Source organism: Glycine max, chromosome 9 (genome assembly GCF_000004515.6).
Source record: "Glycine max cultivar Williams 82 chromosome 9, Glycine_max_v4.0, whole genome shotgun sequence".
NCBI classification, from domain to species: Eukaryota; Viridiplantae; Streptophyta; class Magnoliopsida; order Fabales; family Fabaceae; genus Glycine; species Glycine max.
The window spans coordinates 655,002-725,303 of NC_038245.2; the positions used below are offsets into that span (position 1 = coordinate 655,002).

Below are 70,302 nucleotides of genomic sequence, written 5' to 3' on the forward strand. Positions count from 1 at the left end.
TCATATCTTAAAATATATTAATTTAGGCTATTTCTACATGTAATATATATATATATATATTATTCATTAACTAATAAAACCTATGTATTAATTAGTTATTTTATCAACCAAAAAAATATTTTAACTTGATAAAGTTTAAATCGTGGATATAAATCAGGCCAAGATAAAAATATCATTGCTCCTTTTCCAATTGGTGTATTGATTCTATTACTTGTCTATCTTATTTCATATGATTTAGTCATAATTAATACTCTTGCAAATGGATTAGAATACCCTTATACCAAGTTTCTTAATAATATGTACTCATAAAATAAATGCATTACTTCTAATACAAGAGGTACTTTAAAATTAGAAGAAGATAACTTATAAGACGTAAATTTAAAATGATGTTTATCTTTTTTATAAAATTTAATCTATAATGTTTTTTTATTAATTATTTGTATATTAGAAATATCTCTCATTAAAAAAAGAAAAATACATTGATAAACTATTAGAAAAGAAAAAATATTAATTACAAGGATAATTTTTAAAAAAATTATAAATTTCAAATAAATTAATTACTATCAACTAAATTAATCATTTTTTTAATCTTAATGAAGTAAGTAATTAAGTCTTATATAAAAAAACGAAAAAAGTTCATGCAAATACAACTAGTTGCATATAAAGTATAAACTAAATATCACCATATATATAACATGAGCTGCGCAAGAAAAACTATACATATAACATGGACTAAAGTGCTCGGTTTCTTTTTCTTTTTATCGCACACATAAAACGCGCCTTTAATTGAAAATATTGCATAAATGATAAATCCATTAAACAAAGCAAGTAGACATAAACAGAACATCAAGTCAATTGACGTGCCAGAAAACGTGTAGATATTACTTTTGTTCTTTCTTTTTTCTATCGGCACGAGCAGATATTACGTATCAGTATTGTCGTTAGAAGAACTGGGATATATAACATAGCGTACAAAGGTTCATGTTTCCTATAATAACCGAAGGAAATAATTAATGTGAGTAGGCTTTATAATATTGCATTTCCAAAAATATAATTTAGGGCCGCCAAATTCATGCACGCTCGAGCGATGGCTTGTCTTGTGTCATTTTTGGACCCTCTTGCTGGCTGCTGCCTAATCTTTATATTAGCGTATCCATCATAATGAGGTCATTGGTCAATTTCTTCTTAGCATTTTAATTAATTAGCTATGATATTTTATTTTGGTTCTTGTTGTATGATCACTTTCAAATTCTATTTATCTATCGCCATAAGTTTCTCTGTTTACCAAATAAGAATAATAAAACGAAAAAGCTAGTTTTAAGTGTGCTCCTGTATACATGCATCGATCTAGCTCATGCAATGAACAATATTAAGGATGGTGACATTTCCTTTTTCTATTTCATCTATAAGTGTCTTCTGGTTAACTAATTACCAAATACGAATAATAAAACGAAAAAGCTAGCGTAAGTATGCTCATATACATGCATCGATTTCATGCAATGAAGGGTATTAAGGATGATGACATTTCCTTATAGGATGATTATCAAACCATTATTCATTACAAAATTAGTGGGAAGTTGTTTGATTAGTATATATGTAATATCAAATAATGTTTTTGCGTATGAAAAGCGCACCTATATATGTCTACGTGAATAGATTTGTTTAAATAGCATAATAATTACGCGATTCATCGTCATAATTTTGTCGAGTTAAAGAATAACCAATTGAGAAGAGAGGATAATTTATTTTGGTATCATGATGTCGATCTAAAGCTTAGATTCATGTCTGTCCTTTATAGGATGTATACAAATGAGAGGCTATACGACAGATCTTTTTCTTCATAGTTACATTAACGAGTCGATGCTTCCAGATAAGAAAAAAGACAAGAGGGTTAGAATATATAGGAGAAAATTAAGAAAAAAAATTAGAATAAGAAAAGCCCGAATGAAAATGACATTGATCAGATGCGCGTGTGAGAGGAAAGGTGGTAAAGCCACTTGTGGTTGTGGGGTTGGGTCAAATTAATTCAGATGAGGAAACCAAGAGAGATCCCATTCCCTACCAAAACCGAAGATGACACAAACTCTTAAGGAAGAACATGGTCACATTAATTTCAAGTGTCAAAAGATGGTGGGGGTCCATCAATATGTGCGCACATATATACATTCTCCACGAGTTTTTCTATCGATCTGCTCTGTCTTTTAAAACTAATTTCATAATTAAAACTTCCCTTCCAATTATTTTTCTGATCTCTTTCCTTTTCCCGATATTAATGTTTCCCACCCAACTTGGTTTGTTTCTATATTCTTCAAGTTCAAGTGGCACAACTCATATGGTGAAAGCATTCTCCTCTCTCTCTCTCTCTCTGAACAAGTCATTCTCCTCTCTTTAGTTCTAAAAACATTAGCAATTTATTCAAAATTCAAACTAATTATTTATTTTAGCCTCTAAGCTACCATTATATGCACAAAAACTCATTACATAAATATGTCTGAAGAGATAGATAAATATAAAACTTTTACAGTACATGACAAAGTTATATAAGCACATTTAACTTGGAAAAGTTATTAGATGGACCTGAATTAGGTGATCTTCATTAATCTTTATATAATACGTATAACATGTAATTAAGAATTTTTTTTCATAAATTGAAAAATTCAAATATGTATCATATAAAAACTGAATGAGATCATGAACAAATACAAATCATAAACTGTCTAATAATTTCTTACATGAGAAGATCATATCCTATTATTTGCAACTCAAAGTAGCATTAATGCTTCATTAACTAGAGAAAATAAACTTTATTTCTTTGAAAATGTGACATCCTACACACTTCAAAAGTTAGTCATTTTAATTAACTCAATATATTGGCTGCACACAGCATACCCATGTGTTAAATTGTTAAAAATTGTTCGATTTTTTTTAGGTAAATATAATTATATTAAGGTGAGAATAAGTAATACTCCCATATAAATCAGATCAACCAGAACAACAGTTCCAGTTTTTAAAAACATCAAATAGCTAAATAGAAATAATAAGAACAAGATGATAATACCAATCTTGTTCCTTACCAATATTTCTATAACTACCTACATAATATCAATCTTGCAAATTTTGCTATTCGACAGATCGATTTAAGAACTCCAACAGGTTTGTGCTCCAATCATAAAATGAGAGATGTTTTAGCTTTGTTTTGCATGCATGATATCCATAACCAAGCACGAACCACAATTGAGTTCCTTAAAGATTCCGCATCCACCTCTTGGTTATTAAAAACAACATTGTTCCGCAATAATCAAATGCCTCAAACTGTCGCAAACCATAAGACCATCAATCTGTCATTTAATTCTTTTCTTCCAGAACTCAAAAAGTGTTGCTGAAAGTGTTCCAATGGTTTGTAGTGTTTTTTTAACTATCTATAAGCCTAGTCAATTCTAGCACCTGCTCCATATACTTGACGCTATCGAACACAAGAAAAACAAGTGTTCTAATGTTTCTTCCTGGTGATGGCATAATGGACATGAGAAGTCCATGTTGTCAAGCCTAATATTCATTCTCCTCAAGTTTGATCTAATTGGCAAGTTGCCATGCACGATTCTCCACATCAAAAAAGAAACATTTGAGGGCATGCACTTGTTATCTCCATAGCTCATCGTAAACATGTAACGTTTCTACAACTCAAAGACCTCTCCTTAGAAGGCTATACGCATTGCTAGCCGAAAAAGTTCCCGAGGACATTGTGTCCACACCAACAAGTCCTTTTCATTTTGCTCCCACCGATATTGTTGAGTTCCTCCATAAACCTTTGGAAAATTGATTCCTCCCAATTAAACCATTCCCTCATCCACTTTAGTTTCCAAACCCATCTCCCTTCAACCTAAGACCCTAGCTCAGCAATCCTCGCATTCTTGTTTTGTGAGTTAGCAAAAATCCTTGGATATCTTTCCAAGAAGGTTTGATTTTCAAGCCATTACCTTCCACCTAGATTTACTTTCAAACCATCCCCCCACGTCCACATCTCAGGTAGCTTTCAAAAAAGTCCTTCCACCGAACCGATTCCTTGCCATCTCCACCCAAAGTAAAAAATGTCTCCATATTTTGCTTTAAGTAATTTACATCGTAAACTTTGTTGGAACAAGTCATTCTCCATCGCCATTTGGCTAAGAGGGCTTGATTAAATTCTTTTAAACTTTTCACCCAGCCTCCTTCCTTCTTTTCTTGGCAAATCTTCTCCCAATTAACCCAACATATCTTTCTTTCATCATCACCCCCCCCCCCCCCACACACACACACACACTCCCTTTGTAATTTGTTGATTTCTCTAATGACTCTTGTAGGAATCTTAAGGAAAGAAAAAAAGTATAGAGATAAGGATGTCAATTTAATAAGACAAAGTCTTCCTCCATATGATAGTTGCCTTTTGCTTCCAACTTGCAAGCCTATTATTGATCTTTTGAATGATAGGTTGCCAAGTCCCTTCTATCCTTGGGTTAGCTCCAAGGGGGATTCCTAGGAACACAAATGAAAGTTACATCATTTTACAATTAAGAAGAGAAGCAAACCTTTCAATTATTGCTTCCTCCTAGCTTGTTCTTGTGGGAATTGACATTGAGTCCGGAAACAAGTTTGAAATATCTCAAAGCACTTTCCATATACTATCGATTTTCCAAAGTGGCATCCCCAAACATAAGTGTGTCATCTGCATGAGATCGAAACCTCCAAGTTATCCATTCTCACCTTCACACCGAGTAATTTCTTGGCTATCATAGCTTGCCTCAAGAGTCCCATAAGTCCCTCTACCACCATCAAGAAGAGGAAAGGAGCAAGTGGATCACCTTCCCTCAATCCCTTTTGTGTGTAAAATTATGTAATTGAACTATCTTTCACCAAAACATTATTCACTTAACTAAAGTCTGTGATCAGCTTGTAAGATAGAAAAACATTATTTAAGTGTATAATTATTATCTGTTCATATCATATTTAAATTTTAATGAGTTTATTTTTATACTAAATTCTTTATTGTCATTCAATTACAATTTTTTTAAATATAACATCTAAAATAATTCTTATAAAATTCATTAATTTTATATATATGACAATTTGTAATTAAATAATAATGTAACTTTTACGGTGTCTTTTTTTAAATTAAATTCTTTTATATATTATTATGAAATTCAAAGTATATATTCATTTTAATATTTTAAACACAAAAAATTGTTAATTCATTTTTTACTGATTAATTTTATTGATTCAACATTCTTCCCATTTTAAATTTGTAATATTTTAGCCTTTCCATTTAAAATGATGAAAGTTGATTGATGTTTGTTAAAAAAATAATGAGAGTTTTAGTAGTCTTAGAGCATATACTTTGTTTAATGTTCAACTAGGTTCTTAAACTTTTGTATAAAAGTTAGAGTTCCTTACACTTCTTTTAATTTGATTTAATTTAGATTATAACAAAATATGTTGAAAATTATATATATATATATATATATATATATATATATATATATATATATATATATTAAAGCAACATGTCATGCGTCCGAACTACTTTTTCTCATTTCTTATTAATTAAATAAATTTCTAGCGTTCTTAATTAGCCGCTCCTCAAGTTGAGGCCTATAAATACATTAGATTGCACCTCTGAGAACAACACTCCTGGCAGCATATACTCATAAATCACATAGCTAGTTGTTTAAAGTAAGAGAGAAGAAAGAAGCAAATGGCAAACTTTCCAGTTGTTGACATGGGGAAGCTTAACACCGAAGAGAGACCTGCAGCCATGGAGATTATAAAAGATGCCTGTGAGAACTGGGGTTTCTTTGAGGTACTAATTAATTACTATGTCCCCCACCAAAGAAAATTTAATTTTCTCTTGCATGTGTTTTTTGTGAAAAAGGCTTTTATTAATTTTGTGCGGTGTTTGTTTTTCAAAGTTGGTGAACCATGGGATATCCATTGAGCTTATGGACACAGTGGAGAAGCTCACAAAAGAGCATTACAAGAAGACTATGGAGCAAAGGTTCAAAGAAATGGTGACCAGCAAAGGTCTTGAGTCAGTTCAGTCAGAAATCAATGACTTGGACTGGGAAAGCACCTTTTTCCTGCGCCATCTTCCACTCTCCAACGTTTCAGACAACGCAGATCTTGATCAAGATTACAGGTCACACTTAATTACATTAATAGACACGTTTGGATTAAAATTTACAAATATGTAAAAACAACCCTTTTTTCTTTTATTTCAAACTGGACTTCAATGTAAAATTGAGTTATAACTTTGATTACAATCAGACCTAACTAAAAATAAAATAAAAGGATTTTTTAGTCTCCCAACATATATATATATATATATATATATATGTATGTATATATATATGGCTATTTAATTAGTTTACTCTCTAGCTATAACTTCAATTTAAGTTTCTCCAAAAAACTCGGTTTGATGATAACTTGGTTTCTCTCAAAAGTTAGTTTTTCTTTTCAAACTCAGTTCGCAAAATAGGAAATCTTTCAAATTTATGTTTGCAAACTTTAACCCAATTCATGCACTAATTAGTTAAATCATATCTTGCGCATATTTTAAGTTTAATTTCTTGGTACAAAAAAAGCTGTATCTCACGGGGACACATGTATACGTCCTTTGTGTTTTGTTCTTTTTTCTTTCAGGAAGACAATGAAGAAATTTGCTCTGGAACTGGAGAAACTTGCAGAGCAGCTTCTAGACTTGCTATGCGAGAATCTGGGCCTGGAGAAAGGGTACCTGAAGAAGGTGTTCTACGGATCCAAGGGTCCAAATTTTGGGACAAAAGTGAGCAACTACCCTCCTTGTCCCACCCCTGATCTGATCAAGGGACTAAGAGCTCACACTGATGCTGGTGGCATAATTCTACTCTTCCAAGATGACAAGGTGAGTGGCTTGCAGCTCCTCAAGGATGACCAGTGGATCGATGTCCCACCAATGCGTCACTCCATTGTAATCAACCTTGGTGACCAACTTGAGGTACATACATACATACTTACTATATCTACATGCCGACATGCCCCACTACCCTATATAATGTTTCTCACTCGTCACTTTTCACCAAATGTTAACCGCTAGTACTCCGATTTAGGATCTGTTTAAATATAAACTTAGAAGTATTTTTTAGAATTTTTCAAAGTTTCTTTATTGGAAAAATAATTCTCTCTTTCAAACGCAACTCTCAAAAAAACAATTATGACTTATATATAAAAGATATATCCTAAGAAACTTAAATATATTTTTTTATTAAAATACTTAAAATTGTGTTATTTAAATATAATTATGACTTATATAATAAATATTTTTTTCTTTTATTCCTTACACAACTCCATTAAAGGCATTGGTTAACAGCATCTATTCATACATACACGTTGCAATCAAAGATCATGGTGTGATATATATAGCCTTGGCGCATTGAGTGCATTATTAACTTTAAATTCTTGTACATGATTTTAATAGTGAGTTTTGTGCTTTTGTGGGCGTGACATTAACAGGTCATAACCAATGGCAAGTACAAGAGTGTGATGCACCGAGTGATTGCTCAAACCGATGGTACCAGAATGTCCATAGCTTCTTTCTACAACCCTGGTGATGATGCTGTCATTTCTCCTGCACCAGCCTTGGTGAAGGAATTAGATGAGACAAGCCAAGTGTACCCAAAATTTGTGTTTGATGATTACATGAAGCTCTATGCTGGTCTCAAGTTTCAGGCTAAAGAGCCAAGGTTTGAAGCTATGAAGGCCAATGCAAGCGTAGTTGATGTGGGGGCCATAGCCACAGTTTGAGTCTCAGGGCTCTCAGCATGTGGAATCGGTTATGTGTGTTTCTGTTAATAATAAACAAAGGCTACTCACAACATATTACTAGTGTTTGGTGTCCTTGGATAATTGGCATGGAAGCTTGTGCTTGTGCAGTATAATCAAACCTTATATAGTTCAAAAAATAAAAGTTATTAGGTTGATCTTAATTAGTTTGTGCGTGTGATCCATGATATGATGTCGCCTGTGATATGATGGTTAAGATAGTGTGGTATGTAGTGATACACTGTTTTAGAAAGTAGTCTCATCTTGCCCATATTACAAGGAACTGTCTCTCATAATTCCTCTTTGGCTTATGATTATATGAACAATATAGAGTGAACGATATATTCTTACTTTTTTCTTTCTATATATATTACTCCATATTACCTTTTCTTCTATGATTAAAAAGAAAATAAATAAACTCACATTTAAAATCTTCTTTCTTCTTATATATTATAACAAGTGGAGTGTGTGAGGAATCCTATAAAGAAATAGAATGTGAAAAATAGAGAGGGATTTCAAATAAAATTAACCCAAAATATAAACACCAATTACCCACTGGAAATTAAAGTGAAGATACAGAAGACAGTTAAAGTGTGTGAAGTGGCCTAAGGGAATTGACGACTCCTAAGCACTAGTAATCTACTATTTCCCATCTTTTTCTCGCAAGTGGGGACACATCCAAAGAAGAACATTGAAATAAATGAAAATATCGAAAGGAGAAAAAGGATTTTCTCTTGATTTCTTTTCTTTATTATTCTCATGAAATGGAACGGCTCACATGTAACCTTATCATTTGGACAATTTTGTTTGATGACGTTACAAAAACAATGCTTATTTGGATTTATTTTGGGCAGTTAATTAGTTGATTGAACTTTAATATCCACGTAAAATATTTACATATGTAGCGACAGTAACCCAAACCCTGTTGTCAAATCTTGTTCCAATCTCTGGATTGAGTACCATGTCCCGTGGTTTTGGTTATGCATAGGTGATGATGTGATGTAAAGGCAAAAGTGCAAAACATTAAATCGTTATTTAGTAACTACTCCCTTGTTAACTTCAATTACGCCAAACGTGTATTTCAGATGGCATTGGTCTTACTCATGATATATTTTAAAAGATTTAATTATTCACTTGATCTCAACTACTCTCTCCCTTGTATGCTTGTGCCTTGTTAATTTATTTTCTTGATAAAAAAAAAATAAAGTTCAATTGCATGTTGGACTATTAATTAATGTCATTCCAACCTCTCATATCGGTTTACTTACTCTTTAAAGGGGGAGGGAATACCAGTCCTTCTGATTGGTAATTAATTAAGTTTCCATTTGAGGAACTGAAAGGTACAATAATGATATGTTATAAACTATTGGACCGCGACCAAACAAGAATTTTAATCATGTTAACAATCTAAAGTTGGTAAGAAAGCAGCTTCCTTGGATTTGAAACCCAACGCTGAATGGCTGCCAGTAGCATCTGGAAATTAATTAAAGTATTGGGGGAAAAGTAGGTCAGGGTGTAATTGATAAGAAACTAAATGGATTCTTGTTTTATACTGTTTCATTCTGATTTATTAAACCTCTATGGGGAATTTCTACAAGTCATGATGCTGTATTGGGACCACAAGCACCACTTCTCCAAATATAACTTCCCGGCCCAAAAAAAGTACTTAAAATCTATTTGGATTTGATAAAATATAAAAAGAGAAATGATAGAAAGCACAATCTAACACGAAAAAAAATTAGTATATGATTGAGAATCATTATGCTTTCAACTAATCTAATATCAACTAATTTAAATATCATTTATAATTAAGTGTTATTAAATTTTTTTATAAATTAAGAAACTTAAATATGTGTCATATAAATATTGGTCAAGATCATAGACATATGATGATTGCATACTTTTTAATAACTTTTCATCTAACATACTTTGTATTATTAGTTAAAATTCGTTCAAAAACATTTAATCTTGAGAGTTTTACTTTTTATTAAATGAATCTCAATTATGATTTTACGGTTTTTAATAAATTTTAAGTCATTGAAAAGAGTTTGGTAGAAGAATTTATATATATATATATATATATATATATATATATATATATATATATATATAATTAGAAGGATTGTGTTAAAAAAATGATTTACTCATAAAAATATTATGAAAGGAAAATCACCAACTTGTCGTACTAATAATATGAAGAAAATAATTAAGTAAATCATGTGAATAGGATATGTGTTGCATACTTGCATTGAATTGATCACTTAATTTCCATCAACAACATATATTTTCCCTGTATTACTTAATTGCTGGTAATCTTAATGACAAGTTTGTATTATCCCGTTGTATGAGATTAATAATTTAATGGATTCGCATTACATGCTAGACAGAAAATTGCGGTTGCGCAGTAAATAATTCCCGTTGAGAGCACCAGCAAATGTTGCTCACTTTTCCAGTCAAAAAAGGCACTCTAGCATGTAACTGACAGTGCATAATCTTTGATGAAAGTGACAAGGCAAGTTTTTTTTTTAATTAAAAAAAACAGAGTCATAGGTGACTGGGTAAGGTAATTATATGCTCCTCTAACTTGAGCTTTTAATATAAGGATAAGGATTCTTTCATTCGGCCTTCTACCATGCAAATAATGTCCAAAGAGGAAACAAACCTACAGGCACTGAAAATTATTTTGAAGCTTTATATAGTTTTTTAGTGTAAGTACAAAAAATGACACTTGCATAGACTTCATAACTTATCCTTCAAATTCAGAGTTAGCCATTTAAAATGATACTTCCTCCGATTTTGATTATAAATAATAAAAAAAATTCCTCAAATATAAGCAAATCTCATTTAATTATGTTTTATTTAATAAAATTCTCACCAAATGTTTTTTATTTAATAAGGCTAAGAATTTTTTTATATTTGATATCAAGTTTCAATAAAAGATAATTTAAGAAAAACATTTCCTTTTTAATAAAAAAATACATAATTTAATGAAGTTAATTAATTTTCATAATAAATGTAATATCTTTTTTTACTTATAATCGAGATAAGAAGGAGTAGGTCAAATTGGACAGGATTGAACAAATAATATATGCACAACAATACAGAATATTATAAAACAGTTATGTGAAAGAATAGTTTTTAAAGAATTAATGGATGGTTAGTTCAACTACTTGAATAGATTAGTTCAATTTGTTTTATTGATTTTGTTTTAATTAATAATTTCAGTCTTAAGATTAAACTATATATATATATATATATATATATATATATATATATATATATATAGCTCTTTATATGTTCAGTGAATGTTTAAAGGATCCGTGCTTAAACTTCTTGAAAAAAAATGATTAAAAAATGCATAAAAATTCTTTTATAGATTTTAACAAAATTAATTTATTTTTAGTTTTAAATTGAAAAAAACACGTTTTTATTTAAATAGATAGCTATAATTAGAACTTTTATAGCTTTTTAAAATAACATGAAATTTGATTTTTTTTTTTTTAGATTCTTGTTATTTTTATAAGTTTAAAACAAGCTAACAAAAAAATTTAAATATAATTTTGAAAAAAAAATACTTTTTTTCATATTGAATTAAAACAAGCTATTTTTTTTTTCGTATAACTGGAGACCACAAGGCAAAAAAAATTGAATTCTAGATTGGTTGGACTATTCACTTGATCTATTTCTAACAAACTAATTAGGTTTTATCTTAACAATTCGTTTGATGTTCAAGAAACAATTTTCAAGTGAGTCTTTCCCTGTAGTAATCCGTCCAATTTCCAAGTTTTATCTTGGGTACTTTGTCGCTTTTCATCCTTTGTTTGGGATAGTGTATGATAGGACGAAAAGAAGAATTTTCAAGTGAGTCTTTTCCTGTAGTAATCCGTCCAATTTGCGAGGAGAAAGAGAAGAATTCTTTTTTTAATGACAGAAATACACTTATGCATCTCACATCTAAGATTTTATTTGGGATATTTATGTTACTTTATACATTTGTTTTCTTTTTTTCTTACCAAACAATCTAAACCGTGTACCATTTTTTATTCCTTTTAGATTGTTTAGATTATAAAAAATAAGCAATTTTTAACTAATTAAAATGCCTTGAGAATATAAAAAAAATTAATATTCACTGCTTATAAACTTGAATATAAGCAAAAAAAAAATCATATATGATAGTCCAAAACATAAGTAAATTTTAATTAATTTTATACTAAATAATATTATTCCTCAATGTACTTCATTTAACTAATATTTTATTTAGAATTAGGTAGTGTTTGCACATCTTTTTGATTAAAAAAAATACAAAGAGTGAGAAAAATAAAAGATAGAATGAAATTTTAAAAATGGCAATTATATAAAGATTGTTCTATCAATATGTGGCACTGCTGGATGATAATTTTTACTTTTTATATAGTTATAGATGATCTTTTTTTCATTTTTATATCAAAATTCATTTTAAAACTAAAAATAAGATTGGTAAAATTAAATGATTTTAATTAACATTAATTAGACTTTTAAATATATTTACGTAAGGAAATAATACCAATTTAGAGATGGATATACAAGTTAGGTCTGCCTGCTTCCATTCTTATCTAAATAAATCATACCACACTGACATGCTAATTGAATGAACTTCTTTTTTTGTTTGATTTGCACGTCTACCTCACTTAGCCCGTGAGCTAATGAACCAGTACGCAAGCTGAATAACAATATATATATATATATATATATATATATTTCTAATTTTTAAAAAAGAAAAATGATAGGAAAACCTGAAAAAATTATAAAACAAATTAATAAAAAATGAAAAATGATTAGCATACTGTTAGCAAAAACACACGAAAATATGGATGAAATAATAAAATCATAAAAAAAAAAAAACCTTTGCTTACCTCACTCAAACATCAAATTAAGCATAAAAGCCTCATTAGCAGCATCTAGGTTTTTCTTCCAATCACCCATTCCAGGTTTGAGAAGCAAAAGCCAATTGCAAGTGAACCTTTGTGATTCATTGATTCCCTCTCTTCAGGCAGTACCCAGTAGACACGTAATGAAATAAATAGCTATAAGCTGAAATTTCAAGATATCTTTAATTATCTACTTAAATCCATGTTACAGAACAATCATCAACCATGCACGGCAACAAGCTTATCCTAAGCACTTTGCCACAACTAATCAGTTCATCACACTAAGGTTTTCACTTTCCCTGATAGAAACAACCCATCTGAACATTGGCGTGCAGCGCAGAGGCATTCATATTTTTGTGTTTCCCTTTACCTATTTGCTTTTCTACTTTTGCTTTTGCTTTTGCTTTTTGGAGTACCATCTTATATGGGAAAACTGATTCAGCACTAACAAGAAGTTCACAGCACATCTTGCCTTACCCCCAAAGCATTATCAGCCTTATACAATAGATTTTCTACAACAAACCATGTCTCCAAAAGTAATAAATTCAACGTATGCCCATAATAAAATAAAACCTCATTTTGTAAAATGTACAACGCAAGCAACATTTGGGAGAAGAAACATCAAACAATTTTTTTCAAGAACAAGTGTGCAGACCTCAACAAATTGCAACAGCACACCCAATATAGCATGGGAAGAAGAACGACTGCTCTTTGGTGTGTAACATTGATTAGAAACTGATAATCGTGAAACAAAAAATGAACAGAAATAATTTCTTTCAGATTGCCAAGAATTCGAGCAAACATTAAGAAAAACAACTGAAGAACTATCTAATTTAGGAACTCAAAATTTTTAACTTCCAATTAAAAGGCATCAAAATTCCCCTGAGCTCGGACACTTTGTCCCGAGGCTTCATTGGAGATGCTACTGAGCAGACAAGGACAATATTCCAAAGCCACATATCATTCATCTAAAATTGGACTAGCCTCATTGATCTCTATTTCACCAGTGTAATTGAATTGTGTCCTCTTGATCCTTCCCTTGCATCTCCATTGGCACAATTATTCTTTAGAACCATTGAAATATCAGCCTCAGAAGCTCCTGCAAGCACTCAATAGCAGCATCCAGGATTTTTCTTCTAATCATCCATTCCTGATTTTCATTCAACTAGGTATCGTTGAAATAGCATATTAGCCCAGAAAAGGTGAATCTGCAATCTAATGATAGCTTCTTCTGCAGAGACATCACCCTGACCCCCAACACTGGAGGACTCGCCAACATCAGTACCCCTTCCCTGCTGTTTCTTTCTTCTCAATTTTTTTCTTTCTTGCTTGCATTGGGATCCTTTATCTCATTTGCTCTCGGTCAGTTGCAACCTTACTCTTCTCCTCGGTTAAAAAGCTGTAGTGCGTCATTTTGAAGCAGCTTTATCAAATAATCAATCTATCCTGACCCTCCTCACTAGCCAATTTCCTCAAGTCTCCAAACAAAACTCCATCCTGAGTCAATATATGAAGATGTTGATCAACACCAATCATCCATCTTCGCTTACTTCCATTCCATACCTTCTGTTGCACCAGATTTTTTCCTTTGGAGCATCCTTTTTTACCTTACCAATCCTCACCATCATGAGCTTCAGAAACACATTCACTTGGTGATTCATCACCATTGGTCACTTTTCTTCTTCCAATAAAGGTCAGGACTAACTTCAACATTGTTTATTCTCAGCATCCCAATTGAATCACTTTTATTCGTTTCATGTCCCTTTAGGAGATGCTATCTCAGCCAATCTAAGGAGGTTGTAGTCACTAAATCACCACCATTATCTTTTGCTCACTCTAAAACGGCCATTCACCAGCATCCGTGCAAGCCTAATGTCAAGATCATAAAGAAGCTTGAACCCCAGCCTCAACTTCACGAAACTGTTCCTTCCAGGATTTTTTTTTTCTTTTTTTCTAATTAGGAGATTTAATGGATGTGGTACTGTGGTATGATCTATCTAAAAAGTGTGATCAAAAGCAAGTATGGGGAAAGTCAGACTGGACTTAACCAGGCCTATTTACATGCAGAGCAATACTGGCGGATTGCTTACGAACCTGTTAACAGATACTAAGTTCAGCGGAAAGTGACAATGATATTTCCAGCCAGGAAAAGTTTTTGCAAGCATTTAACTGACATGCAAGAATAACAAGTGTAGGTGAAAGGGGACCATAATTTGTCTTATCTATTAGAATATAGTGAAGAGAAATATCTGGAAAGAAAAGATGAAGTGATCTTCATTATCATCAAATGGTACATTTATACAATCAGGAAATGCTACATATCTGCTGTGATCCGTATCACAGCTGTGGAAGCGAGATAGGAATATCTCAAAATGCATACAGAAGCTGCCACAGTCGGATGTGACACTTGTTACACCAGTAGAAGGTTTAATATTCTCTCTCTCTCTCTCTCTCTCTCTGTATATATATATATATATATATATATATATATATATATATATATATATATATATATATATATATATAAATGGCAGAGGCTGCCATGGCTCTTTGTGGTCATTGCCATTGCTGTGGGGACGTTCCGCTTTCCCCACAAATCAAGAAAAAAATTCGTGAAACTAAAACAAACCTGCCACAGGTAGCAATGGAATTTTGCGTGTTCATGAGGACATAAAAAAAAGAAAAAACAAAAGGTTTTAGCATACACGTTTTCACACCTTATAACCACTCCAATTTGTGTGAACCTTCCAATCCCACCAACCAGCTTCCATCACTGCCATTCTTTGTCCTCTCCAACATTTTGTTATTTTGCCATCATATTTCTTTAAATATTTTTATTTTCATTTATTTTTTCTCTAGTTGTCACAATCTAAATATTTCAGTGATGGATGGTTTCTAAAAGTCAACACATGGAACCCTCTAGCTCTAATGACAAAGTTCCAAATTCCAAAAACAAGGAAAAGAGCAGGAGCAAAATTATAGACAATCTCCATAATATTATTTTCTTTGATAATCCTCAGAGTGTGTGGTATGAATATTTAACCTTTACTTTCTATAAAGACAATTAACCGGAGAGCAACCTTATCCAAATTTCAACTATTTACTACCTCCAATTATTATTCTCTGCCTCCTATCTTATTAAATGAATGTACTATGTATTGTGCCACTTATCTTACTTCACCTTAGCTGCATTAGAAGTAACAGATTTCTTTATACAGTCTACTATTCCTTCACAATCTGCTTCAAGAGCACAGACTGAGCTGTCATCATCCTCTGCATATGAATGAGGTGACCGGAGGTTCCCATGGGTTTGACAAGCCTTCATTGTCTTACAATGTTCAGCTTCATCATCTCTGATGTTTACAAATACATCGTACAGATTCTCTAGATGGGAAATAAATATATTGTTAATCATCAATGTGAGAAACTTTACTGCATTAAAAAGGTTCAATGCAAAGAGGTAATTGGTTTGTTCAGGAGACAAATAATTATACAAAATAAAGGGTGGGGGTGGAAAACCACAAGAATACAATTTTAAGTACAAATGTTTCCACTTCAGGACAGGAGCGATTAACCACACAAATGATATAGAATGTTCAACAAGTGATATATGATTAACCACTTAAAAACTTTAGTGATTAATTATATATATCGAAACTGGACTTGTTTTTAGCAAAATCACCCCCCCCCCCCCCCCCAACCAGACAGAACAAATTCAGTATAGTAAATTAGTAATAAAGTAATGTTGGACCAGGTTTCAAGGCATACCTATCTTAGGTCTTCTTGAATTAGGAACTCTGGAAGTTTGAAATTCATCTGAGGAAAATAATATGGGAAGTGAGAAATTCCAGTTTTTCCTCCAGTAAAAAACCCAGGGTCATAAAAATGAAAAGCTTACCAAATAAATACAAGTCATCTCCTGTATAATAATTCACAGCAACCTCTGGAGCTGGCATTTTTTTCAATTCATCTACAAAAAATTATCAAACTGTCAGAGTTATTGAATCACCATGTACAAATAGACACAATCAAATAAGAATGTGAAGCAAAGAGGAACAACTTTTGGAACCTTCATCAAATAAAGTAATTAATATATTACTTATTAAATAATCAATGCAAGATCATTTATCTGCTTTCTTTTCTGATATGTTTTGGTTTAGACAACAAATTAAGGTGATTTCAAGAACATGTTAATCCAAGTTAGAAAATGAAAAATGTAAGCATCAACATAAAGCTAGAATAACCTCAGCCTGTCATTATTCAACCATGCTACAGCCTAACAGCTCGTCTTAACTTTAATTAATTTTCACATCAAATAAATCATGACTGATGAGCATGTATAAAACCAATGGCTTTCCAGACCTCAATTACAAAAGCATAAAACCAAGAGTTAACATAGAATAAAAATCTAAATAACACAAAAAAGAAAAGGGAAAAGAAAACTCCATAATACCTCCTTGGACCTTGATAAATTTGTCATAAGTTTCAAATGCATGACTCTCTACACATTCCGAAAAGTGATCTGCACTAGCAATAAAGCCATACACATAAAATCAGTAATTGAAGAACCAAGCTTACAGGTACCAAATGGTGGAATGTAATTCAGTCAACATGATGATTAACTGTTGATAATTTAGCAAAAGGAACTATGTCAGTTTCTTCATTCTTCTTTGTTTGCGCTGAACTGCTGATCAGCTGTGTTATTTAAGTTGTTTTAAGTTCAGCAACATAGTTTAATGTCAATTGTTTGCCTCATTTTATTTTTATCAATTGTGCAAGAAACAGAGGCCATATGGGCATCTCAAATACTTTCTCATTTACACTTCCAGTTTACGCCACTGGTATAACCAAACAAATAACTAGTAAAAATATGTGCATAGATGTGCTGGCAACTTCTATCTTTTCAATCAAACAGGTGACATTTTTTCATTTGGGGTCTTCAAAACTCCTCATATGTATACAACTTAACTAAATTTTCAGACCAACGAACTGAAAGATGTAGCATGAATTGAAGTTAAACAAAATTCAAGTATTTAATACTTACATGCCATTCTTGGGCTTACTGCATACATTAAAACTGTCATAATATAATAAAATATTGCAATATGTTGAGCGAGAAAGCGGTCAAACCACCAAGCATTCCCCCCTAGTTCCTGCAATAGAGGTCCAAGCTTATCACATGCAATAAAGTATGTGTACAATAGAGTCACAAATCATGCATGTGATTGCAAATTACAAAACTTGCAAAAATCCCCCCAAAAATATATTTTTGCTCCCCATTTTCATTGATGAAGAATATCTTTCCGGAAAATATTTTCCAGTGTTTAGAGCAGAAAAACATTTTATGTTGGTTGATGTAGAAAAAGCATTTTCTAGAAAAACTATACTCTATGTTGGTAATGCCATGGATCCATTCCATGACAATTCAATAGAACAGAAGATTACAACCATTACAGGAGGAAAAAATTACTTCTCCTAAACTAATCAGACAACAGAAAATATTTAGAAAATGCACCAACTGTATTAAGGAAAATAACTTTCTGGTTTTAATTTTTTAATTTTTTAATTTTCTGGTATTTACCTATTTGGTGTGAAAATATTTTCTGTTATTTGACGACACAAAAAATAAATAATTCAGAAAGCATTTTCCATTGTTTGGTGTAGTAGCAGAAAAGAACACAGCTTCCTGGTCAATTTCTACTTATTATTTTTTTACTATTTTCTTCTGAAAACATTTTCCACTGTCAGGTTATTATCTATAAAAATAAACATGGATATGCACATGATAGGAGTACATTTATGCCACTCAAATCATTATCTTCACAGTGGAACATACCACTGTATAGTGTTTTTAGATACCTCCTAGAATCAATTTTGACCCCCAAAATAATGGTGGAAAATTGAAAAAGTTGAAGCAATTATTTGCAGCTTTTAGTAGAATTGAAAGCTCATCCAAACACATACTATGTTTCCCTCAATTTTCTCCAACTTTCAATCAGGTCTTCTGCTTCAACGGTTGAGTTTACTCATAATACATTCAACTACTAATCCTCTAAAAACAAAACAACTCATGGATGGTGATGGACAACTACCAAGATTTGCAGAATGACACCTTTTGAGAATTAACCAATAAGACATCAGTTACATTAAAAAATTGTCAGAGATCTTACTTCCATGATGAGCAAATGATGCATTTCATTCCAGCTCTCAGCAAAATGCACTTTCAGATAGTCTGCCCGTCTCCACCAGCCAAAACTCTCATACATATGGAGAACTGACATAAAGGCTGCCATAGATAAACAGTACACAGAAATTAATACCAAAAAGTCACAATGAAAATGCCCAGTGACTCCCTACATTTACAAGTAAATTAAGTACACAATTGACAATGATGCTTAACAAGCATAGCAATGTTCACTAGATACAGCCAAAGAATTGCAAGTTCGCTACATCATCATGAAATTTAGAATAACATCAAAAACTAAAACAGGTTCAATTTTTTAAAAAAAAAAGTATAATCAAGTGTAGCAGTAAGGATTTCAAGCACTTACCAAAGTAAGGAACCCTGGCAATAGTTTCAAGCACAAAAAACCTTGCATAGTGTCTATCATGGTACAGAGTATCAAGTATCTTTATGACGGAATCCTGAAATTATCAGTGGAGCTGAAAATAAGTAATAAACAACAAATACTCACATCCTTCTTCCTAGGAATAACAATCCCCAAAAGCAGAACCAACGAGTCAAGAAAGTTTCAACTATATGTAAAATCAAGGTTTTAAAAAACAGTTCGTGACGACAACGCAAACACAATTGTGATTGCATCGGCCGCATTTGTCCGCAGTTTCCCTCAATATCAAGTAACGCGATTAATCTGAAAATGCTTGGTGAATGTTCATACACTTAATAACTCAATTAAAATGTTTTGCTAGAAAGATGAATAATAAATAAGGATGCGTAACAATACAACAGTATATGGTGATTCCGACGGTGAATTTCAGTTGAGTGGTTGAAGGAGGAGAATTAAATTACCGTGAGAAAGATATTCACCGATTGTTCGACCTTGATAATCCGTTTCTCGAACGCAGAGGTGTTAATCGAGTTTCCACTAGTTGATTTATCAGCGGAGTGAAGAGGAGAGGTTTTGGAGGGGAATGAATCCTGCACGATCACTTTTTCCTCTTTATCCTGAAGGAGCGAGGAGCGAGCCCTAGAGAAGAAGATATCAGAGAACGGAACTGATAACAGAGGAACGAAACGAGTGAGGATAGGTTAAGACTACGAACCTGAAAAGTTGTGGAGCTTTATGGATTCGGGAATAGGAGGAAGAAAGTGGTTTGGGAAGAGGCGAAGAAACGAAGAGCGAAGAAGAGAAAATTGCCGCCATGTTTGGAGAGGGAACTTTGTGTGTGTATGAGAGAGAGAGTGTGTGTGTGTGAGATATTAATTGAATTGAAGAGTGGAAATGGGAAAGAGGACCTGAGTGGTCCACGGAGGCATTTGATTTGTCGATTCGCAGCGTGTTGTCATAGGCGGCATTTACGGCAATTCCGGTGATTTCTCATACCAGCGTCCGCACTCGGATCCTTTTTGTTTTTTCTTTCTCAACCAAGTTCCGTTTTCCGTTCTACTTTCAAGTTAAAATTTAATTTTCCTTTTTTTATTGTTAGAAATTTATAACATTCTTTTACTCTACTCAATCAATTAAACTAAATTTTTTTTATAAAAAATATATTTTAATTTAAGAATAAATAATTATTTTATTGTATGAAAATATAATTCTATTATAATTTAATCCTAAGAAAAATCTATCATATTAAACATATAAAAGTGCAATAATTACATCAGCATACAATTTAATATAAATTAATTCTTAAATTTTAAAATTTAACGTTTAATTAATTCTAAAAAAATATAATTTATTATAAAATTAATAGTTGAACATTACTATCTTAAAAAACAAAATAATCTTACAAATTTAATAACAAAATAAAATTATTACATTTTCTTACACATTTAAGAAATTTTTATTCTTTTAAAAATTAAATTATCATTGATTTACATATTCAGAAATAAAAATAATTATTTATTCTTAGTTTAATGAATCAATCTTTAGGTTAATAGAAATTATTATTTTCACATTTTCTTTTTTATCCTTTTCAGACAAAAAATTACGTACTTATTTCTCGTAAAATAATCTTTCTAATCAATGATTTTTTAATATATAAATTACAATTAAAAATAAGCTTGTATCCCAATGTAATTTGCTTATTTTTAATTTGTTTATTATAAATATAAAATGTAATTTATATACTATAATCAGTTGCGTCTTACACAAACTAAAATACTAATTAACCTAAAAAACGAAAAACTAAAATCACACGCGATTTAAGTTAAAGAAGCCCAAAATACAATTAAATAAAGATTATAATATTTATAAAGATACCTTATAAACAAACCGTGAAACAAAAAGGACAGAGAATTTGGCATTCAGTGTTCACAAAGGGTTTCGTAAGCAACTGATCCACCCGTGCTAAAAAAATATAGCAAACTTGTTCGTAAAAATATTACACAAATGGTTAGGTATGAGTTGTATAGCAAAGCAAGTTGTGAAGAGGATTAGTGTGTGGAGGTCCAAAGACGTGGGTTGAATAGCATTTCTTCTCCAGGAAGACGACGTGGTCATGGCAAACTGTGATTAATTTGACATTAGGCATTTATTAAAATATAATAATGACAACTATGGTGATTAAACTAATGGGAATTGTTAAGTTGACGTGAGGCTACATATAAAAAATTTCTGAAAGAGTTCATCCTAAACCTTTAAGTAATATGAAATATTTAAAGGAGGGACATTACATTATTGCGGTTTAAACTTTAAAAGACAAGCAAAGAGTGCTGAGACAGCGACAGCAACAGCAACATTCATTCATTCACATCCAAATCCATCACACTTCCAGATTCTAATTGCCAACACAATTCACATTCACACCCTCTTCTTGGATTGTATAGTTTCGTGTGTTCCTATCTGAATATTCTGGCCCCTAGAAAAGTCCATGCCTAGATTTCCAAGGCCATGGAAGATGAAAGAGGGAGTCTCCTACTACCAAAGAACATGGAGGAGCACCACCCAGCACATGATCGTGGAACAACAGAATTAAGGAACTTCAGATCATACCTGAGATGGGTTTACGTGGATCACTCCAACGTGTGCAAAGCTGGTCTTTCTTGGACCGTGTTCTTCACTTTAGCCTTTGTTGTGCCAACACTCTCGCACTTTCTACTTGATTGTCCCACCTGCGACCGTGATCATAGTCGACCATACCACATACCCGTGCAGATTTCTCTCTCCGTCTTCGCTGCCCTCTCTTTCATCAGTATTTCTTCGTGGGATCGTAGGTATGGCTTCAGAAAGTTTCTCTTCCTTGATAAATTAGGTGATGAAAGCCTCAAGATTCAACGAGGGTACTCAGAACAGATGCAGGTTTGTTTTCTCTTTCCTTTTCTCCTTTTCCCGTTTTATTTGGTATGATGATTTCTTTAAACAATTCCGGAGTATCTGCCATTCAATTTTTTGGTTGACTCACCCAATTGCAACGTTTGTGTCCAAAGTGAAAAACATAAAGAACAGTAGCTTGAAACATGTTTTCAATTACAACAAGTCCTAGTCTTTCCTTAAGTAGGAAAAAGTAACATAGTACTACTTTTTTATATTTTTGGTACAACACAATACTCTTTTGTTTGCAGTAATCAATTGCCATATATCTACTCAGAAATTGGCATGCAAATAGCAATTTTAAAATTGTACGATCTGCAGTTAAAAAAGGGAACACGATCATGGTCTTTTGGCAATTACTTTTCTGACGTGTTTGTTTCCATCCTCTTCATAATTATGGCAATTATTTGGTCAATATTCAATAATCTGTTTGTTAAAAGTTAAAACCACTTGTTGGAGAATTATAGAAAAAATCAAGTTTCACGTTAATAGTAGCCTTATAAAGCTTAAGCGCCCATCACTTTATATGTTGGTTTTGTAGAGATGAGTTAAGCCAAAATCAAAGAACAAATTCAAACTGTTTAGCAAAATAACTTAGTCCCTATTATGCAGGGAACCATGAAGCTTATCATGCGTTGGGGGCTTCCCTGTTTCATAGCAGAATGTGCCTACAAGATATGGTGGTACGTCTCGGGAGCATCACAAATACCACATTATGGTAGTATATACGTGAGCAGCATCATTCTGTGCACATTGGACCTATGTTCTTGGCTGTATAGAACATCCATTTTCTTCCTGGTGTGTGTTCTCTTTCGGCTTATCTGCTACTTGCAAATACTTAGACTAGATGAGTTTGCTCGAGTTTTTCAGCGAGAAACTGAGGTGGGGTCAATCTTGTTGGAGCACCTAAGAATGAGAAGGAATCTTCGGATCATAAGCCATCGTTTCCGAGGTTTCATTCTAGCTTCTCTGCTTTTGGTGACAGCAAGCCAACTCATTTTTCTGCTTATGGTTACAAAACCTCATGCTGATGTTGATATCCTCAAGGCTGGAGAGCTTGCGGTAAAGCTTCTTTCCTCCATTTATAACACCTTTGGTAAACAGATTAGTCATGTACTTATTTAACAACATTATGTCACTAGCACATAATTAATAAGCTTCCTTACAAATCTTTAACATGGTCATAAATAAACTATATTATAAACTTGGAATTTAATTAGAATACTCTCACAGTAGAGATTTTTTTACTTCGTTATCCAATTAAAGATAGTCATGTATAATAAGTTACTTGAATTTTATAATAGTTATCTTAAAAGTCATGTAAACGATGGTTTTTGTTTAATTGGTAGTTTATACTGACAATGCATAACTTAAATACTCAAAAGATCTTCAATTTTCTTCTTAAGGATCCTTAATAAATTGAGAATTCTACTATCTGTACTATGCATTTGTTCAAGATGTTTAACATGTTTTAAGCATTATGCAAATAGAATATAATAGGTGGAGTTCAATGTTGCAGTTAGTCTCCATCACCCTGGTGAGTGGACTTCTCATCCTCTTGCGAGGCGCAACCAAGATCACGCATAAAGCACACTCCATTACAGGCCTTGCTGCTAAGTGGCACATATGTGCTACCATAAACTCGTTTGACAACATTGAAGGAGAGACACCAACAACTGCACATGCAATTTCAGCCCAAGCTATTGCTACCAATATTAGTTGGGGATCTTCGGATGATGATGAGGTAGGAGATGAGGAGGATGACTTAGATAACACCAAATTGTTGCTGCCAATTTACACCCAAACTATCTCATTCCATAAGAGGCAGGCTCTAGGTAAATGGGGATTTTTTTTAGTGGTATTTTTCTTGTCAAAGTATTAGTCCAATTGTGTTTTGTCCTTAGTTATCTAGCTTTTGATGCAGTGACATACTTGGAGAACAATAGAGCAGGAATCACAGTGTTCGGATTCATGCTTGACAGAACTTGGCTTCACTCCATTTTTGGCATTCAATTGGCTCTTTGCCTTTGGCTACTTAACAAGACAGTTGGTGTATAGAGACAGAAAGGAACTGCTGTGATCCTCCTATCTTGTTTACTGTATATTTTGAATATTCACCGGTTCATTTTGGTCTTAAGATTTCTGGTTATGATCTACAAATACCACTTTGTTGGGATCTTTTTGCCTAATTAACAGACAAAGGACTTGGATTGTCTGTGAGATCCCATGCCCACCACAATTCCAATAGGCCAAAATTTTAAATTTTGAATGGTGATTAGTCCACAGCTCATGGACTAAAAAAAATAAAGAAAAACTAACTTCTCAGTTGATGTGTGGATGTGGAACCTTTCCAACAGTTCCTTTCAGTTTTCCTCCATCTTCTCTGCTTTTCTCTATTACTCTTTCTCTCTATCCATCATTTACCCATGTTTTCTTCAACAACAAAAAAATTCTATTTTAATACTTTTTGTGTTTTATGCTGCAGAAGCAGCAAGGTTGGATAGAATCCAATTTGGTGATATATCCGATGAAAAATAACTGGAAAAAAAAAAGTTGCTTCAGCAGTGCAACTGTACAATACAAGATAAACTAGGATAGTGTATTAAAAGAGTAAATAGCAAGATCAAATAAAGGGATTGAACAATTTAAATACATACTTACATACATACATATATATATATATATATATATATATATATATATATATATATATATATATATATATATATATATATATATATATAAAATCCACATGGTGCTACTAGAAAGAATCTCTTATACGCGGAAATGAGATTATGACAGGGAGGATATTGCTACAGAGAACACAACAAAACTTAAGCCAAGCCAACTACATAATTATGTCCTGCCTTTTAAAATGCTAAACAAAAAGAAAGCGACTTATATTTTGGTACGCAACATATTCAAAGAAGCTTTGTAACTATCGATTTATTTTTTAGGGCGTGACCCCTGATTCATAGGGTCATACTATTATTTCATTCTCTGCATTGCTAAGTTATTAATTTTATTAATCAATTCCTCGGAGACTAGTTCTACTTATATAAGGGCTTTGTTTTTGCAGAAACATGCTCTCTACTGTTAAGCCAACATATCCTATCTCGGAGGCACATAGAGAGAGGTCAAAGATCCTTTTGCCCCGGATTCTATACCATAAGAACTCTTCCAGTTAATAATGGCTGTAAGTTTTTATGTTTTCATACTATATATATATTCTGAACTCAACATGTTATAATTGGGAATAAAACATGATTAGGAACTAATTTGGTTTTAATCTAAATAACCATTTCCTGTTACTTCATGTTGGATTTGTTACTTTTTGTGAGCACCTTCGGAAGTCAGACCTGGCGTTATCTCCTCAAACAAACCTCGTTTTTCCGTTCAGTTTTGTCCATAGTCTTAAAAACTATGGTTTTACCAGCTATAAGGTCGCCGAAATCAGAGGCACCACTCATAATTAGTCCCTTATACTGTATTTCCTTATGTCACTAATTATGTCAACTAATTTATGTTTTTTAAGAAAAATAATTATTATATTAATTTTATTAATTATTTGTATTATTATTTTAAAATTATTCTTTTATTTTAGGTATTCCTCTATTTATTTTTTATTAATGTTTGGAAAGAAAATAATTAAATAAAAATATATGAAAAAAAAAGAATCAATATATCTAAAAGTTAAAAAATAATCTTATAAAAAAACAGGTAAATTTATTTAAACAATCTTATACCTATAGCTTCAGCTTTTTTTATTTATTTATAAATCTCATACCTAAAATTAATTATTATAGGCAACCAAAAAAGTTTTCACATCTTTGAAAATCAATTTCATTGTGATATATTTGTAGTTGTATGGATATATTTGTAAAAGAAGGAGATATAGGCATGTTTTGTTAAGTTTTTCTATAACCACTTCATGAAATTAATTTTTTCATAAACTAAAATATTGTCTCATACTTTACTAAAGTTATATACTTATATGAAAGATTTTATATAAATTAATTAATACAAAACTCATTTTAACTTAAGAAAAAGTTTATCTTTTATTTTTTTATTTTCTTCGTTCAGAAGTATTTATCAAAATAAACCCTTGGGTAAAGGAGCCTCTTGAATATTTTATTAATCCTCATTACATGTTTTTTAAGAAAACCTTATAATTCCTTAGGCATCATCCCTATTACAAAAATTTGTGAAACTTGCATATCCTTTCTTCACAAATGTGACCCCCTCTTTGGTTGGATCAAATAGGATTTCCTCATAAAAATTATAGATATTCTTAATTTTAAAAAAGAAAAAAAAATCCTAAAAGCTAAAATATTCTAAACAAATTCATAATATTTTTAAATCTAAATAATATCCTAAAGATTTAAAACAAATAATAAATTAATAAAAGATAAACTAAATTATTCTTTCTTTTCTAAACTAAAAATATCATGCATATTCTCAACCACCATTACCTTCCTTTTTTTTATTACCGTATGTTATCCGAATGTAATTGCTACCTTGGAAAACATTTTTTTGCAAAACAAAGATGCGAATAAGTTTTGATCCCGAGTCCTCTTCTCCATGACAGCAACATTCTCATCACGTTCCCAAGTTTGGCAACTGGGACACTGACAACGTTCCATACACCTCATATTTTGAGAATGCACGCAGAGAAAAGTCTGGGATCATGATTAATCCTAATGACCCAATGGAAAACCCAGAGGCCTTCAACACGTGCATAAGAGTTGATGCTGATGAAGTGATGATGGCTTCTCATGGCTATTCCCACAACGTACATTCTTTGGAAAATGGAAGCCATGTGCGCCGCAGGAGCAGGGGAAGTAATGGTGAACTCACAGTCACAGCAGAGTTTGGCGCCAGTGAACAGAGTCATTTTGATCACTCTGTGAACCACAAGAGGAACATGTCCAAAGGAGGCAGTAGCATTAAGGGCTTCTCTTCGTCAAGCCATAATACACAAAGGACTGCAAACTCTTCCTTTAGTGACCACTCGGTAATTTTCATTTAGCTTGCCCTTGTCTCTGTTTTCTGCATTCATAATCAATTACAAGGAAACGAGGGTTGAAAAAATCAAACTGATTTGGATAAAAAGAAGAAGAAAAAATTGAACCAATCCCTTTATGAAAATGGTGCATATGTTAACGGAATCATTTTTAAAGAGGTTTGATTTTGTTTGGTTCTTTAGAAAAACCTATCAATATATGAATAATAAATAGATAATTAAATTGAATCAAATCCAAACTATTTGAAAATGAATTAGTTCGGAATTAAAAAAAAAACAACTTTTGTACCATCTTAAAAATTATAGTCAATTATCATTGGAGTGATGATATTTAAATATCTCTATATTTTAAACATCTCTCATCTTTTTTATCTGTTCTTTCTATCACATAATATGACTTTTCATATTTATATTTTTTTTAAGTGTCAAGAAACATTTGGTCATATTTAAATATTTTTTCCTTGTCATCCTTGTTTGTTGAAACGTAATTAAAATCAATTACAGAATAAAATAATATTTTTAATTATAAACTCATTCTCCGGTCTCTTTTCATCCAAGTCAAACATTATAGTATTATATCTTTTTAATTTTTTTTATATTTCTCTCAAAACAAACAACCCAAAAATTCAACCATATATCATACATATTTCCTCTTCTTTATTTCTTGCTTTCTTATTTTCATTTACTTTATTATTTTCCTCAATATTAAAGAGAGGGCAAATGATCTTGAAATATAAAATGTTTAGGTTAGCTTGTGTGTTAACTTTTATTATTTGAATTTTCGTATTCTCATAAAATACATGTTTGATTTAGGAATGAAAGATAAAAAAAAAAAAAGTAAAAGGAAAGAAAATAAATAAAATAAATAAAAAATGAGATGGTTTTCTTAGAATGCTTGATAAGAAAGAAAACGAAAAAATAAAAGATTTTTTCTCTTATTTGATTTTATAAAAAAGTAAAAGATAATAAAAAAAGACATATAAATGACATAAATATCTCAAATAAAAAAATGTAGAAAAAATGTATTTTTGTCTTTATACCTATTCAAACCTTCCATTTTCTATCAAAAATAGATGTAACACATCTTTACCTGTGATCCTCATGAATAATTCTTTCACCCTTTCCTAATTCCTACAGTAAGCATCTCCAAAGGCTAGAAGGATTCGCAATTATCATATTTTCCTTCCCTCTTCAATCATACTGTCTCTTTTGGAAGAAAAAAAATGGCAAAAAATCGACTAAAATTTTGTTTGGTAAACACTCATTTTTAAGATCTCTTATCATTCAAGATTAATTAAATTGTTTTTAAGGGAAATTAATTAAATTGTTAAGATTAAGTAAAATGGTTTATGGTTTAGGACTTTATTAGGTTGATATATTAATCCTTTATATTGAATCTCTATTATTTCCTAACATACAACTGACATGGGTGCTAGTTACACGTTTTTTTATTATACTTTTTGGAACACACTTTTTATTATTAACTTAAAATTTATCAAAGTTTTTAAATTTTGATGAATCTCAGTTATAGTTATGATTCTTTTCCTTCAATCTAAGGATATTGAATGAAATCAGTCTGTCTTTTTTTCTATCACTTTATTTTATTTATTACTCCAATTCATTGTTTTCTTCATCTTGGACTTCTATGGTGATCAAATTTATGGACTGCATGGGGGCAGAACCATCGAGCAACTGCAATACCCAAATTTGGTACTTGGGATGTCACAAACCCCAAGTCAGGAGAGGGTTATACTGCTATTTTCAGCAAAATAAAAGAAGAGAGGCAAATTAAGTCCAGCCACGTGTCCAGCATACACAGTACTCCACCACTTAACAATTCAAATATTAAGAATCAATATGGTGAATCTTCCTCCTGGTTGTCTAAGGTGATGCGATGTTGTGTTTTCCAAACAATTTATCCTCATCATTTTTCTTTTTCTTTGAAGTTATATTAACAAATGAGATGTGGGGCGCAGAACAAAATAAAGTAAATGAAAATCAGTTGAATCGAATTGAAAAACCTAGGAAAAAAAGCACACACGTGCACACACCCACTATATTGATTTAATTTACTTCATCCATCTATGCAAGGTGTTGATTTCCTATTCCAGTGCTAATCTGGTGAATATTTTCATAATTTCATGCAGTATTGTTGCTGTTGTTTCCAAGCTGGCCAAAGCAAATGAACGTGGAATCTAATGTAAAATTTGGACAGGAAGTAGATCTTATATGTGTCATTTACTTTATTTGCCCCGCTAATGTTTCAATTTATTTGGGATATTTATCGTATATTCTTCATAACTATTTTAGTTTGATTTATTATCATTTTTCATATATATTAATTATATATGGTCATTTTGGGGTCCAAAAATGCTCTATTATGCTTGGATGAAGATGACAGACAGTATTTCGACATGGCCTAACTTTTTGAGTACGTCAAGATGAGTATTGCTAAATGTTTCAATTAATATCGCCCTCATCTTTGACAATTGGGTTTGCAATAGTATATTACATATTTTAGTCAATTCATTAATCAAGCCAGTCATTATTATCTAAAGAGATTAGTCTTAAAAATACCATTAAAGATTTACATTTTAATTAATAAAATTCGCCACTAAACATAATAATAACAACTATGATTATAATATTGATATTAATCTGGTGATGGTGACAATAATATTGTGATAATACTAATTGAAGAGATAATTATGAACTATGATGATAATGATTATTTTATCTTATTTGTTAATTATTTTTATTGATATTTATTATTCTCATTTTACTTAAACAAATAGATAAGTTTATGAAAGTTAACTTTTTTTTTTCATTTTCTTTTACAATTTTTCTTTAACTAAATAAAAGAATTGTTATTTGTATTTTGTATTTGGTTTCCTGTGTAATTTTTATTTAAAAAAATGTTTTTTTAACCCAAAAAGAAAAGTAATGCCGCCCTTTCTTTTTGAATTTGAAATGCATACTTTTGCTTATTCTTAATTCTTAAAATACTCCAAAAGTCCCAATTTTTATCTAATATAATTTTTGTTAATTTAATCGTCCCTAATACTTATCATTTTGAAGTAGACATCAGTCAAAGTCAATAATAAGAAACGATCGGGTGTGACTTGTGAGCGTGTTACATGTGGACGGAAACGGGAACGTAGCAATGGCGCCCAAATTCAAAAATTCGAAACGACAAAAACGAGAAAGGAGGCATCCAATGCGGTCCCATCCACACAAACATCCAGTGGATAAACGATCTAACGGTCTCACATAAACCACCATCACTTTGCGGGCCCCACTCCAAAGCAAAATTAAATCATCACGATCCACGCGTCAAGATCAGGCTCGCGTGCCGATATCATTTGAAAACTGATAAGAGTCCTCTCTATCTCTGGCCTTTGAATTCCAATTCCAACACCGAGTTGAATCGCGACGAAGATGAAGACCGAATCGCGTTCGAAAGAGGAAACAAAGACGTATCAGGAATGGTTTAATTTGGCAGATTCAGGTTAGTCTTTTTTTAATAATTTTGCTCACTTCAGAGTTTGAGATTGAAACGATTCGTTTTCATTTGGAAATTTGGAATTGAATGGTAGATGGAGATGGTCGAATCTCTGGGAACGACGCCACAAAGTTCTTCGCTCTCTCCAACTTGTCGCGCTCGCAACTGAAGCAACTCTGGGCTCTCGCCGATGTCAAAAGGCAAGGGTTTTTGGGCTTCACAGAGTTTGTTACTGCAATGCAGGTTTCACATTTTAATCGTCGTTTCGTTTCATCTCGTGTCGTATTTGATTCCCGCTGGCTTTTGAATTCAATTTTCGTTGTTATAAACAGTTGGTTTCGCTAGCACAAGCAGGGCAGGAACTTAAATCAGATATCCTCAAAACGCAAAGCAAGTGTACTTTCATTATTTTCCCCTCTTCATTAGAAATTGCTAAAATGAGTTTATAACTTGGATGCTATATGAATGCGATACATGCGATGGTAATTCATAGCTCTATTTCCCTTTATTACAGTTGACAAGGAAAATATTAAACCTCCCGTATTGGAAGGACTCGATGCTTTAGTAGCAGTAAGTTGTGTTTTTCATCTCATCTAATGCTTTATTTATCGACTAAATAGATCGTGTTAATTAATTCTATCGATTCCTTTCCTTATTGTTCTTTTTCCCAGCAAATGAGTTTAACAATTAGTGCCCCGCCGGAAGTAAATGGTTAGATATGCAACTTAATCTTTTTATTCTTTTATTAATTAGTTATATTATTGTATTCTTTTAATTAATACTATTTGATTGGATTGTTTTACTGATAATATACAGGGACTCCTCAGCCTCAAGTGTTCCCAACTAACCGGTGGTTTGGTTCAAAATCTTCAAAGAAAGTGAGTCCTGTTATTTATTCTCAGATCTAGAGTCTGTCTTGGTTTTTATGAAATTCAAATTTCCAAGCTACATGATTCCATGCTATGTATTCCATTTTGTTCATTTAGTTTTTGCCTTGTTGGTGCTGTATGTTCATTATTTTGCAGATGAATTAATAATTTCTCTTTATCTGAACATCTGATTCTTATTTGATTGAGACTTGAGAGATCCTTGAAGCTTATCTTCCAATAATGCTCACTTGAATGAGTGATTAAGTGTTTAAGCAAAATGATTGACATAAGGGGTTGTGGGGTGCAAAGGTGCAATTACACTTCAATGTTCACACGATCGATTTTATGGTGCAAAGGTGCTTGGTGAATGTTGTCAATTCTGTTCAAATTTTTATTGGGAAAAATGAAGTACTTTTCCTCACTTGTGTTGATTATTACGAGAGATAGATGCATGATGTGTCATTTATTAAATATTTGTAGTTCCTGTCCTCTCCCATTTCCATTCATTACTCTGATGAGTCAAATCACATTAGAGAATGTATTTTTGTTACCGTTTATTCTCAAATTACTGCATGCAGTCTTGCTTAATTTTATTTTGTTGCTAGATATTTTCTAATCCTAAAAAGTTTGCCTTTTCTTAGTTATCTCTGAATTCAGTTACATCAATCATTGATGGCTTAAAGAGATTGTATATTGAAAGGTTAAAGCCCTTGGAAGTTGCTTATCAATACAATGATTTTGTGTCTCCATTGTTGGTAAGTAGCATTTGCACCCAATGTATAAATTTTGTTAACTGTGTTTCTGAGAGCATGGTACTTGTTCTACTTAGCATATCTTATTCGCATAAATATGATGATATTAACTTCAAGATATTCTTGGTTTCTTCCCTTTCAGACCAACACTGATTTTGATGCTAAACCAATGGTCATGCTTCTTGGTCAATATTCAACAGGAAAAACTACATTTATAAAACATTTGTTAAAATGTGATTATCCAGGTAGGTTAAGTTCTTGACAATCTACTCATTAACATTGTAGTAATTTCTTCATTGATAAAATTGATGACTGATTGATTCATGATCCTGACTCTGTAGGAGCACATGTTGGACCAGAACCTACCACCGATAGATTTGTTGTTGTCATGGTAAAAGAAGTTTCATTCTTGTTCTCATATTGCCTCTGGAAGTCAATAAAGTCCAAATAGAAAAATATTTATGTGTGATAAATAGTAGAAATCATGATGTTATTGTTACCATTTTTTTCTTCTAAATTCTGTCAAGTTGTGTTTTGATTGTGCTCATGGTGCTTGCTTCAAAACTCTTTTTATTTAGTCTGGACCTGATGAGAGAAGTATTCCTGGAAATACTATTGCTGTCGATGCTGACATGCCTTTTGGTGGCCTGACAACATTTGGAGGTTCATTTTTATCTAAGTTCCAATGCTCTCAAATGCCACACCCTGTGAGTTTTATTTATATTTCCAACTCCAATGATTTTGTCATTGTTTGTGCTTGAACTTGAAGCAATTTTTTTCTTTCAGTTGTTAGATGAAGTAACATTTGTGGACACTCCTGGTGTCCTATCTGGAGAGAAACAAAGGACTCAAAGAAGCTATGATTTCACTGGTGTTGTATCTTGGTTTGCTGCAAAATGTGATCTCATCCTTCTCCTATTTGATCCTCATAAATTAGACATCAGTGATGAGTTTAAACGTGTAATTGCATCTCTACATGGTAACGATGACAAGATACGAGTGGTTTTGAACAAGGCAGACCAAGTTGATACTCAACAAGTAAGAGAATATCAACATAGGTTACCTGGTTTGTCATATTTATTATCTTTTTTGCTACTTACATGCCTAATTGTGATATTGTAGCTTATGAGAGTTTATGGAGCATTGATGTGGTCACTGGGTAAAGTTCTAAATACTCCCGAAGTTACACGTGTATATATTGGGTAGGGGCTTATTGTTATCTTTCAAATATGTTTAACGTTCCATGGCTTTGCTTGCAAGTATTGAAATTGATCCATTCTTTCAAATTTATACTGTCTTGTAGTGGTTTTGCAGGTTTTATGTAGTCAGAGTTTTAGTGAACATTTAATCTCACTGTTTTTTTGTCGAAAATTGCATTAAATGCATAGTATCTTTTGGTGATATTCGCATTGTTTCACTTTATATTATTAGATTGCTTCTCCAGTGAATAATATCTTTTGGTTGTAAGTATATTTTCCTTTGCTTGACTTCACAGCTCATTTAATGATAAGCCTATGGATGAAGGCTTCGTCAGTCCATTAGGACAGGATCTCTTTGAGAAGGAACAAAATAATCTGCTTGCTGATTTGATGGATATTCCAAAGAAGGCATGCGATCGTCGGGTATTGTCAATAATTTCATATTATTTGGGACATGGTAGTGAAAATTGAATTAATTTTATGTGGATGATAGACCACTGAATTACCTGTACCTCGTGTCAGCTCCTATATATTAATTTCCTGTTTCAAAGATTTAGTCATTGGAAATTTGGAATGGTGCAGATCAATGAATTTGTGAAACGTGCAAGATCTGCTAAAATTCATGCATATATAATTAGCCATCTTAAGAAGGAGATGCCTGCTATAATGGGCAAAGCCAAGGCTCGACAAAGACTTCTTGATAATCTTGAGGAAGAATTTGCAAAGGTCTTTCTTTCCTACCCTTCCTCTTAGTTTGATTGCTTAATTTTCAGGTACTTACCATTCATATTTTTGCAAACAGGTTCAAAGGGAGTTTCATCTACCAGCCGGTGATTTTCCCAATGTTGAACACTTCAGAGAAGTTCTAAATGGTTATAACATTGACAAATTTGAGAAACTAAAGCCTAAAATGATTCAAGCAGTAGATGACATGCTTGGGTTTGAAATACCAGAGCTTTTGAAGAAATTCAGAAATCCTTACGATTAAAATAATAAAAAAATGTTGGAAAATGTTGTCATTTTTTATGTATGTTTATCAAGTTTGAGATCTTAATGTTTAAGTTAATTATTGGATTGTGGATGGTTTCATTTTCAGTGTCTAATATCCATATTCTATTCATTTGGTAGTAGCTATGTAGAACTCCTGCCTTTTTTGTTTTGCCTTACAATGAGGGGAAGGCACCTGATACGTATCACACAAGAACAGCAAAGAATAAGCAGGTAAAATTGAGGAAAAACAAAGGTAATGTTCTGTATTGATGGTAAATGAGGTAACCTACAACAGGGGGAATCCCCTCTTGTCCCAGAGCAAGCTCCTATTAGAGAAATACAAAGGATTCCTCTACCCAATTAAGCATCAAAATACAGAATATTCCCTCCAAAAGCAAGAAACAAATAACAGAAAAGATATCATTCTCTCTCTCCTTTATCAACCAAATCCTCCCTTATGCCAATTTTGCCCCTCTCTTTCTGCGAGAATAAACCAACCATTCTGACTTGGGCTCGTATAGGCACCATAGGAAAGTACTGTTATCGTGAAGCACATCAAACATTTCTAATGCTAGTAAGTGGGGATTGTGGGTCAACCGTGTTGGTAAATTGTGAATGTGGAGCTGACGAGTATTGGTCTATTGGAGTTGAGTTGCGCCCTCCAGATTCCTAATTCCTGAAAAAGTATTTGAAATCCAATTAACTTTTATAAAAACACGTGCTATTAAAGAAAAGTGATTTATTTTCATTATTATAAAAAGGATGACCACATCCCTTGTATACATATATAATGACTAATGATACACAAACTATCATTTTTTTAAACATTTATTTTTTATTTCTTATCATATTATGAATTTTATCATTTTTATTTTTTTTATTTTCTTTTCTTAGTGTATTATAGCATTTGTCAGATATCAAGCAAACATCATTTTTGAAGGTATGATATGTCAAAACATGTACATTGGAGATCACGGTAAAATATAGAAAAGGCAAGATTGGATAATAAACTTGTAATTTATCTAAAAAAAGGATTCTCCAAATATAGTAGTTTCTTTATCTGTTTAATAAATTATTTATTGATCTGATCCAAATATAGTAGTTGCCTGATAATAGGAATTTCTTTTTACTATAAAACGAGATTTTTGTGTACCGTCGTGTCAAATGAGTTTGTTTCCGAATTAAAAAAAAAAAGTTTAGACTGGGTAATTGCCAGTAATAAATTGAGTATCGCGGGTAAGTTCCGATTGGCATTTCTGTATGCTTAACTTTTTACTCTTATTTTTATTTAAGTGTTCTTTTTTTTTAACAAAATACAAAATTATTGTGTTATTTCATATTTTTTTTTTCTAAAATTTCCTTAAAATTTTCAAATGAAAATCAAAATTATTTAAATTTAATTTTTTTTATATTTGATGAAAAACTAAAAAGATAAATAAATAATATTTGATTTTTACTTTCATAAATAAAATAATTTATAGCTGTGATAGAATAATCTAAATAAAGTATTACAATAACATGCCCAATAAAGGAATATGGTATTTTATTTATTTATTATAAAGCAACATTAGAATAATATATTAATGTAAATTTGATAATAAAAAATAAAAACAATTTTTTTTAAAGAAGTCAATTTGTAGTTAAATAAATTCAATTTTTTTTAAAATAATTAAAAGGGCAAGAAGAAGAGATAAGATGATTAAATATTTCTTTACTATTTTCTATATAAATTTTAAAAAAAGTTTAGACACTAGTTAATTTTCATCAAGAAGCTGTAACTTGTAAGACAACAATTGTAATAAACTTCTATATTTATAAGTCCATAGCCGTACTTTATATACCATTTAGGAAAAAATGTTTTTAACATTCATATTTACTTATTTACACTTTTTCCTTAGTTAATTACAACTTTAATTAATTAAAATATTATTTATCAACTTTTTTTTATATAATTTCTAACTTTTTAACCGTTCTACTTGACTATTTATAAATTTGGAATAATCAAACCCAAAGTCTTTTCTTTTTTTTCCTTCTTTCTTGATCACCCAATTAATTTTATATCCCTTAGTTTTGTAATATAATAATTAAATATAATAGTTATTTATTAGAGATGTTATTAACCTTTTCATGAATCAAATTATGTTATTATAAAGGATCATGTTGAATAAGACAATTAAATTAGTGTAATTTTTTTTACTAGTTAAAAAACTCGTTTGTCTATTTCATAAACAATTTTTTTTTAAGTAATTTCAAATATTTTTTAAAACGCTACTCAAATTAATATTTTTTTAAAAATTAACTTTTAATTTCTAATTTTTTATATTTTTTTTTGTCATTTTTAAAGTTACGTGAAGGATTAATTTTATCAAATATTTCTACTTTAATAAAGAAACTTTTTAGCTACCAGTTAATTTTTTTGGTTAGTTTTGCCTAACATAACCAATAGATGTTTTCATATTTTGAAACTTTATTTCAACACAGTCCGTTGCTTTATGGATGATGGAACTGAAGCACCTTCGTCGTTTAGCAAATGGAACAGTAATGGTTACTGTATATTATGGCCTGTTATTGATGACTGATGAAGAACAAAAAAGAGGGGAGGAGCCGTGGATTGAATGGACATGACCTGTTTCTAAGTTTCCTACAACTATAAAGACATGATAGCTTAGTTCAAATTCACAATTTACAACATTAATCAAGTGTTTTTGTTTCTGTTTTAATGGAGAGAACCAAATATGGCAAGAGATTTCAAGGTAAGGTAGCCATTGTGACAGCTTCCACCCTTGGAATTGGCTTTAGCATAGCCGAGAGGCTTGGTTTGGAGGGTGCATCTGTTGTCATCTCTTCTCGCAAACAGGTTAATTAATGGGTCCCTGTCCTTCAATTTCCCATTTTTCACCCTTTTCTTTTTCTTCAGAAGAATTGTCAAGCTTAAATCAATTAATCAAGGAGAAAAATATGGTATTTTTTTTCCTGTTTTAAGTTGAAGTTTCTTTTTTCTTTTTTTTTTCTTTTTGGTGGTTTGATTTAGTTTGGTGTGTTAGATTCATGTCATGTTGGCACTTGGCTACTCTTACAATATTGGTTTGAGTTTAACTCAATTGCTAGTTAATGAAATGAGTATAGCTCACACTTATATGTATTATTTTAACCATATCACTAGTTCGTGTAAGATCATTGGAATCTCCAATAGCCACCCCTTCGCAAGTCCTGCATAGTTAGTTGGATCAGAAGAGTTAAGTATTTTATTTAATAGCTCCATCTTGTCTTGGAAAAAAAAAGGAGAGGAAAACGGCGATGATTGGTGACAAAAAGAGCATTTTGTTAAAAAGAAAGACTTTTTTTATGATTTTAATTTGTGTTTAGCTTTTGACACTTCTTACAGATATTTGTTCATTACTGGACTTTTTTTAAAAAAAAAAATTACTGCAGAAAAATGTTGATGAGGCTGCTGGTAAACTGAGAGCTAAAGGAATCGAAGTATTGGCGGTTGTTTGCCACGTTTCAAATGCGCAACAAAGGAAGAATTTGATAGACAAAACTTTACAGGTGGGGTTCCAAACTTTGTTTAGATACACAGTTTTTATTGGTTTTGAAATCATCTTGTCCAAGCTCAATAGAAGTCTTCTGTAGATTTCATCCTGCAAGCCAGAGAAGTTCAATCCTTGTTTTTGTTCATTTATCAATTGGCTATGGAAACTCTTCTGTTACTGCTATCTGACCACTGATGATTCATATTTTCTTTTAGTATGTTTGGATAAACTCTTGTTAAAATTAACTTTATAGGAAAGTTAAATGAAAAAACTTTAACAAAAGTTAAAGTACTTGAGTTGATTTTAAATTAGAAGAAAATTTTAATGTATTTTATCTTCTTATTTTCTTTTGTTAAAGTGTTTATAAAGTTTATCCAAACATATCCTAAATCTAATTAGCTCAATTTTTATTTGTTATCTTCATCTGGTGGCTAGATTTGGAATTGAGCTGGGTTTTCTTGGGTCCAGGGTATTGGTTTGTGTTGTGTTCTATTAAAAGTCACTCTTTGCAAATTCTTCAATGTTTTTCTAGTGTTCTAAAGATGTGGTTAACATTCTGGTTTGCTGGTATCACGTGAGATTCTCACAGAATTTTTGTAAAAGTTCTGTATTTCTCACTTATTTTTAGCAAAACAAACAAGTGTGGCCTATCAAAATTTGTAAAATTCTATATCAAGAAAGACAAACACAATTTTTTCTCATGCAAAAATCTGACGTAAAATGACCAATTCCCTGGTTTTGCTACAGAAGTATGGAAAGATAGATGTTGTTGTATCCAATGCTGCCGTTCATCCTTCTGTAGATCCCATTTTGCAAACACAAGAATCGATCCTTGACAAGCTGTGGGAGATAAATGTCAAATCCACTATACTTCTTCTCAAGGTAACTAGCTAACATAGTACTATCATATAGCCGAAGCTAAAAGAAGAAAAGAACAAAATCAATATATGTTTCAGCACATTCTCTTAATGTAACTCCATGTGATCTGCTGAAATTGAAATTGTAGTACGGTATGTTATCCACTTCTTTTGCTTATACAGGATGCAGCTCCTCACTTGAAGAAGGGTTCTTCTGTTGTTCTCATTGCCTCACTTGTTGCTTATAATCCACCACCTACCATGGCTATGTATGGAGTGACCAAAACCGCAGTTCTTGGACTTACCAAAGTAAGTACTTGGCTTGCATTGGTTCCTTGAAAAACTCTAAACTAGTATCTTATAATATATACTTTTTATTATCTGCTTGCTTTTTTAATTCGTTGTGCTGTAGGCTCTGGCTAGTGAAATGGGCCCTAATACTCGGGTGAATTGTGTTGTTCCTGGGATTGTGCCAACTCACTTTGTTGCACTTTATACGTCAAATGATGCTACAGTGAGTATATCTTTTGTCCCAAATAGAGTTTTTGTTTTACCTATGTTGTGTTGCCTTAAGTCTGCTGGTTGTATCAACTTAACTTAACTATCAATATCAATAGTAATTTGAATGAATTTTCATTGTGTGCTTCTGCAGAGGGAGGAACTTGAAAGAAAGGCATTGCTTGGAAGGCTTGGTACAACTGAAGACATGGCTGCTGTGACAGCATTTTTGGCCTCTGATGATGCTTCTTACATAACAGGAGAAAATCTAGTGGTTTCTGGGGGAATGCCTTCCAGGTTGTAGCTTCCTGTTTCTTCTTCTGCTGGTGGTGGAATGGTGGACCTACCCCAAAATGTATTGTTTCTCCATTGAATATATTGCACCCATTGAAAAAAATAAATATGCAGCATCTAGGGTGGACTTTTTTCTTATCAACTAATTGTATTTGAGTTTCACTTTATTGAAAGGAAAATGATAATCAGTACTAATCTATACACGAATCCACACAAGTTTTAAGTGGCGTGAATTTATTGGAGACCGTTTTCATTCTCTTTCCTAACTGAACGATTATGTAATATTTTGATTGGCTATTTTTAGATTCTAATGAATTCCTATTGATAGTTTTCCTACTAAATAGCAACCCTCGTTTATAATGGACTGGTGACTATTAGTATGCATATAGTGACAATTTGCAGAAGAGATGACTCTTGAAAATATAAGTAATTAATTAGTATTTCTCTAAAAAATCATTTAGAAGTCATTCACCACTAGTTAGAAATCCTTGTAAAGAGAAGAGGCACCTCAAGCCAAATAGGAGTCATGTGAACGGATAACATTCCCAAACAGAAAATATACAATACAAAGAAATGTGAGAATGTCTCTCGTGAAATAGTGTTTATCACTCCTCATAATTTTTAAATATGAAACTTATGTTTGTAGGAAGACACACTGTAATTTTTAGGTGATGGAGAAATATTTTGTAAAGTCAGGTAACATTAAATTATATCTCCATTGTTTTCTTTATGTTCTACTTTGTATTGTATTCTTCATGCTGCTTGTCAGCCATTTTTTCTCACAAAAAATTACAATTTCCTTTCCCCACACGTCACCCATCCCTCAACAAGTCGCAAAGCTCGTTCAACCTGAATGTTTGATAAATGATAGCACATACAAAAGAAACAACAATGTAGGACGTTATTTAACTTGATTTTAGCCAACATTTATACAACGGTGTCGGGGGTAACATGGATGGTTTTCGATTTTTACAACTATAACATACGCAAGACACAACATATCAACTTAAGAATACAAGTTAACCCAAACTTGACAAATGATATTTAGCTACAAAGCTACATTCCGGCTAGAATTAACTCAAACATAAGGCAACTACTTTGAACCCCTTCGGGTCCCTCTACCTATGTACATAATAAAAAAAGCAGAAAAAGGACAATGCAACTTCATGGGTGGATTACATTGATATGACTTTCTCAAAGTGCTTGTAGTTGGCCCTTGTGAATCCTTGCGTCATATTAATCAAATCATATTCTGATTATCATGATAATCTTAGTCTTAGTAGTATGCTTAGCATCTTCCAAGCCATTTTACACAAAAACCTGCAAATGGAAAATACTCTTGATTCCATATTGTAGTATTTACCTATCAGTATTGTTGTCATTTCAGAGGCGCGACTCACTGATTTCCAAGCAAAAGAAAACAACTCTAAACAGGAATGACATCAGCATTTTGACTATCGTCACATGTCAAGATTAGGCCTTCAACATAGGTTGGCAAAAGGCAGCGGATCCACTGGCAGCCCGTTGAGACAGGCTCGGATGCAGGAACAATCATGAGCACGTTTTCATGTCGTTGGACAACTCCCATCACACTTACGGTGCTACCTTCTTTGATGTACCTATGAATTTCCCAAATTTACTTTCTAAGTACCAAATCATAGTTGAGAAGGAAATTTTTAAAAGAGAAAGGCAAACAGTTTAGGATGATCAAAGTAAACCACAGAATAATGCAGTCCATACCCTTCCTTGAGGCGCATTATCCTATCATCACTGGAGAGTTTGTGGTCTGCAAGCCAGCCTAAGAAATTTGGAGATAACTCTCTGTTATCCTTTGTTATATCAACTACAGTAGTTGGTTCCACAAAAGGAGCAACCTTGGCACCATAACCTGCTTTCACTAATGCTCTTAATCCGGACTGGAAGTCTGATACATAGAAGTCTGCTATGTATTTCTGTCGATAGAAAATAATGAAAACATAGCCATTATGTAGTGTAACTGAGTAAGAGAGACACACTCACAATATTCAGTCATCAAGAAGCCCAACAAAACCAAAAATATAAACTATAATCCTTGCATTAGAGAGGTCGCCAGTACTGAAGTCCATACAAGACACTGGACTATAAGCTTCAATATCAATAAGTTCACTGATTTTGCCGATAAAAAAAAGGCTGATTTTGATGATACATAAAACTATATAGAATATGGTATTGACTCTAAAACCACCATTACAGTCAGCATGGTTAAGTGAACCAAACATGAAAATGTATATGCATTCACTAAATGAACAGCACTAAGATATTTGTGCAACTAATTTTCTTATGCAGGCTAACAATAATTGTTTTTTGGGTTTATGACTGATTTGTTTGGGTTTTACACACTTTAGAAGGATTGGTGTGGTTGGGCAGCACAAGCATAGGAGTAAAACTTGATCCATCAGAAGCATGGGATGGGAGGACAACTAAGGTTTTGTTTAAACAGGTTAGGTTGCTTTCAAGTGAGCACCCACTGCAATGTTTTTACTAATTCCTATTCAATGGAATCACAATTTCGGTTTCATTTAACTTTGGTATCTTAAGTCCATATATCTAAATAGAAATATCTTCTGTTTGAATCTCGGCACAGGTATAGCATATGTTAGAGATACCAAGAAAGTGGAGACAGTTGAAGTGACAGAAAATATAGTAGCATTGTCAGAATCTAATAATACCATAATAACCCTCAAGCAAATTTATTATTGAGCAAATTACGTTAACATGCAGTTATATTGTTAAATCTACAGATTATATATAACTGGGCACAGGACCATAAGCAAAAGAATGAAAAACAGTAAGCAACCTTGCCAGTAGTACTCCACACCTAATTCTAAGTGGGCATCAAACACTGTCCTAAGCTCTATAAGGTCTCCTTAATTTTAAGTTGCTTAACAATTCCTTCCCTACAAATCAACTTGTTATTCCTCAAGCATTTAGTTATTATGTATTTTAGGTACCCATCAAGTCAATGTAGATCTGTGTGCATAAGTGATTTCTCACTTTTATTAAATTACGCTTGATCCTGAATCAGTAGTATACACAAAGCATCAATGAAGAGTTGAACAAACTAACCTCAGAGTATCTAGAACCCCAAGTGAAGCAACGGTGTTTAGGATTCGCTGATTTTTCACCCAATCCTTTATACTCATATAATTCGGTGGAGACATATACACATCTAGGTACTCTTTGGTAGGATGACTCCAAAGGTATACTGCCACAGGTTACAACCTACAGCAAGAGACAACATGCATAAACATATAGTAGAAGTCATGCCAAATCATTTTCCTTCAGCCTAGGCTAGTAGTAAAATCCGTAATTTTTCACTTACATTACTCTAGATTACATAGAGAAAAAGCAACTCTCTCACATGAGACTGTAAATCGTAAAAGCTTGAAAGCATTAGTGAAGAACAAGATTTTAGGAATAGTAGTAAGCCTAACTGGGACACAAGCATCAAGCTCTGTATAAGACATTATCAGCCATCCACAGAAAACAATCCTACTTGAGTGTATTGAGGTGCAAATGTGAAGAAATGAACAAACAATTAGGAGTATGCGGCTAACCTGTTCAAGGATTATGATTAAAAAAAACTAAGAATATAACAACCTGAAAACTAACAAGTATGATATATCCATAATATCTAGCAGAAGATTTTTTCCAAGCAGGTAGGAAGGGATATAAAGGGAAGTGAAGGCGAAGCAAAAATTACTACTTAAAAATGCAACACAATTATGCGGCAGTAAGAACATCCAAGAAGTTAACATTCAATTACTTATGTCAAGAAATATGATATGATTACATGACAACCATTTCTATAAAAAGGCAAATATTTCCATTCCTTCTTCCTTACTCTACCACAAAAATGCACGTTAAACATCATTATCCATGACACCACCATCTCCGCTGAATTCACACGGACTCAAGCTCATGAACTAAGAAAACGATTTCACAACACGCAAGTTAACTCTCCTCTTTTGAGCCACGTTTTAGACCTTCCAGTTTGTACCGTAAAATCAACAAAGCATATCCATATCAGAATGAAGACTACTAGCTTATAAATAGTTATATTCGAGACTCCAACGACCGCGGCAGAAAATCTTTCAATATATAGGACAACTCCAAAAGAAGCAGTCGCAATCACCACGATCAAACTCACTCGTTACATAAGTATATCAAAACCATACACCAAAACCCCATACCTAACAGCAAATTATTGAAACCAAAATAAATAAACAAAATAACCCACATAAGGGGAAGGATATATCACAAACAAATAATTTCCCATCATAGCATGATCTACAAGACATCATTAAAGAGTGATTATTATTTATTATCATTATCATAATAGTTCAGAAAATTACCCCGGTAACCTTAACGTACTGTCCATCAATGGCGCCTCTAAGTTCAGCATCAGGGTATCTTTTCACAAAGCCTAAAAGCCCTCGTCTCCCCCAAACGCAGTTCCAAGCGATCAAAACGACGACGGGCACAATAACCGCTCCGAGCGCCACCAAGATCATCGCTTTCTTCACCGCCACCATGAGAAACACCCCGACGAGAAGGCTCATTGCCACCACCACCATGAAAACCCACACCACAGCCCTCGAAACCCTAAACCCCACCTTCACCTCCTCGCTCAAACTCGTCACCGCCGAACCATACACCATCTTTCCCCCCGCCGTCGGCGCCGCCGCAGTGGGTTGCTCCAGCTGACCCGACCGCCGGCTCCCGACCGGGCCAGACGTTATTAGGCCCGTGGGCTGCAGCGCTATCGGGCCAGAGCCGGACGACTTTCGCGACATGGGCCCTGACCCACTCAGTCTGCCTCCCGCCGGGCCCGAGTTCGGCCCGGATCTCACCGACCCGGACGACGGCCGCGACGGTTTCGGCTCGACGCCGGGGATTTCCAGCATTTTCCCGAGCTCGCCGGATTTCTTTGGGTCCCCGCCGGTGTACGGAACTGAACGTGACGTCATTGTCGGCGGACGCTCCTTCACTTGTTCGGGTCGACCCGACACGTAGAGGCCGCTGCTGAGCTGGTGCGAAGGGATTCGGGTCCCCATTTGAGAAAAGATAGCAACTTTAGCTTCACAGAGCAAAAGGGTATGTTTCTTCTTCTTCTTCTTCTTCTTGGTGGTGTTATATTAGTGTTGGTGTTTGCTCCAGCACTTTGTGTGAGTGAGTGCAAGTGGATGGGGAACTAAGTTAGAAGTGGTGTGGAGGTAAAGGGTTCAATGGAATTGCAGAAATGGGATTGAGGTTTGTGATAATGACACCTGTGTCCCTGTCTGTCTCTTTGAAAATGCCTGTGCTCAAATAGCTGTGCTAATAATGTTGGGGCTTGGGAGGGTATACCACTTTGTTGCTGGTTTATTTGCAGTTTTGTGTTTTCTGTGTCCCCACACTTGGTGAGAGTTTTACCTTATTACCCTTTTTTTCCTACTTTTTCCTGTTTGCTTTTCCCTTTTTTATAACTTTCTTTTACCCTTTTTGTGCTGATTCCAGCGTAGGCAACCAACGAAGACAAAACTACGGCAGCCCACAAATGTGGTAGTTTTGTACTGATAGTGTTCTCCTCCTGAGTTCACATTCAAGTCATACCCTGTTTTTATGTCTTGACAGTTACACCAGACAATCAATTGAATGGTTTAAATTACGTGTAAACGAGTGCTAGATTTAAAACACTTCTTTTAACAACTGATTCAAAATTATAACAGGAATTTATTAGACAAAATTTGAAACTCACAAAAAAAAATACTTTGTAATTTCAATAAATTTCACCTGGTAAGAAAATACTTGTTCAAAAAATATATATTTTTAATATTTCTCTTATGTATGTTTGATTTCACATTAAATTATTAAAATCATGTTCACAAACTTAGTTGAGGTCATCACAAACCTCAACCCTTTTCTGCAGAATTTAAAGTGTACTGTACAATTTAAACTAAGAAAACTACTTTGACTTTTACAATATACTTTACATTCTTTCTTTTCTTTACTTCTCTAAAATCATGTTTTCTTAGTTTAAATTTTGCTAGCTTATATCAAAATATTGATTTTGAATCTAAATTTAATTGAGTTGAAATAATTTTATTTAGGTTTTATGTTGAATAAAAAATTATTTACTGAAATTTATTATTAACTTGTTTTAATAATAAAAATCTGAATAATATTATTTTATTTTAAATTTAATTTTATTCAAAATCAATTTCACATCATTAATTCAATCGGACACAGTTAGGTGTATCAATGTTCAACTTGGATTTTCTACAGCTCTACGACCCTATAGTCCTTACAGCAACATGTCAACCTTTAGTAGTTCCTCAAATTTAGTTTTTAGAAACTAAAAATGGTTTTGAAAATTCATTTTAGTCCTTCAAAATTTAAAATTTAAGGGACCAAAATGATTTTTTTTTATTTTGGAAAACAAAATTAAATTAAAACATAAATAAGTCTTTATTTTAATATTAAATGACATTGAGTTTTTATAGGCAATATAAAATTGATTTCAATATAATTAAAATGAGTATTTAAATTAATACTGATCATAAATTTATATTATAATTTGTAATTTTTATAAAAAAAAAGTGAGATTTAATTTTTCAAAATATTCTCACAATTTTTAAAATTTTAAAAAGTATATGAATGCATAGAAGAGATAGAAATAAAGAGCAACAACTCGATTGTGGAGGGAGAAAAAGAGGACTTGGGTGCGAAAAGCAGGAAGAGCAAGAATGGTTATGGCAGAGAAAAAGCAGAAGGAGGAAGTTGAAAAATGGAAAAGCAGCAAGAAAAAAATAATTGCATCAACATGAGCAATCTGAATGAAGTCAAAGTGAGAGAAACCACCGCATTGATTTGAACATTAGGAGCCAAAACAACATAGAGAGATTTGATGTATCACTGAATAAAAAAGGTCATAAAAGACGAAGGAAACGATCGAGAAAATTTATACAATTGAGTTGCAATGTTTCATGCAGGCTGCAGCCTGAGACAGCAAGTAGTAATTAATGTCCACATGCTGGATACAACACGAGGTATATATAATAGCTAGTATAATGGTACCATTTTAAGATAAATAATTTTAAATCTTTCTACTAGTACATTCTTTTATTAATCTTTTTGTTTTATTTGTATGATAGATATTAAATATATTCTATATTTTAAGACATTAAATAATATTTTTTTATTTAATATTTTCTTTATAAGATGGTAAAAAGATTTATAAAAGGATATAGTTGGAGAATGTAGTATGACTCTATTAAGAAATATCAGAATTTAGTTATAAGAAATATCAGATACATAAATGCTTTGGGTTTAGAGAGAAAAAGAGTGTAAAAAAGGTGTTGTAAAAATTGTTTTGTCCGTGTTTAAGAAAAAAAAGGAAATGGGTAAAAAAATATTATATTTTCTTGCATTGTTCCTTATGTGATATAATACAACAAAGGTATCTTTGAATTAACTGAAATATGAGACTTCGTTTTTTCAAACAGTTTTCAAGAATGTATTTTCAACATTAATTTAATTAATAGATTTATAGGATTCTTTTTCCAGATATATACTTGAAATCTCAATTGTCAACTTTGTGACTAATAAGAAGCACATCATTGTACCTACCCACTAATATTGATATTCTCACATATTGATTGATTTAAAAGAATCAACTAATAAGAATCCTAAGTTTTTTAATATTATTATTAGGCAGAAGTTAATTTTTTTCTTTTTAAGATTTTGATGTCATTTTCTCACATATAAAGTAGTAGGACATATGAAAAATGAGTTCTACCGGGGAGACTGGGCTTGTGGGCAAGGGAAGAAGGCCTTATATCATGTTCTCCATGCACAAATGATGGAAGATTGAACGGCAAGATGTAACTTCCATTGGCCCATCACCATATTCATTTGATGGTGTGGGACCAATCACACTTACTCTCTGCCACTACTAGTAGATCTACGATCCCCATCAAGTGCCCCCAAGTGGAAGCTCCTTCAGCTTCTTCTGTGTTATCTACAACAAGCTTCCAATGGAGCATACCCCAACCCTAGTAATGGACCCCCTCTTTCTAAATCAAATGGTCCCCCCTTGTTCTATTAAAAATTCAGATAGATCATTATCATCTAATTAATATTTTTTGTAAATCTGAAGTAATCACTCTCCAGAATGTTGGGGAATAGCTTTTTTTCTTCTTTCTATTTTTAATATCGTGATTCTCCTATAGTTATATTTTTTAAAAATTTGTATATTACTGAATTTTTGTCTTACTCACGTTTGGTGTTTTTATATGTTTTAATATTTTACCTCTTATTATCACTCCTCACTCTCCATAACAATCAACTATGTAGCACTGTTTAACAAGATTTGAGTATCTTTATGGAAGTGATTTATTTCTCACCTTTATCAATTATCCATAAATATAACTTGGAAGAAACAATGCTACAAAATATGTTTGAGATTAAATTTTAAGTAAAAAAAAGTCAATCCTTAAAAAAAATGAGAATGTAATATATTTATCTTAACATTCTCAAGCTTGTAAAACTAATCTCCGAAAAAAATGTTTTTTCAAGATTTATCGCGAGAGAAAAAAATTATTGTGAAGCCTCAAATATTTCTTTTTGTTGTCCAGAATAATCCTATTCTATTCAAATTAAGTTATACTGTTTTCATCGTCAAAAAAAAAAATAAAATTGTTTTCCAATAAAGATAGATGTGGTTTTTCCCTAAAAAAATGTATACATGTGGCTTTACCAAAGCTGTATTATGTAATTAAATTAGATTGTTTTTCAATAAAGATAGATGTGATTTTTCCCTATAAAAAAAGATAGATGTGGTTTTACCAAAACTGTATTATGTAATTAAATTAGATTTATTTTTTGTGACGAAGATATGTGGTTTTACCAAAACAAGATGTGGTTTTACTGAAACTGTATTATATAAAGAGGGATTGCCGCGAAATAAGAAGGATTATTAGTGACAGTTAGCAGTTAGATTCCCGCCATGCTAATGTGAATGTGGAGGTCAATATAGTAAATCCGCATCCTCGTGGAAGTCGGTGCTGGGATAGATGCGGGCCCAAGGTTTTGAAAGGACTAAAATATCCTTTTCTATTGAAGGATGCTGATTCCTATGTTGTTGTAGTTTTCATGTGTGAAAAAGATACCTGCGGGTAAGAAAAGATAAAATTCTACTGTATATTTTCTTACAATTTTTTTAAACAAATATAAAATAAGATGATTGATATGATAGAAACTAGAAAGAGATATAAAATAAATATCATAAAAATATTATATAAATAGTGTAATAAAAAAATTGTGCCAATTTACATCATAATTTTTAAGTCAAAATAAGTATTCAATTTATTTTTGTGCAAAAAAATGAAATATTTTTTTATAAGATAGTAAGAATTATTTTTATAGACAATAAGTATTCTTCAAAATTAAAATACCGTGATATATAGTGTACGCACATTAAACGTAAATGGACATATTATAGTATCATTTCATTTTATTTTTTTGTGTATAATGAAATTAATAGAATTCTAACTTAAGATTAGGAAATATAGATAAGATGATCGAGTAAAATGTGTAAGTGTGATAAAAAAAAAATTAATATCATATTTAATTTCTATACATAAAAAAATCAATTTAAGATATTGTGAGACTATCTAGATCATCCACATAATTCAGAAAGAAAAAATATCCAAATCATCTGCATTAAACGTAAATACTGTTCTCACTTCAAATAACTTGTGGTAAGTGGTCACTAGTACAAGCTTAGCTTTTATGTAAGATAAAGAAATCAAGCATACTACCAAGTTAGTAAAAACAAGGTTCCCAATTTAATTCAAATAAAAGATTCGGGTTGAATTATGAATTAAGCATGTGCTTTTATTCATGATAGACACATAAATAATTTTGACTTGAATTCAAATTAATGCATTAGGTTAGCTAACAAGTTAGAACATTTGAATGCATTACTACACATTATTACATTTAATAACATATAGCATGCGTCATGCACAGATATTAATATATTTTTTCTATGTTAAATATTTTACTAATAAGTTATTTATTTTTTAAACCAACCAGGAGTGTAAAACTTAAAAATAGGATGTTGAAAAATATTAATAAACCTTATAAAATATCAAATGAGCACCAAAACATATTACCTCAAATTATCAAAAGATTTTAAAGAATACTTGAATTCATAGAGTTTGATCAATATATAACAGAGTCTTATAACGGTCACGAACAATTGATTTAATGACATTCTTTAATCAAATTACTTTTTTTCTTATGAGACCTTTATTGATTTGGTGTCTTCGAGACCATAACCACGCTTTAAGTTTTAACCTATTAAGGTTCTCATTATCTCCTAATAGACCCATATCAATTTTTCTGTTGACAGTCTAATGAGCTCATTGAATTAAATCACTTTATATTGAACTCATCTAAATGTAAATAATTAATATAAATGTTATAATATAATATGTAGTCCATATTAATTAATTAGAAATTATAAAAATTTTAACATAAGACTCATGATTCCAATCAGGTTGGCACCCAAGATCCGAATGTTCAACAACAACACACCAAGAAATATTATTGAATAAGTAAAGGCAGTGACTACAAAAAGCATGGAAAGACATAAACTAAACTCATCAGCAAAATTATGTGAACCTAAAGTTGGGAAAGCTTATTAGGTTCCAATTCAGTTCTATTGTAATAAAAGGAGAAAATGTCATCCCAACCGCAAAACCCAATAAAAGAAGAAAGATGAGAGGCAAATGTATTTGTGAAAAAATGATTATATATCGAAAGTATAAAAAGTATATTTTTAATTATATGTATAGTAAGTTTATTAATTTTTTAAATAATTATTTTTAAGAAATAATTTAAACAAAAATTTATAATTGAATCATCGTATAAAATAATTTTATATTATAAATACACAAGTATTAAACTTAATATATTTATATAAGATTTGTTTTCTCTGAAAATGTGGCCAATAACAAAATGCATTCTGTTTATTACTACATATAATATTTTAGGTATAGTTTTTAATACATTTATTGTAAAAATTAATAAAATTATTATATATAATAATTTATAATTGAATCACAATATAAAAAAAAGTTCTAGAGGACATTCTAACTAAATTATTCTTTTTACATGTTCTACAACTCAAGTTATTTTATTTAGATATTTTAATAGTACTATTTAATACTGTATTCTTTTAGCTAACCCCTATTACTCAGTTATTTAACTATACATGCCTAGCATAAACACAATAATTTGCAATATTTATCTAATGGGTTCAGCACACTTGTGTCATTCGCAATACATTATCTCAATTTTGTCTTTTGTTGTCTTTACTCATTGACCGCTTTTTCTATAAGATTAATTTCTTTACATCTTTTAAATATAAGATTAAGTGCATGATTAACTCGATTATTTCTAAAAAAAAATATTTTTAAAAATTATTTAAAAACTAATAAAAATAAGTGATACTTTTTAAAAATTAATTAAGTTAAACAAACATATTTTTTACTTGGAGCCCATGGTCCCCACTCTCACAAATTCTCTTATAGTTCGTTCTGCACAAAAAAAAAAAAAATCTTTTAGTTCGTTTATAGCATATTAACCTCATGCTGCGTTTTTGTTACCCTACTTAAGTTTTTGCCTTATGTTGTGTGTATGGGATGTCGGATTCAAATAAGGAAACACCTTCCACTTAAGCTTGTCATAAGTCATAATTTGGACAGAAATAGAGATGTGTAAAGTTCCCATTTGAAATAGCTTTTGAATATTTTAATTTCCAATCACTTTTCGATCTCCTGCACAATAAGGAAGGTAGGTGATCTTTTGCTTTCTTAAGCTAATCACACGTACCCCGAATCTTTGGCATCACGTATCTATATCCTATATTAAGTTTTATACAATATAGATATGTTCATTTGTTGTAGAAATGGCTTTTATTTCCCTCTCAGAGCTGGGTCTTTATATATTTTGTTATGGGATTGCCATTTTCTGGATCCATGCTTTTGGGATTCTGCTCTTTTTGTATGGTTTGTATGAAACTTTGTAATTCTTCAGCATCTCTGATGCTTATTAATATATTTCTGTATCATTGCCGATAAAAAAAAGTTTTATATAAACTATTCAAAAGGATTTTGAGTATCATTATGAAATGTTCCTGCGTAACATCTTCACGATATATTAGTATACGATGTTGTATATTATAAATAATAAATATACAATATTAGGTTGTTTCTTCTATCTCTTTTGTTTTTTTTCAATAAGCTGTACGTATTACGCAGTAGTCTATATGAAACAATACTTCACCAAAAGAGCGAGAGAAAAAAATTCTAAATGTTCAAGACGCTTAACAAGAGTAGTGAAGAACGAATAAAAAACCTAACTCACTAGCAAATTCGTGTGGAGATTACTTCATGCATTTTTTTTGTTGTCATACTTGTAGATTCAAACTTCTTTTTCAAATGATTGAATTTTAAGATACTTTATGTAAACATCAATATATTTTTTTTGACAGAATGTAAACATCAACAATATATGAACTAAGATGGCCCTATATAGGTCCAGTCTCTGCGTGGCATTATCTTTACTTTACATTGGTTTACTCTGTCATGATAAGCTTTGATCACTAGCCAGTGAGGGTCCCTTATAATTTCCATTTTATAATTTCTCTTTAATGACAAAGATCTTCTTGTTTGCCATGTGTCACTGCCAATCTTGACACAAAAATGCCACAACTCAAAAATAATAATTTCATAAAAAAATGTTGCTAATAATAATTCAACCAACCCTTTTCTACTAGAATAATGCAAACCAACCTAAAATATTATTGTTTGTTAATGAATGATGAGTTATATATAGGTAAATGGTGACTAATTCGTTGTATAACTATGAGAATGTGACACTGTTATGTTACTTGAAGTAAAGAGTGTTTGAAATTTGTTGAGAGCATATTTTTTTTAATAAAGGTTAAGCGGATGAATAAAGGTTATGGATATGAATAATCCTAGGAATAATAATAATTATATAAAAAAAATAATACACCCCTTTACTGAGAGCATATATATTTTTGTTAAGTTCTTATTTTTTCAAGTTTTTCACCATGAGAGTCATTATAATGTTTCCAAATCTTCATACCCTTCAGACCCAATGATTTTCATGATCAAAATCATGTTGAAAACCATGAGAAAATGGTAGAAACAAAGTAACTTTATGATGACCAAATCAGTTTTTGGAATTTGTTGCATTTTGATTCTTATTAACCATGGTTTCTTCATCAAACTTGTCAGAATTAAATCTAAAACATTAGAATATGATATCTCAATGGTTTTCCCATTAAAATACTGAAAAATTTAGTTGAAAATCGCATTGTTTAGTGACGGGCTGTGTCTAAACTCATTTTGGAAACCATTTTCATTTCCAGATTTTGATACCACTTTCGGTCCATTTTTTAGGCCTTTTCTCTCTCTTGAAATGAAAATGGCTTAAATTTTATCTTCTATATGTCACCTATTGATCAGAATCAAGAAACTCATAAAATGGCATATAGGTTGCGACTTAGACACTTGCTGAAATAGTCATATTTTTTGGGACACAATTTTAAATCATTTGTTAATCTATTGAAGAGTAGTTGTAATAAGAAACCAGTAAGTGAGCATGCAGTGATCACACAAAAGCAAAAGCAATTAGGATGCCAAACAAAATCAAGCTCAAAGAGGAAAGAGGGAGGGCAACAAATAAATAGAAAGTCCAAAAGATTTCAACACAAGAAAGGAAGAAGTTGCAGTAGCTCTATTATGCATGAAGGCAAACGAAGAAGCCAAATTATGTGATAAAAAATAATGGCAAGGGAAGAGGAGAAAAAATAGGACGAAAGGAATAAAAGGAGACAAATTGAAGTTGCAAGAGGAAAATGGGGAACCAGAAGAAAAAATGAATTTTATTTTTGCAAAAATAAAGTTGCACAAAATTATTTGTACCCAATCTCTCTGTTCTTGTGGAGAATCTGATTTATTGCTTTACGCATTCTCTCATTCTCATTCTCTTTTTTAAAGAATCTTATCTTAAGTTTGTTTTATTTTCCCACTACAGTTCTTATTACTATTTAGGTTTCTGTTTTTTTGGGCTGTTGTGTTTAACTTTGGGCTTCTGTTGTATTATTAGGAATTTGGCCCATGATACACAGTGTTCCCCAGCACAAAAAAAGACATATGTTATATCCACTCTTCCTTTTTTCTAAGTACACTCGCATTCACCAACTTTACAGTCAAATGACTTAAGTACCCTTCTTATTTCAAGTTGTCTTGTTTCCCTCATACTGCCGCACACTCCCCTATGTGACAATACACTCCTTCCATGACAATTAAACACTTTTCCTTCTTCTTTTTCTTTAGAATCCTTCCTCTCTTTCACTCTCTTTGATTCAATATCTTGTTCCAATTTTCCATTCTTCCTTACTTGTTTGGTCTCTTTCTAACATTAGGGTTTTTTTCATCCTCCAAACTCTTCAACACAGTACGTGTGCCTTCCTCTTTTTTGATTTATGCATAATTAAAATTGCTTTTGTGATTCACGAATTTTACACATCTATCGTCAAAAGGGCCATATTTTTTTTCATGGTTTTGATTTCGGGGTTACATAACAGAGGACCTTTTATTATGTCATTCTTGTAATCGAAAATTATCTTACCTTTTTGTCGTGTTGGGTTTATGATCCAAGGTAGTGTCTGGATTCATGTTAAGTTGGAGGGTAAAGGGGTGTTTCGAGTTTGATGGCTTCGGGCATTAGAGAAATTTGGAGGGGTGTATTTTGTGTAGAGGATAATTTGACATGGTGGGGTGCAATTGGCCGAGTATAATATGTCGAGTCATTTGTAGTGAACGTGAGAAAATAGGAACATTGATATTGTTAGTGGCGAAAGAGTTGATTTGGTAGGGTGGATTGTTCACACGGGGATTTTCATAGAATATGTCTTTGTCTTTTGTGTTTTGTATTTTGTGTTTTGTTGCCATTTTTTATCAAATATTAAGAAGTGCATTACAGGAAAAATCATAAGACAGCAAGCGCGAATATTCAATTCGTAGGAGGAATTTCAAGTTATTGAAATTTTTGGTTTTATTGATTAGGATTTTTTATATTGATTGTAGTCTTGGACGGGGAGAAAATTTGCCAAAAAAAAAATGTTGCATAGTCATTATGCTTGTAAAATTTAAAGCCAGAAGTCAATTAACCTAACTTTAGAAAATGAGAGAATTTTCTTCAAAAAAAAAGAAAGAAAGAAAATGAGAGAATCTGTTAAATAAAGGTACACGGGGACTAAAGTAAAAAAACTGCTCAAATCTAAGAACTAAACACATTTAAGACTCTCTCTCTAAAAAAACATATTTAAGACATTATTATGCATATTTATGATAATTTCAATTGTATATTTGGTAACACAGTTATTCTCTATTTGTTGTGATTATTTTTAATTGTATATGTCTTTTTTTAAGAGATTGTATATATCTTTTAATATCACTATTCTTGTGTCTATATAATTTTTTAAAATTAAAATCTGATTTTGAAGTTAATGAGTTAATATTGTTAATAAAAATATTTATTCTAAAATTTAAAAGTCATTTGAGTTGCGATAGTGTTGAAAATCAAAAGCTGTTGGAATTAATTTTGTTTATTAAGAAAACTTAGCTAGCTTAATTGTAATATCTTGTTAACCTTGCTGTATTTATCACTGGACATCTAAGCCTTGCAACAAGGTGTCCCAATTTTCATACTAAGCTTTATATCAATAAAAATAAATAAATATAAATTGCTTTATTGAATTATTTTAATTATAATAGTATGTTAAGTTTATAATTTATCAAGGAGCACTTTAGTTGTAATAAGTTAAATTTTCAAATTTTTATATTAATTTGATAGTAAAATTAAATTATAAAAAATGAGTTGCTTAAAAGAAAAAAAGTTAATTTAATTGTCATGTTATTTCTACTATCTTTTAACAAGGGAAATTAAACATCGCCATAGATGTGATGGCTTGATACTTTGATCCTCACAAATTTAATTCAAGCAAAATTTTAAAATAAAGTCATATTATTCTTAATTACAATTAATAATATATTTTCATATAAAATAATAAAATTTTAATTATTCTTGAGGAGATGACATAGTTGATTTCTCTCTCCCTCGGTCAGACCCATGACTACTCTCATCATTGTCATTTGCACAGACGAAATTATATTTAACACGACTCATATAATCATTATCATTAATATATTTTTTTGCTTTTACCAAAATTATTATCGTTATTATTATCATCACCATCACTTATCTATTATGTGTACACTAACTATTAAATAAAATTAAAGTTTAGTGTATTCTTATTCTATTATATGTTTTTATCCTCTTCTTATATCTTAGCTTACATTTTTTTAAACAGCTATCTTATAATATCTTAATCACAAAAAAAACCTTACCTCTTCATTTCTTTTTTGATTTGCTTAAAAGGAATTCATTTTATACATACCATCTGTTAGTACGTATTTGAATGTTAATCAAATTGTCATCTACGTAGGAAACTTTACTCTTTTCATTAATTACGAGCGAAAATCCTGCTCAAGAACAATACATAATCGCCCTAAAGAAATAAAATAAATGCCTACCGAATCTTTTGTCGGATGAAGCAGCTGTTTGTGCCATTATTTTCGGCTGTGAATATTGGCCATGTACTCTTCCAGACCTCTCTAATTTGGTTGCTGCATTTTCGCTAATTTTATAAAATGCAATGCAGTCATTGTAGAAACTAGAAAGTACAAAAAGTTGATAATTCTTTTTAGTGTTTTTAGTATTGTTTTTTCATTAGAAAGAGAATTTTCTTTTAGTAATTTGTGTAAAAAAATATTATTTTATTATTAATTTTAATTGGATTTCAAGATAGTACACCAATTCAAATAAGATTAGACCCGACAATGAGATAAACTAGACATGAATTTGACTCTCTCTTCTTCTTTTTTTTTTTTTTTTTTTTTTGTACCCATAAAAGGTGGGACAAGTTTAGAATCGGATTTAAGAGAGTCAAAGATAAAAATTACATAAATGCTATTAAATCTGTTAAAATTCATTTATATATATTTTAACATTTTAAATTAAAATTGCTGTATAAAAACATTTTAAATTAAAATTTATTTGAAATGACGAAACCCTTCAACGTTTGCATTCATACGTTTCCCGTGATTTATTGTGCTGCTGTAAATTAAATTCAATATCATTCTTTATTAAATTGGGAAAAACTCGCTGAAAAATCATATCACATTTTTAAAAAATTTAGTTTACATATATTATTAAATAAATCATATATTAAGTTAATTTTAATTCAAATAATATATAAAAATTAGTAAATAAAAATAATGGAAATTTAAGATATAAAAATAAAACTCTAAATAACTCAAATTAATTTTTATTTTTAGTTAATTGCATAATGTTACTTTTTTGTTTAATTATTTAACTATTAAAATAATTAATGTATATAATACGTTATTGTAATTAATGAAAGAGCTAAATTACAATTCTAGTTCTTTATATATTTTTTTTACTATATTATGTTTGACTTGTTATTTTTTTAAAAAAATCAATTTAATTTTTTTTTGTTTTTAAAGTAAACCAAAATTATCTTTCTAAAATAATAGTCATTTTCAGGATGCGATTTTGAATAAATATATTATTATTTTAAGATGTGACATTTGTCTTATTACATTTTTTTTACATAAATATTATAAAACTCAATTGACTTTTAAATTAAAAATAATCATAATAAAAATCACATAAAATTGAATCCTCTCAAAACATAAAAGATTAAAAAATTTATATAGATTTTTGAAAAATTGAATAGACGGTTCATCTCCAAAAAAAATCTAAATCTATAGAAGGATTACCACTTCAGCGACTGGTAGGCATTATCCTTGAGCAAACTTCTCCACTCTACTCCATAATCACTTTATGATTCATCTAGAACCTTACAGAAGTTGGAGATGAACCGTCCAACCTAGGACCCACCATGCAGTCTGTACTTGAAGCCTAAAATTCAATAGTAACTGAAAAAAAATATAGTATATATAAACTTTTGTCCTCATATAAAGTCCTCTTTAAAACTGTACAATGCACCTTCCATGGTCATGTCATTGGAATTCATTTCAAAGTTGAAACTATTCAACATACAATAACTGAGGTGTCTCCTTTTCTGGTTACATGGAAAAGAAAATAAACGAAATTAAAAGGGGTAAACACCCCCTAAGGGAGGAACACGGTACCTGAGCAGCTGGTGATGAATTAGACCCAACAGGGGCATCCAGAGATGCAAAGTCTCATCACTAGTAGTGGCCGTGCTTCTCAAAAGACAGTGAAGAAAGGTGGCTTCTCTTAGAACGTGAGAAATATTGGTGGACAGTGAATTCGAGTTAGCGCCATGATGTCTGCAATAACAGCATGTAAATGAAGGTTTGGACACGTTTTGTTGTGGACAACTCTAGAAACTAAAAGCCACGTGACCCTCCATCCAGAGTGAGAACCTCTCTTTAGTAGCTACCATGACGCATACTTGAAAACTACTATTGATTATGTATGTTTTCACGATTGTTTACTTTTCTTGCTTGATTATTGTTCAGTTTTTTCAATATAATAATATATATATATATATATATATATATATGTACGTGAGACTTTATGGGTCTGTTAGAACGTGAATTTGAATTAGTATCTAGTCGACAAGTCAGATATATATGGTAAACTTTATTAATTGTTTGTGAAATAACTTTGTAAGTGACTTTTATGGATTGTTGTGACTTGTACTATGAAAAAATAAAATAAAAAAAATTCGATCCCTTTCTTTTCCTTGACACCCTTGGAGGGGAAAATTTTTTGCAAAGCATAATCCTCAATTATTAAACATTTTTTCTCTCCTTTTTCTGTATTTTTTATGAAGATTTGTCTTCACGACATGTTATTCTGGCTGATACCAATCTTTTTCGGTGTAGTACGTGACTAGTGAGTACACATGTTGTTAATGGTTGTGATATTTGAAATCAAAGAAAGAATATGGAGTAATACATACAAGCTGCACGTGTCCCACTTTAAACACTTATGAACCTTCCTATAATGCACGTAATAGTGCATGACCAGCTCTGAAACATTATTTACGACAAAATAACTCGGAAAATTTTGAGCAGTTAGTGGGGGCAACAGAAGATTTCTGAAGTGATGATCATGAAACAATTAATATATCTCGTGTATGCAAATTATATTAATAAAAGGTGATAAAATTTATTTTCTTGGAAGAAGAGCGTCGGTGGAGAGGAAAGGCAGACAAAATCCATCACCCAAAAAATAGGAAAGAAAAAAAAAACAATGAGAAGAAGTGAAAGGGAAGAAACAAATTGATCAATATTTGAACGTGTGAAAGAGAAAAAAAACTCAAATTTTTTTAGTAGTGATGCATGGATAAGGACAATGTAAAAATCAACAAACTTATCATATTTATTATTGAATAACAATATAAAATTACTTTATACCCATAACTTATTTTTTTATTATAAAATTAAAGAGAAAGAAATATAAAGTAAAGTTATCATTACAACACCATTTATATAGCATTTTATGTATTTATCTCTATCATCGTATTAATTATTGCATTCCCCACTTTCTTTTTATCGTTTCTCTTTTAATTGTAAAATCTGTTTTATAAATTATTTTACAAAAAGAATTGCCAAAAAAATGTTAATATACATGCGTGGAAAGAAAATGAAAAAAATTTGGTTGTACTTGCTACGGAATGTCTTAATTTTTTTTGGCCAGGAGAATAAAAGGATGAAATTACATGTTCCATGTGATAAGCCCACACCACAAAGAACCACGGCATTTTAAGCAGTATACGGATACACCTAACAGATTGCGGGCCATGTTGTGTGACCCATGCAAGGAAATATTGAATGGTTTATATGGTTTGGGACCTCAGTATTACGTCTCGCTCCCTCTTCTTTCTACTTTATTTCCACATTTTCTATTTCTCTCCCAAACCCTTGTTTTTGTTGTTTTTTAAAATATTTTGATTTTATTTTCTACTTTTATAGAATAATATGATATTTTGTCGTAATATCTTTTAACCAATCGTCTTAATTTCTTCCATCAAATGTGACAGAAAATAACCAATGCAAAAATTTCTTGGTTAAGAGACAAAGTAATGATCAAATAGACAAATACAACCCGCTCAAAAGATCTTAGTTAGACTTACGGGCTTACGGCCTAACCATTCTTTAATTGTTTGGTCTTTTTTTTTTTCCCCACCTACCCAAAATAAAAATATCATTTTATCCTTTTTTATTATTATTCTTAGAAACAAAACTTAAGATGATTTATAATAATCGCATATATTATTTAATCAATTGAGTTAAATTCCTTATAATTATTTATCTTAATTTTTACAAAGTATTAAAAGCAAAATAAATGTAAAAATTATTTAAGATTTTATATTTAATGAATAGGAAAGTTAATAAAAAATAATATTTTTAAAATTAAACCCATGATTAAGGCAAACAATAATTCTTCATTCATTGGTTTAATTATGATTAAAGTTGAGTTCTGGTTATGCAACCACGTTTCATACCGAAAGAGAAAAATTTTGTCCGCCTATAATGATCTAAACTCGAATAAAATTGTCTTTAGTGAAACATATAGTCTGGACAAAAAAATATCTCATATCTTATAAGATAAAAATTCATAATAAAGAATTAAATAATAATAATCTATGCAGATATTATGCATCAACCTTTATTTATTCTAAAACATTTTTTTTTAAAAAGTAACAAAAAAAAGACAAAATGTCTTTTTAAATGGCCAATTTAAAATTTTATTCTCTATTGATACTTATTCTTATTGGTTTTGACCAATTTGATTTTGTTCTTGATTAGTTATCTGCTTCACCAATTTTTTGGATTATCTTAAACAGCCACATGATGGATTCTCGGTTCAGTTGAATCAACTAATCTAGTTCAGTTTTAAATTTTTAATAATTATAATATCAGTTAATATTTAAAATTATTTATTACAAAATATCATCTTATTTTCACTTAATGTATTTTCAAAATTTTGTATAAAAAATAATCAAAATATGATTATTTTTATTTTCATTGATTTCTATATAAATATTTAAAATTAGAAAACATTACAATAATAAAGTACTGTCATTTTTACTATTATTCATAAAAATTATATATAAACATTTGTCAAACTAAACAAACCATCCTAATTCCTATACCTTGAAATAGTTCAATCAGATTCCACAACTTTACTTCTTCTTTTTTATTATTTTAAAGATCTGATTCCGCGCTTGGAATCACTGCTGCGTAAAATTGGTGACCAATGCTTCAAGTGCAAGCCTTCATTCCGAATTCCGAAACTAAAATGCTTAAAGAACATCTTGTTCCTCATTCAAGTGCTCTATGGAATGAGGTACTGCATGGTACTACGCCTCACTCTCAGCAAAGTGTTTTTTCATTTTTCACAGCAGAATGAGAAACAGTAAATTCATAGAAATGACTTTGTTTCGTAGTAGTATCAAATGAGAGGTCCATCTCTTGGCAGTTGGCACTTGTCTAGTGTGTTTTTTCTTTTGTTACGTTACATGCCACTTGTACTCTTGGAACTTTTCGGGGCCCCAACAAGGATAGGGATACTGCAAAAGCACCAATAGTTGCATATGTGAGCTCAAGTCACCTCGCTTTGCATTCTGGCCACTTAGAATGCATTTCATTCATCATAATGCCATAATCAAGGAAGCTCTCAATTATAAATTGACCAAAAAAGTCTCTCTCTCTCTCTCTCGCTCGCTATAACTAGTTCACTTTTTAAACCACACAAGCACTCACGAGACACCCTTGAAACTTTTCTACCTCTGAATTCTTCTTTATGCTGCTAAACAACCTAATCTTACTAGGAAAAACCGTGAAAAAATCCTTCTTCTTTTTCTTTCATTCGCTAGCACAATTTCATTTTCAATTTTTCATTACACCCCTTAGCATTTGGCTACAAGCAATGAAATCCCAACATCCTTCTCTGTTTCTGCTTGAGTCTTAAATGTTGTTGAGATTTTTTTTTTTTTATCCATCACAATTCACAGCTTTGATACACCAAGTTACCATAGTTTTTGTTTTTCTTATCATCTCGAAACAAGTACGAGAAATTTACAATAACTCACACACCCAACTTAATCAACTTAACTAGACTCCCAAGATACCAAGTTACCATAGTTTGACATGAAATAAACCGTGTCCTAATTACTTAAGAAGGACTTTCAAAGTATCTTGTTGGAATATACATACTCATCAAGATGGTTTAATGAAAACCCAGAAACACTCTTCATTCTTAGTTGGAGGTCATGTTTCAAAATCAACACTGACGATGAAAGTTTCTTATGAGTGTATGTTTTGACGAACATCACATCATAGCAAAGCAAAGTGCAAAGGTTTCACAATCAGAAACTTGATTTCTAGGTTCAATGGCAGGGTCATGTTTCCACGGGCTTAGGCTAAGGATGTCTAAGAGTAAAGCTTTAGCGGAGCCTTCATCTTCTTCCAAGACCCAGTTGGAGAGTGACGCGGAGAACGTGGAAAGGAAGAGATTTGATAGCATGGAATCGTGGTCATTGATATTCGACTCAATGGAGACATGGGAGACTTCAAAGGAGGACCAGAAAGGGGAGCAAGAGGAATGGGCTGCAGACCTGTCACAGCTTTTTATAGGTAGCAAGTTTGCTTCTGGAGCTCACAGCCGAATTTACCGTGGAGTCTACAAGCAGAGAGCTGTTGCTGTGAAAATGGTGAAGATTCCAACTCAGGATGAGGAGAAAAAGGCCTTACTGGAGGAGCAATTTAACTTTGAAGTGGCTTTGCTTTCACGTCTCATTCATCATAACATAGTGCAGGTACAGTGTTTAGTGAACATTTAATCTTATTGTCCTCATGGTAGTGTGTTTGTTTATCATGGGGTTTTGTATTTGTGGATCTGAAACTTGGAGGGGGGGGGGGGGGGGGGGGGGGTAAGCAAGAAACTAGTTAAGCTTGTCACTTAACACTTGCCACTTTAGGGAAAGAAAATGATGAATTTCATAAACAACTATGGTCTTTTTTTCTAAGTAAAATAGTTTCTGAGACACAAAAAAAGAGGAAAAGAGGGACCTCTACAATTTAATTAAGTAGATTAGCTCAATAACATAAACAATGCACCTGATTGCTGCCCAATATTGACTTTTCTAACTTTCTCCTTTTGCCATTTTTAGATTAGTACTACAGTGATTTATCTTTGTACTTGGCGTTTTGTAAAGACCATGAGGTACCTATTTTGAGTGTTAGACAAAATTGATTTGGACTTGGCATGATCAAAATGGAAATTTCATATTTACTTACAATTGACATGATTAAAATAATTTATATTAGTGGAGGACAATTCTTTTCCCGTAAATTAACTTTTGAAATTGAATTATGCTCAAACTAAAATTCTAATATTCTAATATGTTGAAGTCTATCTTAGTAGTTGTTATTGGGTCATCCATTATAGAACCAACTGCATATTAAGATTGAATTAGATGTAAACCCAAATTTGAGCTGCAACTGTGTTTGAAATGCCTCTATTAATGGATGCATAAGCTTAAATGACTCTTAATTTACAGTTTATTGCAGCATGTAAAAAACCGCCCGTATACTGTATCATAACAGAATACATGTCACAAGGGACTCTGAGGATGTATCTAAACAAGAAAGAGCCGTACTCACTCTCAATTGAAACAATACTAAGGTTAGCTCTAGATATATCAAGGGGTATGGAGTACCTTCATTCACAAGGTGTGATTCACAGAGACCTCAAGTCAAGTAATTTGCTTCTCGACGATGACATGAGAGTTAAGGTGGCGGATTTTGGCACATCTTGTCTTGAAACAAGATGCCGGAAAGGCAAAGGAAACTCGGGAACATATCGTTGGATGGCACCGGAGATGGTTAAGGAAAAACCTTATACTCGGAAGGTTGATGTGTACAGTTTTGGTATTGTGCTTTGGGAGCTCACAACTTCTCTGCTTCCCTTCCAAGGAATGACACCAGTGCAAGCTGCTTTTGCTGTGGCTGAGAAGGTAACTTGGCTATGCCTGAACTCTAAATGATGTCTTCTTTATTGTGTAAATTTCTTTAAGATAAACGATTGCATCACTTTTCTGCTTGACAATTCTGACGGTCTTATTGATTGAATGTTTTTCTTTAATCCCTTTTTGACTTATTCTTGTTTGCTTTACAAAGTTCTTTCTTGGTACACTGAAGCCTTGGTCGTGCCTAACGGTAAACTAACTATATTTTTTGTCTAATTTGATACATGACATAATTTTGGACTTGGGGATGTGCATGTTGGGATTCACAAACAAAACCAAATCAGATCCTATTTGAAACCAAATATATAATTGGATTTTAAAATCAAACTACTTTTCTTTTTTAATACTAGTTAAGTTGATTTTACCAAAGCGGTTTCAAATTGGTTTTTAAATTGGCTTATTAACAAAATTAGATTTGACTGGTTCTAAAATCGGTTTTAAATTTAAAATTAGTTTTAAAACTGATTTTTGAACCAAAATTTACTTTAGACTTAGGTTTTAATATAAATTATATATATATATATATAAAGGAATTCAAAATTGAAATCAGTTTTGGCATTGTCTAAGATGATTGGTTGGACTAGTTCTTTTTAGTAAGAATTACACTCAATGATTGGTCGGGCAAGTTCTCTGTAATCAGAACTATACTCAATAATATGGGAATTTCTCTCTTGAAAAAGTTTGGCTGCTAAATAAGATGAAGTTGTCCTTTGCACATTATTTGTTCCCCCTAATGGGACTATGAAGAAAAGTGATATCTACGGCATTTAATTTTTACATGCATACTAGATGCAAAAAGGTTCGAAACACAGTAGCTACGGGCTGTTGTCCCTTTTTGTATTAAGAAAAAAAAAAAAAGTAGCCATTGTTACTCTAGAAACTAAAATATCTATTGTAATGATGCAACGAATATGCACATCCAAACAGGAAGTTTGACTTGGATCTCTCACAATACCTAATCTTTCAAAACCTTATACCACATGCCAAAACAACAAAAAACAATTTTCAAAACTTTTATCAATCCTCTAATATACCTCTTAGATAATCATCTCTAAGGCAGAGCTAATTGGAGAATCCTTTATCATCTAGGTGCTGAGCCCTCATCACATGGATCTCATGGCCGATCTGATAAGGGAATCGGAATTTCAATTCTATTCCGATTAGTGCATCTACTATTCTTGTGGCTTACGAGTATCTTTTGGCATTTTACCCATTCACTTCCATTTTAGTAGTATGTGTGACTGAATGGATCAATATACTCCCATTTCTCACCATAGTTTCAGTGCCAAAATACCTATATGCAGAGTTTCAGGGAATTCTGCTTTGCAGAGAATTCTAATCCTCATCTCTTTCCCTTGTCTTAGCCCGCCTGACAAGATGCTAAGTGTTACTCAAAACATAAGGAAGAGGTGAGGACTAATATATTGTAACTAGTAGTAGTTTTTTTCAAGGTAAATTCAGTGTCACTATGGATTACTTGGTCATAGCACTTTCATATATAATATAATCTTTCTTCAGAGAAAGCAAACTAAATACCACAGGCTACATATAATATAAAATGTGTGTCCACTAATCTTTATTTCTATACATAGATAAGATAGTTGTCTGTAGTCACTAGTCAGAGTAAATACACATTTAAACTACAAGACTGATAAATGACTTTACTTGTTCATGTTGCATCTGATCTCACCTGTTGCTTGAGGTTTAAAACCTGACATCATGGCAGCAATCCCCGAATTCCAGAAATGGAAATCTTGAATTACTTGAACTATGTGAGGTAGGTATTGGGTTACATGTGCAGAAGCAGAACCTAACATGAGCAATGATCATGGATTATTTTAATCAAGACTCCTGATCTTTTTGTTGAAAAGTGTAATAGTCGGTGCATGTGTCTTCTAGTCCTAATAATGGGAAGCACCGATGCATGGGCCTTGGATGTTTTCCCTCCCTAGTCCCAACAAGCATCCCTTAATATCGCTCAACCTCATAAAAAAAAAATGTATGAGGCCAACATAGTAACATTTGTTACATTTTGGTGCACACATTTGTCAAAAGTAGTCCTTGGACTGTGCATAAAAGGCTAGCACACATTTTGGTGCATACATTTTGGCTAACCATCAAAATAATCTTATATCTCATATCATATTGATCCTTAAACATATTAATTCACACATACTACGTTTATATTAATGTAAGTAACGAATTACATTTTTGGAGACTTTTATAGGATTTTCTTTAATTCAGAGACTAGTGTGATAGCATCCACTAACTTTGTGGACAAAAGTAACTGTTATCTCTAAAAATAAACCCTTCGATTTGCTGAACTCCTTGAAACTTTTTGTAATCTTTGTTTACCTTATAACACTTTTTTAGTCTTGAGCATGCATAATAAAAGGCTTAATGCTGTCATAAGTGAGCAATTTAATTTAAAAAAACTGATTGAATTATTGTTGATCAGAATGAAAGGCCTCCTCTGCCAGCTAGTTGTCAACCAGCACTAGCACATCTGATAAAGCGTTGCTGGTCAGCAAACCCCTCAAAAAGGCCAGATTTCAGTGATATTGTGTCTACTTTGGAGAAGTACGATGAGTGTGTGAAAGAGGGCCTGCCACTGAGTCATAATCATTCAGGGCTAGTCAGCAGAAATGTAATTATTGAACGCCTAAAAGGTTGTGTATCAATGAGCTCCTCCATACCTGTACATGCTTGATTCCTCCCCTACTTAATCTTCCATATGATGCTCTTATTACTTTATAGAGTCCATCATATAGTTTATAGTTATACACGCTTCATGTTCTCTCAACTGTGTATTACTATGTATTTGTGTTTCAGGAAAATGTCGAGTTTGCCTTCTTCTTTTTTTCTTTTTATATGGCCCCTTCCTTTCTGTGGCAGTAAGAAATCAAGAACTGTATCACTGATGAACGTGCCATACACAGTATAATATGGCGAGTTTTGGATCAGTATAGTAATAGTATGTATGGAAATACGGTGGATCACGTTGAAAAACCATGATAGCTTTAAAGTTGTTCTCTATGAGGTGGAAATTTTCAAATCATCATATCATATTAAAATTTTGTATCAATCCCTCTCTTTAAAATAGGTCCCTCTAATACCCTTATGAATTAAATTCATGTGGGTCCTATTATACATTTGATAATCCCACTTCGAGAATAATATTACTCACATAAAATTTTAACTAGATAGAAAAAAATGTGTTGCAAGGATTATGAAAGAGTGTATGGTTAATACTCTTGATATATTGTGGCTCTATGCAAAAATTGAGTCAAGGACCATGTAATTAGCAAGATAATTTTGTTTAAAGTTACTAAAGACTAAAGAGTAATATTAATATATACCAAAGAGATTTATTTTATTAATTGATTGAACAAGGTGTGTGTGTTATTGGGAATTTTCTAATAATTATATTTAATTCTTATGGAAAAAAATAGTATTATATCTTCCTACAAATTTCTCTAAAAATTTATTAAAATATTAAAAGAAAAATATATTTAATATTTTAGAAATATAAATGACATTCAATAATAACCATATAAAGCAAATAATTAAGAAAATTAGTGGAAAGATTTAGAACTATTCATCCTTAAATTCTTCTCTCATTAATCATTACTATTGCAACATGCCAATTACTTTTCTCATGTTTTTCATAAGGCCCATTGTGCATGAAAGCACGATTCACAGTATTTAAAAGAAGAAAAAAAAAATACATCGTGAGAAGTAAAGAAAGAGTTTTAAGAAATAGATAAAAGACAACATTATTAATTAGTACGGCATAATCGTGGAGGAACAATTAGATCCTAATAGTGAAGAAAGGATTGGTTTCATTGTTATTTATTACTTCCACTGAATTCAAATATGATAAAAATATAATTAATCTATCTTGATTAAGAATATTAATTAACCTCATTCAATTTTTTAATCTCATTTTTAAAACGAATTTTATTTCCTAAAGAAAAAAGCTATTTGGTACGAAAATAGACACGAATGGTGATTTCTGTTTTAAAAAAAAAAGTATTTTATATATTTTTCTGTTTTTAATCAATATTTATCTTTAAAAAAATGTTATTTGAGATTTGAATTTCATTCAGTTCGTGACATACTTTTTCATACTAAACAGAGGTTATGTTTCCTAAAATATCCCTTTTACGCTAATTGATGAAAGACTTTATTTATTTGGGAATATGTTTCAAATGCAAACAGTCTCTTCATTTTGAAAGTCATGATTGGTATTACAACTTAAAAAAAACTAAATTATATAAAGCATATCTTAAAACTAATTTCATTAATTATGATGAAATTAGTTAAAATTTATTTATATTTTGAATTATCATGCATGAGTTTAGATTTATTTATATTTATATCCGCATAAAGTAACATTCATCATACCTAATGTTAGAAAACTATTAATTTCAGAAAAAATCAGTTACAATATTTTCTCTCAGTCCTCTTATCCTTATTATTTTGACACACTCGATCTTTCTATATATTGTAATAATTTTGGCTATGGCCTATGGGCGATGCCGCATGTATAACTAACAGCAAACAGTAATATGAAGTAGCTCACCAACTACCAACAACCAACAACAATCTGAGGGCAAAGTATCATCAGCAACTACTACTATATTCCACCTACCTCGAACCCTGACATTAGTCTTAAAACTTCACTTTGTTGGAACCTTACTAGCTATGATACCCATACCCTTGTCCTTGATTTTAAACGTTTCCTCCTTAAATTAGTGAAAACACCCTGCTAGCCAAAGTGTAACTAATTTGCATATTATTAACTGGAAGTTCCTTTGTGAGTCAAATTCCTTTTGCAGCACAGTTACACTGGTCAATGATTAAATGAAAGAATTTTTAGTTTAAGTCTAGATCAATAAATACATATACAGAAAATGTATATTTGGCATTAGAGAGGGACGGGATCAAGTTTTCACATCAAACAAAGTTGTAAAACTGGAATTTGATTATATTATTCTACAATTTCATGAGATGAGAGAATATACCTTCTATCGGGCATTGAATAGATTAATAAATAATCAAAAGAAAAGTCCGATTTCAATTACATTAATTAGTCATTTTTATGATTAATAACTTTCATAGTTGACATATTTTATAATTTGTATTTATACTTAATAAACTAGACTTGAAAAAAAAAGTATTAATGTAAAATTTAATGTTATTAATGTAGTATTTATATAAATATATAAATAAATATATTTTGTTGTTTACAATATTAATTATATTTGAATATTTTTTTCACAAGTTAATAATTGAAGTGTTTGATTTGACTTGACTCAATAAGTTTACACCTCAATTATGTACTTATTCAAATGAGTGTTAATAAAATTGATTTTGATTAAAATTAATTTGAAGAGATATAATTTATAATTTAATATTTTAATTATAAAAGTAAATTAGGAGTTAAACATAGTATAATTTTTTTACCAAAGGCGAAAACTATTTTAATTTGTTTTAACTCAAAATTAGTTAAGTTTAAACCTATAATTAATTATATATTATTTTCTAACGTGAAAGCAAAGCATGTGAAAATTTATTTAAAAATTTTGAACTTAAAATCATTTTCAATATGAAATTAAACACACACTAAATATATAATTTGAATACTTAGAACAACATTAGAGAGTTGTAATTCACAACAACAAAAAAAACATTAGAGAGTTGTAATTTTTTTATTTGGCTTAAATTTATTTTTTATTTTTGTTCCTACAAATTTTTAATTTTTTTAGTCCTTACAAAATATTTATTTTATTTTTTATTCTTAAAACATTTTAGATAATACTTTAAATAATTAAAAAAATATTTTGAAAAATGTATTACCTAAAGAATTTTAAAGATGAAAAATAAAATGAAATATTTTATAAGGACTAAAATGAAAGAAAAAAATAGAGAGACAAAAAATAAATAAGACAAAATAATTGTTTAAACCAATTGGCATTGAAGTTGTCCAATAGACATATAAACCTGCACATTCCAAGGATTGAGGCAGCCGATATGAAATTGAGTATTTTCTCAATAATAAACCGCTTTTAAAATTTCTGCATGTGTAGGGAAGGATACAATAAAATATAATTTTCAGCCAAATAAAATCTAAATTTTTATTGTTGATGCTCTATGAATTACTTACGATACACACAATCATGGAGGAGAAGACACACAATCAGCAAAAGATTAATGCAGAGCAAAACATACACGTACCTAACTCCACTGCTTGTCGTCCTTTTCTTGTTATCATCTTGCCCTTAGCTATTATGCCCACAAATTCCTCCAA

At 31.4% G+C, this 70,302-nt stretch overlaps 8 protein-coding genes across 13 annotated transcripts; 6 read left to right on the forward strand and 2 right to left on the reverse strand.

Moving 5' to 3' along the window:
* The first annotated feature begins 5,632 nt into the window (after nt 1-5,632).
* LOC100808025 (1-aminocyclopropane-1-carboxylate oxidase) lies at nt 5,633-8,180 on the forward strand. The gene is made up of 4 exons (XM_003534675.5): nt 5,633-5,833; nt 5,943-6,169; nt 6,673-7,006; nt 7,522-8,180. Exons 1-4 carry the CDS (start codon nt 5,729-5,731, stop codon nt 7,810-7,812), a joined length of 957 nt encoding a protein of 318 aa, XP_003534723.1. The 5' UTR covers nt 5,633-5,728; the 3' UTR covers nt 7,813-8,180.
* A 7,536-nt stretch (nt 8,181-15,716) lies between these two features.
* PTOX (plastid terminal oxidase) lies at nt 15,717-20,341 on the reverse strand. Its single transcript, NM_001255210.3, has 9 exons — nt 20,022-20,341; nt 19,768-19,945; nt 19,289-19,382; nt 18,908-19,023; nt 17,782-17,890; nt 17,191-17,259; nt 16,636-16,707; nt 16,506-16,553; nt 15,717-16,121 (listed from the first exon to the last, which is right to left on the reverse strand). Exons 1-9 carry the CDS (start codon nt 20,120-20,122, stop codon nt 15,910-15,912), a joined length of 999 nt encoding a protein of 332 aa, NP_001242139.2. The 5' UTR covers nt 20,123-20,341; the 3' UTR covers nt 15,717-15,909.
* Nucleotides 20,342-21,555: 1,214 nt separating this feature from the next.
* LOC100816572 (uncharacterized) lies at nt 21,556-24,585 on the forward strand. The gene is made up of 4 exons (XM_003534691.5): nt 21,556-22,219; nt 22,844-23,293; nt 23,751-24,066; nt 24,156-24,585. The coding sequence occupies exons 1-4, from the start codon at nt 21,812-21,814 to the stop codon at nt 24,287-24,289; spliced, it is 1,308 nt and encodes a 435-aa protein (XP_003534739.1). The 5' UTR covers nt 21,556-21,811; the 3' UTR covers nt 24,290-24,585.
* A 386-nt stretch (nt 24,586-24,971) lies between these two features.
* Nucleotides 24,972-29,607, forward strand: LOC100808554 (RPM1-interacting protein 4). Of its 2 annotated transcripts, XM_003534676.5 has the most exons (5): nt 24,972-25,139; nt 25,311-25,427; nt 26,820-27,245; nt 28,934-29,140; nt 29,402-29,607. In XM_003534676.5, the coding sequence occupies exons 2-5, from the start codon at nt 25,422-25,424 to the stop codon at nt 29,438-29,440; spliced, it is 678 nt and encodes a 225-aa protein (XP_003534724.1). In that variant the 5' UTR covers nt 24,972-25,139; nt 25,311-25,421; the 3' UTR covers nt 29,441-29,607. The 2 variants fall into 2 exon arrangements, with proteins under 2 accessions (XP_003534724.1, XP_040861254.1); XM_041005320.1 differs by having other exon boundaries at nt 24,972-25,427.
* Nucleotides 29,608-30,320: 713 nt separating this feature from the next.
* LOC100809091 (EH domain-containing protein 1) lies at nt 30,321-34,663 on the forward strand. The gene is made up of 15 exons (XM_006586701.3): nt 30,321-30,762; nt 30,851-30,999; nt 31,089-31,146; nt 31,271-31,326; nt 31,428-31,467; nt 31,573-31,634; nt 32,267-32,380; nt 32,520-32,622; nt 32,719-32,768; nt 32,956-33,084; nt 33,164-33,415; nt 33,500-33,579; nt 33,873-33,999; nt 34,159-34,302; nt 34,379-34,663. The coding sequence occupies exons 1-15, from the start codon at nt 30,693-30,695 to the stop codon at nt 34,562-34,564; spliced, it is 1,620 nt and encodes a 539-aa protein (XP_006586764.1). The 5' UTR covers nt 30,321-30,692; the 3' UTR covers nt 34,565-34,663.
* Nucleotides 34,664-37,064: 2,401 nt separating this feature from the next.
* On the forward strand, nt 37,065-39,851 carry LOC100527263 (SDR domain-containing protein). Its single transcript, NM_001250279.2, has 6 exons — nt 37,065-37,423; nt 37,999-38,115; nt 38,847-38,981; nt 39,140-39,265; nt 39,369-39,470; nt 39,609-39,851. The coding sequence occupies exons 1-6, from the start codon at nt 37,286-37,288 to the stop codon at nt 39,756-39,758; spliced, it is 768 nt and encodes a 255-aa protein (NP_001237208.2). The 5' UTR covers nt 37,065-37,285; the 3' UTR covers nt 39,759-39,851.
* Nucleotides 39,852-40,767: 916 nt separating this feature from the next.
* Nucleotides 40,768-45,108, reverse strand: LOC100809634 (uncharacterized membrane protein At1g16860). 2 transcript variants are annotated; one of them, XM_041005309.1, is made up of 5 exons: nt 44,143-45,108; nt 42,854-43,009; nt 41,489-41,700; nt 41,149-41,367; nt 40,768-41,068 (listed from the first exon to the last, which is right to left on the reverse strand). In XM_041005309.1, the coding sequence occupies exons 1-4, from the start codon at nt 44,842-44,844 to the stop codon at nt 41,175-41,177; spliced, it is 1,263 nt and encodes a 420-aa protein (XP_040861243.1). In that variant the 5' UTR covers nt 44,845-45,108; the 3' UTR covers nt 40,768-41,068; nt 41,149-41,174. The 2 variants fall into 2 exon arrangements, with proteins under 2 accessions (XP_040861243.1, XP_003534726.1); XM_003534678.5 differs by having other exon boundaries at nt 40,768-41,367.
* Nucleotides 45,109-61,589: 16,481 nt separating this feature from the next.
* Nucleotides 61,590-67,078, forward strand: LOC100810171 (serine/threonine/tyrosine-protein kinase HT1). 4 transcript variants are annotated; one of them, XM_041005310.1, is made up of 4 exons: nt 61,590-62,777; nt 63,522-63,977; nt 66,448-66,658; nt 66,822-67,078. In XM_041005310.1, the coding sequence occupies exons 1-4, from the start codon at nt 62,352-62,354 to the stop codon at nt 66,908-66,910; spliced, it is 1,182 nt and encodes a 393-aa protein (XP_040861244.1). In that variant the 5' UTR covers nt 61,590-62,351; the 3' UTR covers nt 66,911-67,078. The 4 variants fall into 4 exon arrangements, with proteins under 4 accessions (XP_040861244.1, XP_040861246.1, XP_003534727.1 ...); XM_041005312.1 differs by lacking the exon at nt 66,822-67,078 and adding an exon at nt 65,294-65,398 and having other exon boundaries at nt 66,448-66,560; XM_003534679.5 differs by having other exon boundaries at nt 66,448-67,078.
* Nucleotides 67,079-70,302: the final 3,224 nt, after the last annotated feature.

Excerpts from the sequence above, each read along its gene's own strand:
- LOC100808025 (XM_003534675.5), top strand. The coding sequence starts at position 5,729 with ATGGCAAACTTTCCAGTTGTTGACATGGGGAAGCTTAACACCGAAGAG. Across the intron at positions 6,170-6,672 it reads GATCTTGATCAAGATTACAG|GAAGACAATGAAGAAATTTG; the intron begins GTCACACTTAAT and ends TTTTTCTTTCAG. Across the intron at positions 7,007-7,521 it reads ACCTTGGTGACCAACTTGAG|GTCATAACCAATGGCAAGTA; the intron begins GTACATACATAC and ends TGACATTAACAG.
- PTOX (NM_001255210.3), bottom strand. The coding sequence starts at position 20,122 with ATGGCGGCAATTTTCTCTTCTTCGCTCTTCGTTTCTTCGCCTCTTCCC. Across the intron at positions 19,383-19,767 it reads CGGTGAATATCTTTCTCACG|GATTCCGTCATAAAGATACT; the intron begins GTAATTTAATTC and ends TGATAATTTCAG. Across the intron at positions 19,024-19,288 it reads TGCCAGGGTTCCTTACTTTG|CCTTTATGTCAGTTCTCCAT; the intron begins GTAAGTGCTTGA and ends TATCTATGGCAG.
- LOC100816572 (XM_003534691.5), top strand. The coding sequence starts at position 21,812 with ATGGAAGATGAAAGAGGGAGTCTCCTACTACCAAAGAACATGGAGGAG. Across the intron at positions 22,220-22,843 it reads GGTACTCAGAACAGATGCAG|GGAACCATGAAGCTTATCAT; the intron begins GTTTGTTTTCTC and ends CCTATTATGCAG. Across the intron at positions 23,294-23,750 it reads TCAAGGCTGGAGAGCTTGCG|TTAGTCTCCATCACCCTGGT; the intron begins GTAAAGCTTCTT and ends TCAATGTTGCAG.
- LOC100808554 (XM_041005320.1), top strand. Across the intron at positions 27,246-28,933 it reads CTTCCTTTAGTGACCACTCG|AACCATCGAGCAACTGCAAT; the intron begins GTAATTTTCATT and ends GCATGGGGGCAG. Across the intron at positions 29,141-29,401 it reads CTTCCTCCTGGTTGTCTAAG|TATTGTTGCTGTTGTTTCCA; the intron begins GTGATGCGATGT and ends AATTTCATGCAG.
- LOC100809091 (XM_006586701.3), top strand. The coding sequence starts at position 30,693 with ATGAAGACCGAATCGCGTTCGAAAGAGGAAACAAAGACGTATCAGGAA. Across the intron at positions 31,635-32,266 it reads GTTCAAAATCTTCAAAGAAA|TTATCTCTGAATTCAGTTAC; the intron begins GTGAGTCCTGTT and ends GCCTTTTCTTAG. Across the intron at positions 33,416-33,499 it reads ACCAAGTTGATACTCAACAA|CTTATGAGAGTTTATGGAGC; the intron begins GTAAGAGAATAT and ends GTGATATTGTAG.
- LOC100527263 (NM_001250279.2), top strand. The coding sequence starts at position 37,286 with ATGGAGAGAACCAAATATGGCAAGAGATTTCAAGGTAAGGTAGCCATT. Across the intron at positions 37,424-37,998 it reads TCATCTCTTCTCGCAAACAG|AAAAATGTTGATGAGGCTGC; the intron begins GTTAATTAATGG and ends AAATTACTGCAG. Across the intron at positions 38,116-38,846 it reads TGATAGACAAAACTTTACAG|AAGTATGGAAAGATAGATGT; the intron begins GTGGGGTTCCAA and ends GTTTTGCTACAG.
- LOC100809634 (XM_041005309.1), bottom strand. The coding sequence starts at position 44,844 with ATGGGGACCCGAATCCCTTCGCACCAGCTCAGCAGCGGCCTCTACGTG. Across the intron at positions 41,701-42,853 it reads GGGGTTCTAGATACTCTGAG|AAATACATAGCAGACTTCTA; the intron begins GTTAGTTTGTTC and ends TTCTATCGACAG. Across the intron at positions 41,368-41,488 it reads ATAATGCGCCTCAAGGAAGG|GTACATCAAAGAAGGTAGCA; the intron begins GTATGGACTGCA and ends GGAAATTCATAG.
- LOC100810171 (XM_041005310.1), top strand. The coding sequence starts at position 62,352 with ATGGCAGGGTCATGTTTCCACGGGCTTAGGCTAAGGATGTCTAAGAGT. Across the intron at positions 62,778-63,521 it reads TTCATCATAACATAGTGCAG|TTTATTGCAGCATGTAAAAA; the intron begins GTACAGTGTTTA and ends CTTAATTTACAG. Across the intron at positions 63,978-66,447 it reads CTTTTGCTGTGGCTGAGAAG|AATGAAAGGCCTCCTCTGCC; the intron begins GTAACTTGGCTA and ends ATTGTTGATCAG.